Consider the following 72,089-nt stretch of genomic DNA (forward strand, 5'->3'; position numbering starts at 1 on the left):
CAGTGGTATATCATATTACTTAGTGAGGTTAATCCATCCTCTAGAAGAATTATCCCTTGTATCTCAGACAAACTGATGACCCCCCAGCGCCTCCTTTATTTTCCCATACATGTTTTATTGTTGAGCCATAAATGTCAATAACTGAAATATTACCTTAAGTATCTTGATAGGTTGCCATTGAGTTTTCACAGTACATCCCATGTTTTAAAAAAACTACAATGACAACTTCACCAGTTCTACTTTAGTTTAAATATGTGTTTGTGCGTGTGTGTATTAATAGTTACAAATGTTTGTATTAAATTTAGATTAAAAATATATCTTAAAACTTAGCAATTTATCTCATTTCTGCTTATCCACCCATGCTCGAGTGTGTATGTCGCTCCGTGGTATCTCAGTGGGAGCTTGTGTCATTATGCCCCAACCAACTGTGGACCCCTGTCATTCCATATAAACCAAGTGTGGACCTTTTTCTGTAATGTAAAACAGTAAATAAAATACATCCTCATAAATACAGATTCATGATGCAAGTACATTAAATGTGACCTAAAACCCTGAGTTTTAATTCAAATATTTTTCCTATAACAACAATGCAGTCAAGGAGTATAAAACTCTTGTAGGGGAAAAATTAATAGACTGTAGATATGTGTGTTGCAGTAGTACACCCTACATTCAAAAATAATGACAACATTATTGGTGCTACTTTATTAGAAATGTTTGTGTTAAGTTTTGATGAAAAATTTCTCTTACGGATGATCACTTTTGCTTATTTCTTTCTTATTCATACATGATGGAGTGTGTATTTCACTTCATGCTAACTAAGTGGGCACTTGTATCATTATGCACCAACCAACAGTGGACCCCTGTCATTCCATATAAACCAAGTGTGGACCTTTTTCTGTAATGTAAAACAGTAAATAAAATACATCCTCATAAATACAGATTCATGATGCAAGTACATTAAAATTTAATGTGACCTAAAACCCTTGGTTTAATTCAAATATTTTTCCTATAACAACAATGCAGTCAAGGAGTATAAAACTCTTGTAGGGGAAAAATTAATAGACTGTAGATATGTGTGTTGCAGTAGTGCACCCTACATTTAAAAATAATGACAACATCATTGGTGCTACTTTATTAGAAATGTTTGTGTTAAGTTTTGATGAAAAACATTATCTTAAGAATTATCACTTTTGCTTATTTCTTTCTTATTCATACATATTACATATTAATGTATTTCCTATTACAGTAATTGGTTGAAACCAGATGTATGGAGCATTTTGACTATTTAAAATTGAGATGATAGTAGGTCCCCTCTTGAACTGCTAAGAATGACAGAGGCAACACATTTATGGATGAGTAAAGACAGACAAGCAAATTATCTTTGTTAAGAAAAAAGGAATTCATTCATTAAAGCTGGTTTTAGGTAAATGTTGTTGCTTATACTGCAGAACTTGATATTAGTGCATGCAGCCATGTTACGTCTGAATTGCATGCAATTCATTAAAAAATATTTACTCTCAAATGTGGCCATGATTATTTATATATATAATTTGTATTACAGAGACTTTAAAATAAGTAATGATAACTCTCAAGTTATATTATCCATTCTTGAAAGAAACTGAGAAAGTCATTGTTGTAAAGACTCATTAGGTGAATGGGTCGTTAGGTGAATGAATGGGTGCAGACAGCTCCACTGCAGTATGTGGAGGTCCACTCTTTGATAGGTAAATGTCGCTCAGAGATCCAAGTCCCCTCTTGGCAATTTCTTTAAAAATAATTAAAAGTCACATTTTCAGTAATATTATGGTGAAACACCTTAAAAGTCAATTTTATATTCCATTTTTGGTTTTTCAAAATAAGCAGAAACATAAGACCCCTCTTGGCAGCTTGGCCTGACAGGTCCCCTCTTACCCCTATTGGTGTGTGTGTGTGTGTGTGAGTGAGTGAGGAAGATATAAAAAAAGTTCTGACCTGACAACTGTATGAAATGTGTGTGTGTGTTGGACGTGTGTGTCTGTTTGTGTATGGTTAGTGTGTGTCCATTTGTGTGTGTGTTTGTTGTGTGTGCATGTGTGTCTGTTTGTGTGTAATTGTGTAAATTGTGTATGTGTTTGGTAAGTGATTGTATGTTTGTTGGGTGTGTGTGTGTGTGTGTTTGTGTGTGTGTGTGGTAGTTAGTGTGTGTCCATTTGTGTGTGTGTGTGTGTGTGTGTGTGTTGGATGTGTGTGTATGGTGAGTGTGTGTCCATTTGTGTGTGTGTGTGTGTGTGTGTGTGTGTGTGTTGGATGTGTGTGTATGGTGTGTGTGTGTGTGTGTGTGTGTGTGTGTGTGTGTGTATAGTAGTTAGTGTGTGTCCATTTGTGTGTGTGTGTTGGATGTGTGTATGCATGGTGAGTGTGTGTCCATTTGTGTGTGTGTGTGTGTGTGTGTTGGATGTGTGTGTATGGTGAGTGTGTGTCCATGTGTGTGTGTGTGTGTGTTGGATGTGTGTGTGTGTGTGTGTGGTAGTTAGTGTGTGTGTGTGTCCATTTGTGTGTGTGTGTGTTGGATGTGTGTGTGTGTGTGTGTGTGTGTGGTAGTTAGTGTGTGTCCATTTGTGTGTGTGTGTGTGTGCGTGTGTGTGTGTATGACCGACAGACAGTCAAACAGAGAGAATGTGTGTGCGTTGCCATGGTGACGTTGCCATGGTGAGGTTACCATGGTGAGGTTGCCATGTTGAGGTTACCATGTAACTGGTGGCTGGTGGCTTTAAGGCATGGTGGCAGCTTTAACCATAGGCTTTAACTGCTCTGTGACACCCTCAAACAGATCTAATGTACGACAAATCCGTACTTAGTACGAGCAAAAGGTTTACATTTTCCGAACCATAAGACCTTGCTGAACGCGTCCATGTCACTTTGGTGTTTCTAGAGTAAAAATTGTTGATTGTGTCGCAGGTTGGAAACTTTGGGACGTTTAGAAAATCAGCGCCTACTTTTGAATGGGAGTCAATGAGAGGAGAGAGGGAACTGGCCGCACTCGGAGGCTCCCAGTTTAAATTGTGTTTGTCTCTCTGGTTTTTTGAGCACATGAAGAGATCAAGGATGAGCTTGTCTACAAACGTGGCCGAAATTATGTGTGTAGAGTGTAATATGTGGCCGTGCTGACAGGATAGAGAGATAAATGTGAGAGGATTTTTAGACCCTCTGTCACTCTGCCAACTGCCAACGTCCGAACATTCCGTCCCATTGACTTTCATGTTAAATCTGAATTTTGTCAGAAATTTTAATGATTTTAAAACTATACATATATCTGAAACTGTTGAAGATATCAATAAGCTGAGATATAGCTGAATAGTTGAAAGGTTTGTGAACAGTTTAAAAGTTGAATGAAGTCTGTAGCTGAAAGTATGCTGAAGCTATTAGAGGCTGAATGAAGCAGAAGATTTGAAGAGTTTGAAGACTGTTTCAATGTATTCCTATGGGAGAAAAATTGCAGAAAAAGTTAAATATTTTAAAAAGTATAAATAGTTGAAAAGATAAAAATCATAGCCTAAATGTCCTGAAAAAGCCGCACGTTTTGATATATGAATTGTTAAAATGGCACAAAGTATGAAGGACTAGTTAAACAGCGAAAAACGGCAGAAGAACCCAGAATAATAACTAGAAAAAGATAGCATTTCCTGCAGAAAATGCGTGTGAATGCTGAAAGCAGCTGAACGCCGTTGCTGAAGCAATGCTGAATGAGCTGAAGAAATTGTTGAATCAATGCTAAATTAGTTGACGAAACTGCTGAAGCAATGTTGAAAAGACTAATGCTAGAGTAGAGTAGAGAGTAGATGAATACTTTATTCATCCCTAGGAGGGAAAAAGCTGAAACATATAACTTGTAGTGTGAGATGAATGCCTTTTTAAAGGTAAAAAGCAGTAGAAATGCTAAAGGGAGAAGAAAACATTGAAATCATGCATGTTTAAATGTAATGGTTAAATAGTTGAAATCTGCAGCTAACCTGACAGGAAGGACAACTGATGAACCAGCACTAACATAGCCGAAGCAATGGCTGAGAATATATTTAAAAGTAGAAGATGTGAGACTTTGTATGAAATGGCTGGAAATTACTTGAATTGTCAAAGAAGAGTTTGAAAAATTCCTGAATTAGGAAAAAAGTTAATGCCTACTGAAATACATTGTAAACTGACAGCAGAAGAACATTGTTGAAGAATATAGATCGAGCATTAGCTGAGGAGTAGAACATGTAAACAGCGGGTTTAATGGTGTGAAATGGTTGAGAAGAGCCTCAGTAGTTTAGGATACGTGTAAAACCATGTGTTCAACATGACCAAAATGGGGAAATGTGTATTTTCAGTTTAAATAGCTAAAGAACAAAATTAACAGCAACGAGTCCATTAACTACAACAGGAAGATAGAGAGGTACATACAAAACAGTCAGACAACTGTAGGAAAAGTGTGTGTGTGTGTGTGTGTGTGTGTGTGTGAGAGAGAGTGAGGAAGATATACAAAAAGTTCTGACCTGACAACTGTATGAATTGTGTGTGTGTTGGACGTGTGTGTCTGTTTGTGTATGGTTAGTGTGTGTCCATTTGTGTGTGTGTTTGTTGTGTGTGCATGTGTGTCTGTTTGTGTGTAATTGTGTAAATTGTGTATGTGTTTGGTAAGTGGTTGTATGTTTGTTGTGTGTGTGTGTGTGTGTGTGTGTGTGTGTGTGTGTGTGTGTGTGGTAGTTAGTGTGTGTCCATTTGTGTGTGTGTGTGTGTTGGATGTGTGTGTATGGTGAGTGTGTGTCCATTTGTGTGTGTATGGGGTGTGTGTGTGTGTGTGTGTGTGTAGTAGTTAGTGTGTGTCCATTTGTGTGTGTGTGTTGGATGTGTATGCATGGTGAGTGTGTGTCCATTTGTGTGTGTGTGTGTTGGATGTGTGTGTATGGTGAGTGTGTGTCCATTTGTGTGTGTGTCCATTTGTGTGTGTGTGTGTGTTGGATGTGTGTGTATGGTGAGTGTGTGTCCATTTGTGTGTGTGTGTGTTGGATGTGTGTGTATGTGTGGTAGTTAGTGTGTGTCCATTTGTGTGTGTGTGTGTGTGTGTGTGTGTGTGTATGACCGACAGACAGTCAAACAGAGAGAATGTGTGTGCGTTGCCATGGTGACGTTGCCATGGTGAGGTTGCCATGTTGAGGTTACCATGTAACTGTTGGCTGGTGGCTTTAAGGTATGGTGGCAGCTTTAACCATAGGCTTTAACTGCTCTGTGACACCCTCAAACAGATCTAATGTACGACAAATCTGTACTTAGTACGAGCAAAAGGTTTACATTTTCCGAACCATAAGACCTTGCTGAACGCGTCCATGTCACTTTGGTGTTTCTAGAGTAAAAATTGTTGATTGTGTCGCAGGTTGGAAACTTTGGGACGTTTAGAAAATCAGCGCCTACTTTTGAATGGGAGTCAATGAGAGGAAGGGAGGGAACTGGCTGCACTCGGAGGCTCCGAGTTTAAATTCTGTCTCTTCAGTCTCTCTGGTTTTTTGAGCACATGAAGAGATCAAGGATGAGCTTGTCTACAAACGTGGCCGAAATTATGTGTGTAGAGTGTAATCTGTGGCCGTGCTGACAGGATAGAGAGAAAAATGTGAGAGGATTTTTAGACCCTCTGTCACTCTGCCAACTGCCAACGTCCGAACATTCCGTCCCATTGACTTTCATGTTAAATCTGAATTTTGTCAGAAATTTTAATGATTTTAAAACTATACATATATCTGAAACTGTTGAAGATATCAATAAGCTGAGATATAGCTGAATAGTTGAAAGGTTTGTGAACAGTTTAAAAGTTGAATGAAGTCTGTAGCTGAAAGTATGCTGAAGCTATTAGAGGCTGAATGAAGCAGAAGATTTGAAGAGTTTGAAGACTGTTTCAATGTATTCCTATGGGAGAAAAATTGCAGAAAAAGTTAAATATTTTAAAAAGTATAAATAGTTGAAAAGATAAAAATCATAGCCTAAATGTCCTGAAAAAGCCGCACGTTTTGATATATGAATTGTTAAAATGGCACAAAGTATGAAGGACTAGTTAAACAGCGAAAAACGGCAGAAGAACCCAGAATAATAATAATAATAAGAATAAAGATTTGAATAACAATACTGTGAATGCTTCCAGCATTCACACTAATAATAATAATAATAATAATAATAATAACTAGAAAATTTCCTCTCGGGAAATTTTGAATGGGCCGCGGGGCTACTGCCGATTTTGCCATCTCTGTCAACATGGGAATCAAACCCACGATCTTAAGCGCAAGACAGAGCTGATCAGACAGACACATGATCATCTTTCTATAAGCACTGATATGGAGGAGCTGTAACCACATTAGGTTACCTGTGTGTGTGTGTGTGTGTGTGTGTGTGTGTGTGTGTGTGTGTGTGTGTGTGTGTGTGTGTGTGTGTGTGTGTGTGTGTGTGTGTGTGTGTGACACCAACAAGGTTTAACTTTAAAACCAGATGAAATCATGGTTTAAGTTTAAATTCTGTTGCACGTTAACTGTGTTTTAATCACATGAAGGTGTGTGTGTGTTTGTGTGTGTGTGTGTGTGTGTGACTGTAATCACATGAAGCTGGCTCTAGAGTCTGTGTGTGTGTGACTGACTTGACACATAGTTAGTTAGTAGCTGCATCCTGTGTCAGTCTGATTTAGCTGTGTCTGTGTTTATAAACATTTAAACGAGCGCCAGGTGGATTGTTTATGAAGTTAACGAGCTCTGGCCTGAGGATCAAAGAGGTTACCACGGCGATAGGGGCCCCCGCAGGCTGAGACAGACAGAAACGTGGAGAAAAACAGCCATTTTCTGCCTCTAAACCGGTCTCACAATTAGGCCTAGCATGAGAAAACGGTAACTCCTATCAGAACAAAACACAGATCAACGTTGCTCTAAGGACTTACTGAAAATTTCGGTACGATTTGGTGTTTCTACAGTAAATATTTTGGCGACGCTGGCAGTTTTAAAACATCAGGCCGTTCTGCTCCTCTCAGAAAATATTTGTATTGGACTCAATGAGGAGCAGGGACAGACGTGGCCGCACTCAGAGGCTGATTCTGTCAATTCTGTAAGTCTCTCTGATATTTTGAGCACATGACATGAGAGATAACAAGTTTGTCTTACAAATTCTGAAAAAATTATGTCTGTAGAGTGTAAATTGTGGCCGTGGTCACAGTTTATCCAGAAAAAATACAGAATGTTTCTTCACTCTCTCCCACTCTAACCGATGATGTCACGCACTCTGACACGAACATTCTGTCCAATACACACCCATTATAATCTCATAATTTCTCCAAAAATGATCATGGTCATTGATCAGGGATTGATCAAAAACTATATGACCTATCAAAACGTGGAGTAATACGACAATACACAAGACTTGTGTCTACTGTTTAAAGTTTAAATGGAGTCTCTAGGTGAAAGTATGCCTGAGCAGTAGACGTTTGTTAAACTCCAATGATTGGTCTTTTTTTCCCGCCCGTCCCATTGACTTACATGCAAAAATTTTGCGCAGTAAATCGCGACTTACGTCGCGAAATATTCGTACACTGTTGAGAAAAGTAATAGCACAGCGATCCCGATCAAGCCGCACGTTTTGATATATAATATGTCCTGCAACTCTTCGAGTTGCAGGACTAGTAGCGGACCGAAAGTCGGCCGGAAGTGGAAAAATAATAATAACTAGAGAATGCATTTCCTGAAGGAAATACGGGTGAATGCTGAAAGCTGGAAGCTGAATGAGCTGAATAAATTGTTGAAACTATGCTGAATTAAGTTAAGAAACTGCTGAAGAAATCTTGAATATATGAAGAGTATGAAATGGTTTGAAATTACTTGAATTGTTGAAGATCAGTATGAAGAAATTAAAAGTCTGAAGTCTACTCAGATTTACTTAAAACTGACAGTTTGAAAACATTTTTGAACCATTACTAATGTAGATTAAACAATATCTGAATGGTAAAAGTAGAAGATGAAAGATGGAGGATGTATGAAATGGGTGCTAATTACTTGAATTAGTGAAGAATAGTATGAATGAATTGAAAGGTTAAAGTGCACTCAGATTTATTTTAAACAGTTTGAAAACATTTTTTGAACCATTACTAATGTAGATTAAACAATATCTGAATAGTAAAAGTAGAAGATGAAAGATGGAGGATGTATGAAATGGGTGGTAATTACTTGAATTAATGAAGAATAGTATGAATGAATTGAAAAGCTTGAGTCTACTCATAGAAGTTTAAAACTGGTGGCTTGAAAACATTGTTGAACCATTACTAATTTATGAAAGAATATCTGAGGAATAAAAGTAAAATAACATAGAAGTTGTTACAATCCTTTAAAGGGAAGGATAAGTTAGAATAACTACATCATATCTGAAGGCTAAAAGTCGAGCATGTAAGAGTAGAAGGGTTGAAATCTGAAATACGTGAGAAAAGATTAAAAAGTAAAACTTATAAGAAGGACGTTGAATTTGTAAGAAATGTTTGGAAAATTACTTGTAAGCAGGAGGCTGAATGATATGGAATGGATGCATTTGTTGTTATTTAAAACAGTTAGAATTTTTTTTTTGAACCATTACTAATATAGATGAAACAATATCTGAAGTGTAAAAGTAGAATAATATAGAAGTAGTTACAATCCGTTAAAGGGCAGAATAACTAAAAATGACTACAACATATCTGAAGGGTAAAAGTTAAACATGTTAATAAAAAGTTTGAGGAAAATGTAGAAATCCTGCATCTTTATAGTTTAACAGTTGAATGGTTGAAATCTGAAATAGGTGAGAAAAAAAATTAAAAAGAAGAACTTATAAGAAGGATGTTGGAAAATTGCTTGAATTTTTGAAGATTGGTGTGGAAAAAATAGGTCTACTCAAATGAATAAATATATTAAGAGCTTGAAAGTATTTGTTGAACAAATATGTATAAAAAACGAAGCAATACCTGAAGTGTATAACTTGTAAGCAAGAGACTGAATGATAGGGAATGGATGCAAATCCCAGAATTGTTTAAGTGTAAAAAATAGTGTGAAAATATAAATTTATAAATGAAAAATATGAAACTCCTTACATGGTTGAGAAATGGCCTGAATTGTTGGAATTAATGAGGAAAAAGTCCAAGTCCTTCAAAGTAAAATGTAAGGATTGAAGGTGGAAAAGTCTAAAGTCAGGACATGAAGAAGCTCCAAATCCTGAAATATCCATTATGAGAACTGGGGTATATATAGAAATGGGGTACAAACAAGGAAACAAGGAATGAAGTAAAAAGAAAGAGAAAGGGAGTAGAAAGAAAGAAAGAAAGAAAGAAAGAAAGAAAGAAAGAAAGAAAGAAAGAAAGAAAGAAAGAAAGAAAGAGACTGAATGATGCCAGAATTGTTTAAGATACGTTTAAAAAAAGAGTGTGAAGATATACATTCATAAATGAAAAATGTGAAAGTCCTTAAATGGTCTGAATTGTTGGAATTAATGAGAAAAAGTTCAAGTCCTTCAAAGTAAAGGGTTAAAGAGGAAAGTCAGGACATGAAGAAGCTCCAAATCCTGAAATCTCCATTACAAGAATAAACTGAAATGTAAGAGAAATAAATTATTAGAGATGTTTAAAAATTCCCCTCAAAGATATGAACTCATTTAGAGGCTGATTATGAGCTGTAAGCCAGTGTGTCTCTGTGGTTGTGTGTCTCTGTGGTTGTGTGTCTCTCTGTCTGTGTGTGTGTGTGTGTGTGTGTGTGTGTGTCTCTCTCTCTCTCTCTGTCTGCACCACACAGAGCAGAGCAGTGAGATTTGAGCTCTGTGCAGCTCCGAACAACAGCCTCTGAAAAGAGAACCGTACCTCTTACCAGAATGTGGTCATGACTATCGGGGCAAGGAGACCTTCCTGAGCGAGCCAATGTGCATTAAATGTTTGTAGGGCAAAAACTTTTCTCACCGTCGCAGGAAAGATAAGGAGGTCATTTCTGCTTTTCTCAGAAAATCTGCTCCTACTTTACAATGGGAGTCAATGAGAGGAAGAGAGGGAACTGGCTGCACTTAGAGGCTCCGAGTTTAAATTCTGTTAGCCTCTCTGCGTTTTCGAGCACACTGTGAGACACAGGACAAGTTTGTCTACCAAAGTGGGGGAAAATTATGTGTCCAGAGTGAAATTTGTGGCCGTGGTGACAGGTTAGAGAGCAAAGTGTCAGAGGATTTTTTGAACCTCTGTCACTCTAGCTGATGTCATCACCACTCTAGCTCTGAACATTCCGTGCCATTGACTTGCATGTTAAATTTGAATTTTGTCAAAAAATTATCATGAACAGTTGAAGGGTACTGATCAATAATGGTAGAAGATATGAAAAAGTTGAATGTACCGTGAATACTTGAAAGTTTTGTGAACGTTTTAAAAGTTGAATGAAGTCTGTAGGTGAAAGTATGTTGAAGCAGTTGAAGTTCAAAGAAGGAGAAGATTTTAAGAGTTTGAAGACAGTTTCAATGTATTCCTATGGGAAAAAATTTTCAATAAAGTTTGAATATTTTGAAAAGTATGAATGATAATGAAAAAGTTGAATGGATCCAATGATCTCCTGAAGAAGCTGCACGTTTTGATATATGAATTGTTTGAATAGTAGAAAGTATGAAGAAGTAGTTAAAGACCGAAAAACGGAAGAAGTGTACAGAATAATAATAATAATAAAGATTTGAATAACAATAGTGTGAATGCTTTCAGCATTCACCCTAACTAGAAAATTTCCTCTCGGGAAATTTTGAATGGGCCGCGGGGCTACTGCCGATTTTGCCATCTCTGTCAACATGGGAATCAAACCCACGATCTTAAGCGCAAGACAGAGCTGATCAGACAGACACATGATCATCTTTCTATAAGCACTGATATGGAGGAGCTGTAACCACATTAGGTTAACTGTAGCTGTGTCCCAATTCAGGGGCTGCATCCTTCGGAGGGTGGATTTGAAGGCCGATTACGTCACAGCGCTGCGCGAAGGCTGTCCCAATTCGTCTAAATTCGAAGGCTCCTCCAAATGCAGCCTCCAAATGCGTCCTCCTTTCCCCTGCATTCGGAGGATGCACCGCTACTATCCTTCGCGGCCTCCCGTATCCCAAGATGCTTTGCTGCACCGTTGTTGTTATTAGCAACCTAGCCGTTAGCTATCGAACGGAGCAGCTCTGTGCTGTAGCCATGGTAACCCGGCTCTGCGGCCGGCTCGGAGGTGTGGCTGCCCGCTGCTGAGCCGAGCTCTGCTCTGCTCTGCTCTGGCTGCACAGGTGAGGAGCGGAGGCAAAGCATCTTGTGTGTGACAACTTTTAATAAGAAAGCTATGAAAACACATTACTTGTGCTCTCTTTATTCTCTATTCAATAGCCTACCCCCCTGGCTGCTGTTCAATGGTTTGTGTATTAGTAGGCTATATTAATGATAACTGCCCTTGTATTGATTCTACTTCTTTAAAAAAAAAAAAAAAAAAAAGTGAGGGGCGGAGGAGCGGTAGAGCTGTTGCAAGCGCCACTTTTAAATGTTTAACGTCCGGCCGTTGTTTACGTTACGCCGTTGTTTACGTTCGGATCAGGAAGTGCTCTGAAGGCTAGACCGTCCCATTTACCGACCGTTGATGCAGCCGACGGAGGAGCCTCCGAAGCCGTTGCCTCCGGAGACCACGTAGGCTGGGTCCTCCGAAGGCTGCAGCCCCTGAATTGGGACACAGCTTGTGTGTGTGTGTGTGTGTGTGTGTGTGTGTGTGTGTGTGTGTGTGTGTGTGTGTGTGTGTGTGTGTGTGTGTGTGTGTGTGTGTGTGTGTGTGTGACACCAACAAGGTTTAACTTTAAAACCAGATTAAATCATGGTTTAAGTTTAAATTCTGTTGCACGTTAACTGTGTTTTAATCACATGAAGGTGTGTGTGTGTTTGTGTGTGTGTGTGTGTGTGACTGTAATCACATGAAGCTGGCTCTAGAGTCTGTGTGTGTGTGTGACTGACTTGACACATAGTTAGTTAGTAGCTGCATCCTGTGTCAGTCTGATTTAGCTGTGTCTGTGTTTATAAACATTTAAACGAGCGCCAGGTGGATTGTTTATGAAGTTAACGAGCCCTGGCCTGAGGATCAAAGAGGTTACCACGGCGATAGGGGCCCCCGCAGGCTGAGACAGACAGAAACGTGGAGAAAAACAGCCATTTTCTGCCTCTAAACCGGCCTCACAATTAGGCTTAGCATGACAAAACGGTAACTCCTATCAGAACAAAACACAGATCAACGTTGCTCTAAGGACTTAATGAAAATTTCGGTACGATTTGGTGTTTCTACAGTAAATATTTTGGCGACGCTGGCAGTTTTAAAACATCAGGCCGTTCTGCTTCTCTCAGAAAATATTTGTATTGGACTCAATGAGGAGCAGAGACAGACGTGGCCGCACTCAGAGGCTGATTCTGTAAGTTCTGTAAGTCTCTCTGATATTTTGAGCACATGACATGAGAGATAACAAGTTTGTCTTACAAATTCTGAAAAAATTATGTCTGTAGAGTGTAAATTGTGGCCGTGGTGGCAATTTATCCAGAAAAAATACAGAATGTTTCTTCACTCTCTCCCACTCTAACCGATGATGTCACGCACTCTGACACGAACATTCTGTCCAATACACACCCATTATAATCTCATAATTTCTCCAAAAATGATCATGGTCATTGATCAGGGATTGATCAAAAACTATATGACCTATCAAAACGTGGAGTAATACGACAATACACAAGACTTGTGTCTACTGTTTAAAGTTTAAATGGAGTCTCTAGGTGAAAGTATGCCTGAGCAGTAGACGTTTGTTAAACTCCAATGATTGGTCTTTTTCGCTCTTTTTTTTTCGCCCGTCCCATTGACTTACATGCAAAATTTTGCGCAGTAAATCGCGACTTACGTCGCGAAAAATTCGTAAACTGTTGAGACAAGTAATAGCACAGTGATCCCGATCAAGCCGCACGTTTTGATATATAATATGTCCTGCAACTCTTCGAGTTGCAGGACTAGTTGCGAATCGAAATTCGTCCGGAAGATGAAGGAGAATAATAACTAGAAAAAACATTTCCAAGAATGGAAATGGTGTGAATGCTGGAAGCAATGCTGAATGAGCTGAAGAAATTGTTGAAACAAAGCTGAATGAGCTGAAGAAAGAAAGAAAGAAGGAAAGGACAGAAGGAAAGAAAGAAAATGGGAAGGGTAGATGGAGAAAGAAAGAAAGAAGAAAAGGACAGAAAGAAAGAAGACACAGAGAGAAGGGTAGATAGAGAAAGAAAAAGGTAAGAAAAGCAGAATAATAGAACATAAAGAGAATAGAGAATGAATGAAAGAGACAGAGGAGTAGTAAGAAAGAAGGAAAGATATTGGGGTGGATAAATGAAAGAGAGAGATATACAGAGAGCAGTAGAAAGAAAGAAAGAAATGGGGTAGAAACATAGAAAGAGAAAAGGAGTAGAAAGAAAAACAGAAAGAAACAAAGAAGTAAAAAGAAAGAAAGAAAGAAGAAAGAAAGAAAGAAAGAAAGAAGAAAAAGAGAGAGGGGGATGATAGATAGAAAGAGGTAGATGGATGGATAGGGAGGGAAAGATAGAAAGAAGTTATGTAAAATACAAATGAAGGAGTAAAAGAAAGAAAGAAAAAGAGAGACAAAGGGTTTATAGATAGATAGATAGATAGATAGATAGATAGATAGATAGATAGATAGATAGATAGATAGATAGATAGATAGATAGATAGATAGATAGATAGATAGATAGATAGATCAGAGGGGTTAAAAAATAGGGAGGGGTATAGATAGATAGATAGATAGATAGATAGATAGATAGATAGATAGATAGATAGATAGATAGATAGATAGATAGATAGATAGATAGATAGATAGGACACATGTTAAAAGCTGCATCCTAGGCTCCACCTGTAATTGTACTACTATTAATAGAGTTGGAAAGACTAAACGTCTGAACTTAAATTCATGAGAAAAATATAAATTGTTGGAGATGTTTACATCAAAAGTATAAAATAATTGAGAGCCTGATGAATTTGAGCTGAAAACCTGTGTGTGTGTGTGTGTGTGTGTGTGTGTGTGTGTGTGTGTGTGTGTGTGTGTGTGTGTGTGTCTGGGTGTGTGAGTCTGACGGTCTCTTTGTCTGTGTGTACATGTGCAGAAAGTAAAACTGTTAAGCGCCACAGAACTCCTCTCTCCCTAATGATCTGATTGATTACACCTGTGTGGCAGCCTGCCCTCAGAAGTTACCATGGTGACTCAACTAACTGCTTACATTTTACTGTGTGGAACAGTGTTGTGTTTGTGTGTTTGTCTGTTTGTGTATGTGTGCATGTGTGACTGTGTGTGAGTGTCTGTGTGTGTCTGTCTGTGTGAGTGTGATGCCTGTGTTTGTGCGTGGACATCCTCTGTCAGTCTGGTTTATCATGTGTCTGTGTGGGGCTGTGTTTAAAAACATCTTAACGAGCGGCCAGGCTGCACCTGTATAGACATGATAACGAGCTGGCCGCTACAGCTGGACCAACTGCACACAGAGCAGAGCAGAGCAGAGAGATTTGAGCTCTGTGCAGCTTCCGAAAACAGCCCAGAAAAAGAGAACCGTACCTCTTATTAGAATGTGGTCATGACTACTGGGAGAGGAGACCTTCCTGAGCACATTGATGTGCATTAAATGTTTGTAGGGCAAAAACTTTTCTCAGGCTCGCAAGGTAGAAAAGGGGGGCATTTCTGTTTTTCTAAAAAAATCAGCTCCTACTTTTATATTGAAGTGGATGAGCCACTGGAGCGGGTCTAGCTGGACAATTAGGCTCACTGAGACAATTCTGTAAGTCTGTCTGCTGTTCTGAGCACATTAAATGAGACACGACAAGTGTGGCTACAAACCGGTGAGGAAATCATGTGTCTAGAGTTTAATTTCTGGCCGTGCTGGCAATTTATCCAGAAAAAATCCTGAATGTTTTTTTCGATCCCTCTCACTCTAACGATGATGTCACTCACTCTAAGCCCTGCTCGTTAAGCGCAATACACAACCATTATAAAGTTGAATTTTGTGAAAAATTTTAATGATTTTAAAACAGCCAACAATCTAAAACTGTTGAAGATATCAATAAGATGAGTCATACGGGAATAGATTAAAAGTTTGTCTACAATTTAAAAGACAAATGGAGTCTGTGGGAGAAAGTATGCTGACGTTTTAGAGGTTCAAAGAAGTAAGAAGATTTTAAAAGTTTGAAGACGTTTTCAATGCATTCCTATGGGAAAAAATTTGCAGAAAAAGTTAAATATTTTAAAAAGTATAAATAGTATAAAAGAGAAAAGTCATAGCACCCTTGTCCTGAAAAAGCCACACGTTTTGATATATGAATGGTTGAAATAGCACAAAGTATGAAGGAGTAGAAGATGTCTGAAAAAGGGTGAAAGTAGTAAGAATAATAATAATAACTAGAAAAAACATTTCCAAGAATGGAAATGGTGTGAATGCTGGAAGCAATGCTGAATGAGCTGAAGAAATTGTTGAAACAAAGCTGAATGAGCTGAAGAAAGAAAGAAAGAAGGAAAGGACAGAAGGAAAGAAAGAAAATGGGAAGGGTAGATGGAGAAAGAAAGAAAGAAGAAAAGGACAGAAAGAAAGAAGACACAGAGAGAAGGGTAGATAGAGAAAGAAAAAGGTAAGAAAAGCAGAATAATAGAACATAAAGAGAATAGAGAATGAATGAAAGAGACAGAGGAGTAGTAAGAAAGAAGGAAATATATTGGGGTGGATAAATGAAAGAGAGAGATATACAGAGAGCAGTAGAAAGAAAGAAAGAAATGGGGTAGAAACATAGAAAGAGAAAAGGAGTAGAAAGAAAAACAGAAAGAAACAAAGAAGTAAAAAGAAAGAAAGAAAGAAGAAAGAAAGAAAGAAGAAAAAGAGAGAGGGGGATGATAGATAGAAAGAGGTAGATGGATGGATAGGGAGGGAAAGATAGAAAGAAGTTATGTAAAATACAAATGAAGGAGTAAAAGAAAGAAAGAAAAAGAGAGACAAAGGGTTTATAGATAGATAGATAGATAGATAGATCAGAGGGGTTAAAAAATAGGGAGGGGTATAGATAGATAGATAGATAGATAGATAGATAGATAGATAGATAGATAGATAGATAGATAGATAGGACACATGTTAAAAGCTGCATCCTATGTCCTAGGCTCCACCTGTAATTGTACTACTATTAATAGAGTTGGAAAGACTAAACGTCTGAACTTAAATTCATGAGAAAAATATAAATTGTTGGAGATGTTTACATCAAAAGTATAAAATAATTGAGAGCCTGATGAATTTGAGCTGAAAACCTGTGTGTGTGTGTGTGTGTGTGTGTGTGTGTGTGTGTGTGTGTGTGTGTGTGTGTCTGGGTGTGTGAGTCTGACGGTCTCTCTGTCTGCGTGTAAATGTGCAGAAAGTAAAACTGTTGATAAGTGCCACAAAACTCCTCTCTCCCTAATGATCTGATTGATTCGCAGCCTGCCCTCAGAAGTTACCATGGCGACGACCATGCTTACATTTTAGAAGAAATGGAGTAAAAACAAAGGAAGAGAAAAGGAGTAGAAAGAAAGAAAGAAAGAAAGAAACAATCAAACAAACAAAGAAGTAAAAAGACAGAAATGGAGTGAAAGAAAGAAAGAAAGAAAGAAAGAAAGAAAGAAAGAAAGAAAGAAAGAAAGAAAGAAAGAAAGAAAGAAATGGAGTAAAAACAAAGGAAGAGAAAAGGAATAGAAAGAAAGAAACAATCAAACAAAGAAGTAAAAAGACAGAAATGGAGTGAAAGAAAGAAGAAAAAGAGAGAGGGGGATGATAGATAGAAAGAGGTAGATGATGGATAGAGAGGGAAGGATAGAAAAAGTTACATAAAATACAAATGAAGAAGTAGAAGAAAGAAAAAAAGGATAGATAGATAGATAGATAGATAGATAGATAGATAGATAGATAGATAGATAGATAGATAGATAGATAGATAGATAGATAGAGAAGGATAGAAAAAGTTACGTAAAATACAAATGAAGGAGTAGAAGAAAGAAAAAAGGGATAGATAGATAGATAGATAGATAGATAGATAGATAGATAGATAGATAGATAGATAGATAGATAGATAGATAGATAGATAGATAGATAGATAGATAGATAGATAGATAGATAGATAGATAGATAGGACACATGTTAAAAGCTGCATCCTATGTCCCAGGCTCCACCTGTAATTGTACTACTATTAATAGAGTTGGAAAGACTAAACGTCTGAACTTAAATTCATGAGAAAAATATAAATTGTTGGAGATGTTTACATCAAAAGTATAAAATAATTGAGAGCCTGATGAATTTGAGCTGAAAACCTGTGTGTGTGTCTGGGTGTGTGAGTCTGGCGGTCTCTTTGTCTGTGTGTACATGTGCAGAAAGTAAAACTGTTAAGCGCCACAGAACTCCTCTCTCCCTAATGATCTGATTGATTACACCTGTGTGGCAGCCTGCCCTCAGAAGTTACCATGGTGACTCAACTAACTGCTTACATTTTACTGTGTGGAACAGTGTTGTGTTTGTGTGTTTGTCTGTTTGTGTATGTGTGCATGTGTGACTGTGTGTGAGTGTCTGTGTGTGTCTGTCTGTGTGAGTGTGATGCCTGTGTTTGTGCGTGGACATCCTCTGTCAGTCTGGTTTATCATGTGTGTGTGTGGGGCTGTGTTTAAAAACATCTTAACGAGCGGCCAGGCTGCACCTGACCTGTTCTATTAATAGACTTTGATAACGAGCTGGCTCCTACAGCTGGCCAACTGCACACAGAGCAGAGCAGAGCAGAGAGATTTGAGCTCTGTGCAGCTTCCGAAAACAGCCCAGAAAAAGAGAACCGTACCTCTTATTAGAATGTGGTCATGACTACTGGGAGAGGAGACCTTCCTGAGCACATTGATGTGCATTAAATGTTTGTAGGGCAAAAACTTTTCTCAGGCTCGCAAGGTAGAAAAGGGGGGCATTTCTGTTTTTCTAAAAAAATCAGCTCCTACTTTTATATTGAAGTGGATGAGCCACTGGAGCGGGTCTAGCTGGACAATTAGGCTCACTGAGACAATTCTGTAAGTCTGTCTGCTGTTCTGAGCACATTAAATGAGACACGACAAGTGTGGCTACAAACCGGTGAGGAAATCATGTGTCTAGAGTTTAATTTCTGGCCGTGCTGGCAATTTATCCAGAAAAAATCCTGAATGTTTTTTCGATCCCTCTCACTCTAACGATGATGTCACTCACTCTAAGCCCTGCTCGTTAAGCGCAATACACAACCATTATAAAGTTGAATTTTGTGAAAAATTTTAATGATTTTAAAACAGCCAACAATCTAAAACTGTTGAAGATATTAATAAGCTGAGTAATATGTGAATAGATTAAAAGTTTGTCTACAATTTAAAAGACAAATGGAGTCTGTGGGAGAAAGTATGCTGACGTTTTAGAGGTTCAAAGAAGTAAGAAGATTTTAAAAGTTTGAAGACGTTTTCAATGCATTCCTATGGGAAAAAATTTGCAGAAAAAGTTAAATATTTTAAAAAGTATAAATAGTATAAAAGAGAAAAGTCATAGCACCCTTGTCCTGAAAAAGCCACACGTTTTGATATATGAATGGTTGAAATAGCACAAAGTATGAAGGAGTAGAAGATGTCTGAAAAAGGGTGAAAGTAGTAAGAATAATAATAATAATAATAATAAGTATAAAGAAAATGGCCGAACTGAATAACAATAGTGTGAATGCTTCCAGCATTCACACTAATAATAAGAAGAAAAAATCCACACAATAACAGTAGTGCCCGGGCTTCGCCCGGGCACTGGTCCCTGCAGCTATTTCATAGCTGTTGGGACCAGTGCCCGGGGCGATTGCCCGCGGCCCTAACTAGAAAAAGCATTTCCAAGAATGGAAATGGTGTGACTGCTGACAGCAACTGAACGCTGTTGCAGAATTAGCAAATAGTGCAAGCAGTGATCACCATACAAACGTTTGACCAAGGTCGGAATCGAACCCACATCCTCATGGTCATTAGACTTCCACTCTGCCTCTAGGCCACAGTGCACACACAGTTGCAGAGACTGTTGTCTGTTAATGATCTGCACACTGTCAACATCAAGAAAGCTTGAGAGTCAAGCTTGAATGACTTAGAATGAAAATGTCTGTGAATTTCAGGCTGAGCACTAACCATATGGCCACAGAGAACCTGAGTTACAATGAGCTTTATACTATGAGGAATCAAAGACTGTCCAATGACAGCTGAATAATTGGAATCAAAAGTCAAGCAATGAAGTGAAAAGACTGAGGCAGGAATCGAACCCATGACCATATGATCACTAAACCTTTACTCTGCCACTCGGCTACAGAGAGCACACTGCTTTCAAAACTGTTGTCATTCATTGTAATGTGATGATGTGCTGCAAACTGGTACGAGTAATCAAGGAGATAACAAACACCTGTAACCAATTGAAGGCGGGGGAGGAGAGCAGAATTCAACATAACATAACAAGAGTTCTTCCCTTGGATTCGAACCAGTGACCTTAGGGTTGGCAATCATCCACCCTAACCCCTACACTACAGTGGAGTTGTGAAGAAGAGAGGTTGAGACTTTGATGAATGTGAGATTTTTTGTGAAAAAGTTAAATATTTGAAAAAGTATAAATAGTTAAAAAGAGAAAAGTAATGCCGATAAAGTTCAAAAAAAGCTGCACGTTTTGATATATGAATTGTTGAAATAGCACAAAGTATGAAGGACTAGAAGAAGACCGTAAAAAGGCGGAAGAAAATGGCCAAACAGAAGAACAATAGTGTGACTGCTTCAGCAGTCACACTAATAATAAGAAGAAAAAATCCACACAATAACAGTAGTGCCCGGGCTTCGCCCGGGCACTGGTCCCTGCAGCTATTTCATAGCTGTTGGGACCAGTGCCCGGTGCGATTGCCCGCGGCCCTAATAATAATAAGAAGAAGAATAAAGATTTGAATAACAATACTGTGAATGCTTCCAGCATTCACACTAATAATAAGAAGAATAAAGATTTGAATAACAATACTGTGAATGCTTCCAGCATTCACACTAATAATAAGAAAAAATCCACACAATAACAGTAGTGTCCGGGCTTTGCCCGGGCACTGGTCCCTGCAGCTATTTCATAGCTGTAGGGATCAGTGCACGGTGCGATTGCCCGTGGCCCTAATGACATCACTGTAGTAGTGAAGCATTTGCTGTTTTGATATTAATTCGTTGAAAACGAAAAAAGATTTCAAGAACAATCGCTTTAGCTCAGTAAAGTGTCATGTTAAGAAAAACTTACTTCTTCACTTGAAGACTTGCTACAAGAGACTACATGCAGAGCCAGGGCTTGTAATGGTAAAGTATCTCCACAGGTCTTGCATTGCGATTTAGGCATTTTGAACTCAGGGGCATCAGCAGGAAGTGGCGTAATGTCTATTTCATCTTGAAGTGGATTGATGAAGATTGTGTATTTTCCATAATTGGATGTAGTCTTAAGCTGTTTTGCAGTGTAGCCTTCAGACTCTGGCGGGATCAACACAAGTTTTCTCTGGCCACTTCCTCCTTCATTATTTTGGACAGAGGGAAAGTGATCAAATTAACAGGGGTTAAAGTAAGAAAAGCCCTGGAAAATGATTAGAGATATCTAACAACACTGAATTAATTTTACAATTTTTACTTAAAATAATCCATTTCAGATGTGTCACACAATGTCAAATCATGCTGTATCTGCTTACCAGTTGCTTTATACAATAGCCATCCACCAGACAACGTCTCCAGTTTAGGGTATTCAAGCTGCAGCATTGCTGACATCTTATTAGGACAAAAGAACAGCACTTCTTAATAATAAATCATTCTTAATGATCTCTTCAATTCCAAATAAAGACTTCCACAGGTGATGTGTTAATCAGTGAAATCAACTGTGGAAGTCTTTGGTTGGAAGGAAAACCTGCACACCCATGGCTCTCCATGGCACATGGTTCCCCTGCTTTAGTACATAATTTTAGAAATGCTTACCTCTGAGTGGTTGCCATGTTCAGGAACTGATATTGTCCGTTTTCCTAAGCCTGCCATTAACAGGCTGAGCTCCTGAGACCCCTGTGGAGTTCTGGTCATGGGTTTGGGTAGTAAATAAAACTGAATATTTGTGGCTTTTTGGGATGTTACTGAAACCGTTTTAAATGGTGCAGGAAATCTGCGTTTGCCACTGTTTTTTCTAAAAAGACCAGGAAAGGACCTGTAAAGTAAATTGAAAGGCATGTCATACAAAATCTCAATGACCCACATACTATAGTGTAGACACATTGTGTATTTTCTAACTTGGACATCTCCTGCTGCACATTCGCCTATTTTGGTTCCTGGCAAAGTGCCTGGTTGGGATGCTGCTGTCCCTGAATCTGTCCCTGGCCTGGAACCTGAACCTGCCCTGCTAACAGCGACAGCAAGTTCTGTGCAGCTGTCGCAATATTAGCATAATCCGGCTTCTGGAAACACAAACATACAAACAAGAATAAAGGAATAAATTAGCATAAAAGCAGTTTTCAGCTAAATTAATACTATTAAGCCAAGTACACCCATAAAGATAATAGGTGCGTTTGAGATGAGCCAGGCGTGCGCTGGTCACCGGCGATCGATTCTGCGATCGCCGGTGACCAGCGCGCAATGCATGCCAGTTAGATTTGTGTCCGACTTGATCCCGACTTGCTCTGACGTCATGCACGCGCCTGCAACGATAACCTCACGAGATCAAGGCGGCCGCAGCTTTTAGAGCCAGGCGCCGCAGTTGCTCTCCACCGACTGCAACCGTCTGCAAGCCTCAGGGCATGATGGGAAACGCACCGGATCATGAGCTGATTGGCTCTTAGTTAGGACTGCAAACACTACGTGTTGTTGTATAATGCTAGATTATATGAATCTCATGTTGTAGGCCTATACTGCTTAAAAAAATATTCACACTGAATCAAACTTATATCCTGAGAAATATATTGGTTATTTATTGGACAATTGCAGTACAGCATAAGAAATATATACTTTGGTGACTTCCTGTTTGTATTGACGGCGGCTGGAAACTGTCCGACTTGACAGCAGCTTTCTGTCACCGCCCCCTGCTGCTGCCGCCTGCTCTCGCCGACCGTCCAGGCGAGGCGCAGTTCATCTCGAACGAGCCTAACCTGTCTGATTTTGCCCTGTCTTTCCCAGGCTGGCTAAAGCTCAGGAAGTAGTGGAGCTGTGCATAAAGCACAATCGTAATTTTCAACATGTTCAATATTTATATTCCCTCTCTCAGCAGCAGCACCTAATAAATACAGTCAGAGTGAAGTGCTGGAGCCACAGACCGAAACCTGGCAGTCACCGTCAACTTAAGCCTGGACTGGTAACAAGTATGAGGGCCATTGTGTTGTGCTAGCTCGATGCTAACGGCTAGCAGTTAGCATCCGCCGCTAACACCGTCTTCCCAGCTAACCACGAGGGCATAACGACATAACACAGAGGCTCCCGTTGTTGGTGACAGTCGGCTATCGGCCCACAGCTCCAGTGCTTCATTAGGACTGCATTTCCTTACCTTTACGGTCCTGACAACTGCTGCTGCGGCTGCCAGTGGCAGGAGGCTGCACAGTGTAGCCCGAGGAGGGGCCCAGCCCCAGTCTGAATGTTTGTTTTTTTTTGCTTTGCTAAGCAGAACGCTTCAACTCAATATAACATTGCATGATTATAGTATTGCATGATTTACAACGAGGGGGATAATAAAATAAATGTGTTAACTTACAGACTGATCTTGATTCCCCTCTCTTCTGTCCGCCATTTCCCACACTGCTTCTTCTTCTTTGTTATTTTTTCGCGGACCATAACACAACAGAAGACGGCCTTAAATTGACTCAGCAGCACCACCTGTCGTTGTGAGTGCAAATTACAGGACATTTGCAGGACGTCTGCATGTGGCTCTAAGTGCAAGTGTGTGGATCAGCCCGTGGGCGCGGAGGGTGGAATATTACTGCCAAAAGTCACGTGACAGTTCCGTAGTTGTAGAATTTGAGTTGTAGTTGTAGAATTGGAGTTGTAGTTGTAAAATTGAGTTTGTAGTTGTAGAATTGTTGTTGTAGTTGTAGAATTGTAGTTGTAGTTGTAGAATTGTGTTTTTATACTTGAAGGATTTTTTTTCTTTTACTTGAAGAAATATGTTTTTTGTTTCTGAAGCATGGTGTATTTATTCGATAGGTGCATTTCTTATTTGTGAAACAAAATGCATTAGTTTGTGAATGATGTTTTGTATTTGCAAAACACACTGAGTTTGTTTGTGAATTGTTGGCCGTGAGTAAAACATGCTTTGCGGGTTTGTGGTCGGTGTACAAAGTATAATTCAATTGCGTTGTTCACTTCGAACCATGAGAAATGTCATTTTTAGGGGTATTTCCTATTTCATTGACGTAAGACGTACAACGCAATTCAGCGCAACGAAGTGCCCGCTTGTTCCTTTCTCCAACTTGTGGGCTACAATGAAAATTGAAAAAGGAAGTCGAGAGCCGGGACCAGCCTTCAAAATAAAAGCTCCGCGTTTTGAAGCATGTTGGCTACAGCGCCGGACAATTTAAAAGAAAAAAAAAACCCGAAACGAATTAAATACAAACTCACAACAAATCGCCTAAACGATTATCATTTCATAAATGATATAAAGTGATATTTCGGCTACTTTCCCCACAACTGTCAGGATCCCTGGGGATTTTCACAATAAGGGCACTGGATCGCACTGAGATGCTGTCAACGACGTGAGGTGAGTGAGTCAAACTTTGTTGTGGTTGATGACTTCATCACTGCTGCACTCATGAAGTAGGTCACACGTTATGTTGTTTTTCATTTTTTCAACCTAACTTCTCCAACTAGTGTTTAAATTGTTGACCTGCTAACGGTTAGCTCCAGAAGATAATCAACGCTAGCAATGCTAATTGTTTACAGGTAAACTAGCTAGCGGTTGTAGCTAAGTAACAGCTGTTGGATGCTAACGCCACCTCATTTGAATATTTTCTTCTCTAAGTCTGTGAGAAATGTCCTCATTTATGGTAGAAGTGAATAAATACGCGTTTAAATGCTAGTTGTGTTCACAACTGTGTAACATAACTTATTACCAGCATCATGTTTGTCCACGCAGACTACAAAGCAGTCTAAACTAAGTCTAAATGAAATATGAAATGTCATGTGTGTCTCTATTTGGCAGATGTGGGTCCACCGTGAGCTGATGCATGAACTCATCCTATGACAGCACCAGGATCAGCTTGAAAACAGCTGGTAAGTTGAGAGTAACCAGTGAGTAGAGTCCATCATTTAGACACATTTTTAGGGCATTTTGATCATCACATTTCCACGGACACGACTCCCTGTCATCATTTCATCAATTTATAATGTTTAAAGTTTGAATTCCGTGGGGAAGCTTTTAGTCTTCTTCTTTGATGTGGTGCATTTGTGTGGCAGCGTTATAGCGCCACGCCAGCTCCACACAGGCCTGCCACAATACTACAGTATTTTGAGTCGTGTATACACAGTCTGAAAGACCTCATCATTCCTTACTGTCCAACCAGAGTACTCTGCTCCCAGAATGCAGGTCTGTTAGTGACTTCCAGTATCTCTAAAACAGATTGGGAGGTAGAGCCTTCAGTTACCGGGCTCCTTTACTGTGGAACCAGCTCTCTCCATGGGTCAAAGAGGCAGACACTCTAGCTACATTTAAGTCTAGGCTTAAGACCCTCCTCTATGACAGAGCTTGCAGTTAGAGCTGGTTCAGGTAGCTCTGAACCATTTTATAGCTACACAGCTACAGTATAGGCTTAGACTGCTGGGGGACACATCACGTTACAGGAAGCCCTCTCCTCTCCTCTCTTTTTGTGTTGTCATTATCTGTTGTACTTTGGCCTTGGTCTTACACCCTCTCTGTGTTTTCCACAGATTTCTCTAGAGCTCCACCTGCAGCGCCTGCTTTCCTCTGCCCCTACACCAACCAGCCTGCCCATCAGTACTCCTGCTCTCCTGTGGATGGAGTGTCACTCACCTCAGATTCTTTTGAAGGAGCTTCAACATGTCTGCTTTCTGAGTCCCAAACTGTACCTACTAAGAATGGCTTTCACAGCAAAACACAGCCTGCTTTCTAGTGCAAAGGATAGTACTAAGACACAGACATGCTGGGTGCTACGATTTTACAAATGTTGAACAATTAATAAATTAATTTGGAATTTATATTACCTCCAGAACTTCCATTGGCTCACAATTCCTTATCACATTCAGTTCAAAGTCCTTCTCCTCACCTTCAAAGCCCTCCAGAACCAGCCCCATCCTACCTCACTGACCTTGTTGGACCATCACACCCCTCCTGGCTGTCAGAAGCGATGCAAGTCATCAGGGGAACTTTCTGAATCTTTCTTTTTTTTTTCTTCTTCTTGTTGTTTTTGGAAATTAGTTACTTTCTATTGTTTTGATGCATTGTGTTCATGAATTAAATGTTGTAAGTTGGAACTCAGAACCTGACTCTGATGTGTTTGTTAACTGCATTGTAGGCCCTACTGACATTTTATTTTTTACAACTACAGTATGAAGCATGGAACTTTGCTCAGTCCTAACCTCACTGACCTGCACTGGAGAGGCTGTATAACAGACTTATTATTCAGATTTCTTAGCATCTTGTCACTTATTGTAATACATTTATACATCAATTTACTGTAAATGTATTTCATTTAATTACCACCCATGATTCATAACAGTATGTACCCATCCTACAACACACCATTTCTTTAGGTTAGTGGATATTTTATAGCACCCTCCAATTATTGGAGACATTTAGCATTATGATAGGATTTTGGGTGTGGCAAGAAAGGGGACAATTGCACAAGTAAAATGATCTCATCTTCAAGAACTGTTGCATTGCTTTACTGACAGAATTAGGCCATGTTGTGTACACCATCACTGATGAATACAAACAACAAAAATACCACAATGATTTATGATGACTTTGATTTTTGTGACCCGTATGAGCTACTGTGCATGTTTCATCTGGGCACTGGACAAAGAATAACCATCTCTTCTCATCATCCAGTAAATTAAAAGGCAGTGTTTACATATGAAAATGAATCAATGTACCCTACTACAACTATAACTTCTATTGCTGTACACTCAAAGCTGAGCTGAAACTCATGCACACCGGCACAGACGGACAGGTGCGTCGGAGAAGACCTGTGTGGTTGAGAAACATGAACAAAGGCTCCTGCACACTGTCTTCACTTGCATAGGTTAATTAAACAACATTTCGGTCCTGAGACTGTCCTTGTGAACCTGACGAAGGTCTCAGGACCGAAACGTTGTTTAATAAACCTATGCAAGTAAAGACAGTGTGCGGGAGCCTTTGTTCATATTGCTGTATACTCAAAATGCATTGGATTTCTTACTTCTTTTTTTTTTCTTTTTTACAATTGTTCACACATATGAGATATCTTGTCATGCTTTAAACTGTGTGGTGCCTGTCTCGAACTCTTTTGCTACAGAAGAATTAAGTTATGATGTGTTATGGTTAAAGTGAAGGTTCTCTTTATTGTCATCAGACACTTTACATACTGTGACTTGAGTCTTACAGTACTGCGTCTCCAACTGCAATATCTCTGACCCGGTGGAAGGAGTTGGGAGAGGCTGTTCAAAAGGTGAGAGGAGTCTCTAATGATGCTTCTGCACTTGACAAACAGCATAGTTGTGCCAACTCTGAAGTAGATGGGTAGTGTGACCCTATGATTGTTTCTGCTGACCTCATGAGCCTCTTGTCTGAAGCACTGTGTCAATCACTGATTAATAAAAATAATAAAAACATTCTATTTATTTATTTACTCAAAGTCACCTTTACATAGTAAAACAAACAAGATAAAAGAATACATGAAATAAATACAACAAAGAAGATGATCAATACATGAACAATGAAACACAGAAGCTTATTACACTTAAAAATAAAAAGCAAGTTTGAAAAGGTGGGTTTTGAGCAAATATTTGAGAGCATTTCAGCCCGTACAGTCACGGATGTGTGGAGGAGAGAGTTCAAAAGGGAGGGGGCAGCGATGGAGGAGGCTTTGTAACCCCAGGTTTTGTGCTTGGTACTGGGAGGAGGAGCGGAGGCAGTGGGAGGGGTGTGATGGTCCAACAAGGTCAGTGAGGTAGGATGGGGCCTGGTTCTGGAGGGCTTTGAAGGTGAGGAGAAGGACTTTGAACTGAATGTGATAAGGAATTGTGAGCCAATGGAAGTTCTGGAGGTAATATAAATTCCAAATTAATTTATTAATTGTTCAACATTTGTAAAATCCTAGCACCCAGCATGTCTGTGTCTTAGTACTATCCTTTGCACTAGAAAGCAGGCTGTGTTTTGCTGTGAAAGCCATTCTTAGTAGGTACAGTTTGGGACTCAGAAAGCAGACATGTTGAAGCTCCTTCAAAAGCATCTGAGGTGAGTGACACTCCATCCACAGGAGAGCAGGAGTACTGATGGGCAGGCTGGTTGGTGTAGGGGCAGAGGAAAGCAGGCACTGCAGGTGGAGCTCTAGAGAAATCTGTGGAAAACACAGAGAGGGTGTAAGACCAAGGCCAAAGTACAACAGATAATGACAACACAAAAAGAGAGGAGAGGAGAGGGCTTCCTGTAACGTGATGTGTCCCCCAGCAGTCTAAGCCTATACTGTAGCTGTGTAACTATAAAATGGTTCAGAGCTACCTGAACCAGCTCTAACTGCAAGCTCTGTCATAGAGGAGGGTCTTAAGCCTAGACTTAAATGTAGCTAGAGTGTCTGCCTCTTTGACCCATGGAGAGAGCTGGTTCCACAGTAAAGGAGCCCGGTAACTGAAGGCTCTACCTCCCAATCTGTTTTAGAGATACTGGAAGTCACTAACAGACCTGCATTCTGGGAGCAGAGTACTCTGGTTGGACAGTAAGGAATGATGAGGTCTTTCAGACTGTGTATACACGACTCAAAATACTGTAGTATTGTGGCAGGCCTGTGTGGAGCTGGCGTGGCGCTATAACGCTGCCACACAAATGCACCACATCAAAGAAGAAGACTAAAAGCTTCCCCACGGAATTCAAACTTTAAACATTATAAATTGATGAAATGATGACAGGAAGTCGTGTCCGTGGAAATGTGATGATCAAAATGCCCTAAAAATGTGTCTAAATGATGGACTCTACTCACTGGTTACTCTCAACTTACCAGCTGTTTTCAAGCTGATCCTGGTGCTGTCATAGGATGAGTTCATGCATCAGCTCACGGTGGACCCACATCTGCCAAATAGAGACACACATGACATTTCATATTTCATTTAGACTTAGTTTAGACTGCTTTGTAGTCTGCGTGGACAAACATGATGCTGGTAATAAGTTATTTTACACAGTTGTGAACACAACTAGCATTTAAACGCGTATTTATTCACTTCTACCATAAATGAGGACATTTCTCACAGACTTAGAGAAGAAAATATTCAAATGAGGTGGCGTTAGCATCCAACAGCTGTTACTTAGCTACAACCGCTAGCTAGTTTACCTGTAAACAATTAGCATTGCTAGCGTTGATTATCTTCTGGAGCTAACCGTTAGCAGGTCAACAATTTAAACACTAGTTGGAGAAGTTAGGTCGAAAAAATGAAAAACAACATAACGTGTGACCTACTTCATGAGTGCAGCAGTGATGAAGTCATCAACCACAACAAAGTTTGACTCACTCACCTCACGTCGTTGACAGCATCTCAGTGCGATCCAGTGCCCTTATTGTGAAAATCCCCAGGGATCCTGACAGTTGTGGGGAAAGTAGCCGAAATATCACTTTATATCATTTATGAAATGATAATCGTTTAGGCGATTTGTTGTGAGTTTGTATTTAATTCGTTTCGGGGTTTTTTTTTCTTTTAAATTGTCCGGCGCTGTAGCCAACATGCTTCAAAACGCGGAGCTTTTATTTTGAAGGCTGGTTCCGGCTCTCGACTTCCTTTTTCAATTTTCATTGTAGCCTACAAGTTGGAGAAAGGAACAAGCGGGCACTTCGTTGCGCTGAATTGCGTTGTACGTCTTACGTCAATGAAATAGGAAATACCCCTAAAAATGACATTTCTCATGGTTTGAAGTGAACAACGCAATTGAATTATACTTCGTACACTGACCGTTTGTGGAGTTTTGGCAGTAATTTCACCCCATACACATTGCATAGATTAACGACCAAGGTACGTTTTATCAGTCTATCAGTTCGTTTTTTCGTTTTGGAAAAAAAAACGGAAATCAAAATTTCAGTTTGTTTTCTCGTTTTTGGTTCTTATCTAACAAAACGAATTTACCACTCAATATTTTGTTTCCGTGGGTGGGCGAGTCCTCTGATTGGCTAGTGTGCTTCCTTGCCCTGTGCCCTTCAAAATAAAAGTTCCTCAATTTGATAATGTCGACAAAAATATTACTGTAGGGCTAGTAGGCTACAGACACTAGCAGACATAGAGGACCCCATCACCCACAGTCAAGACTGACACGGCTTCAAATAACAATAATAGTAGGCTATTCATAATGAAAATGAGAACTTATGAAGTTATGATGACTTCAGTGTAGATGTTTAGCCACAAGGTGGCGCAGTTATTACACGAAGAGTAGATCTGAGGGCTTTACTACGACGGAGGCTCACAACATATCGTGTGTATTATTGAAAGCGAGGGGTGTGCCTATAGGCTAGTGAGTAGGCTACAGAGTGTCTACTCTGTACAGTGACAAAGACTGTACAGTAACTTACTGTACTGTAGCAAGATTCACGCAACGCGTGAAATGTGAGTGACAGTGATCACAAACGAGAGCATTATGACTGATAGCTCCCCTGGTAGAACAGCTCCCTCAGTAAGCTGATTCATCCGCTAGTGTGGGTTCGAGTCTCAGTTCAGGTTGTACCATTAATTAATGTGTTTTCTTTTCATCATTATGATCACATAAGGCTTAAGTTTGAGCAAATAAATGAGCAAATGAGCATTAATTCTCCGCCGGGCCGAGGCACCAACTTCCCTGCTTGTGTACGTATTTGTCTGCAACGGCTTATGACACGCGCCTTCCCTGCAGACTGACAGCCCAGGACAGGTGCTGAAGTGTGGGAGAGGAGGGAGAGACTGGGCTCCGCGGGGCTCTTGCAACTTGCGGCGGATCAGGAAGGGTGGAGGACCGACATGACAGGGGGTCTTGGTCTCCTGGTACCTGTGCTGGCCAGGAAAATGCACAGTGTACACGTGTACGTATTTAAGTACACGTTCACATCCCTATAAACATGTACACAAGCAGGGAAGTTGGTCCTTGAATTTGATGTCCTTCAGTGGGACGTCAGCAATAAGGCTGGCAGGGAGAAATCTCCCCATGAATCTCCTCACCAGGCTGGTCATCTCCTGGTGCAGCCTATGAACCATCACTCCTTCAGCCTAGAAACACATTATGGATTATCAGTTATGAAAAATGATGATAACTGCATTATTTATTATAATTATTTAAGTTTATCTTTTGATAGGCTGGCTGACCTGAAACATAACATTGAACTCAGCCAGTGGTTTCAGAGCCTGGGAGAGGAAGAGGAAGAAGAACTTGGTCTTTTTGCTGGTTAGATGCTCTGCCAGCATCTTCACCTTGCCAGGCTTCTCCACATCCTCATGGCTGGCAAAATATGCTTGCAGTGCATCCCACTGGTTGAGCACCCGGTTTATGCACGTCAGCAAGCTGAGCCACCTGGTTGCACAATACCGGAGTATCTTCAGAGTCTCAGAGTCTGTGAACTCCACAAACTCTCTGAAGATCTCACAACGTTTGGCACTAAAGTTGGGAAAGGTTAAAAAACAACAACAACAAAAAACAGGAAAGAAATTGTTAAATAATGAAAAGCCAGGGAATCAAAATGACATCCAATAACTGTCAAATTGTGGCACAGAGGCTCTCTTTTAACTTATGTGCAAGTGTAACATGACATGCGGCATATCAATATGCTTACCTGATGTCAAAGTGAGCATATATGCTGCTGAGGATGTCTTCAATAGGCTGGCGTAGAGCCCTAATGCCACATCCTGTGGCCAGCTGGACCAGATGACAGATGCATCCCATGTCAATTAGGGATGGCTGCATGTCTTTGATTCTGCTGACAACAGAATTGTGCTTCCCCTTCATGACACTGGCATTATCACTATTAAATGCCACAACATTTCCCCAGGCAATTTTACTGTCACTAGGAATAAACAAAGTACAACATTACTTATTAGTGGTCTGTCTCCTAGCTAGCATATTATAACGTATTTACATGGACATTAATGACTTTACACTTACCTTAGCACTGTGTTCAGTGACTCAAAGAGGTTCTGTGCTGTGCCAATGTTGCACACTGGCATGTGCAGAAACCTTGTCACAACCTCCTGAGCCTCACAAACCCTGGCCAATATCACAAACTCCTTTAAAAATATATATATATATATATATATATTTAGAGAGCAATTTTCACTGACAGCAGCCACAAATTACTTTACATGAGAAGTGTAAAAACTAGATACATACTTTATCCATGTTTCTGCTTGTGCTTTCATCACACATCAGACCAAAGGGTTGATTTTGGCACATTTTTATCACCTCCTTGTCCAATTCGGGGGCAATGGCACCTATCAAAGTACACAGTAATGAATACACAGTTTTTCTACTAACTGTACTGTACTTGCTTCTTACTTAAAATAATAATAATAATATTTAACAATTTAAAGCAGAAGTAAGCGGAATGTTTGTGTTAATATAAGTCTTAAATAGTTGTATCTTCCGACAGCAATCACTTCTATAGAGTGTTTGGTCTGAAACACGGGTCTGTCAGTCACTCTGCTCTGCTGTAAGCCGAGGAGAAAATTTTCCTTGTATCTAAACATAACTCGGTCAGGTCAGGTTGTGTCTCGGGCTTCGCTCTCTCCCTCTTTTTTTTGGCCATCGGATTCGGACCAAGTCGGGTCCAGGCTTCAGCACCGTGCCACTGTTGGGGGAGGAGGGGGGGGGGGGGGGGGGGGAGTTGTCGCGGATCGACAACTCCCTGTCCTACTGTGCTGTGATCACAGGCTTGAGCAGCCGTCCAATCGACACGCGGATAAGCATCGCGCACACCAATCAGAGAGCCTATTGATGAGTGCCAAAGCTTGCTTTAATTTTTTTTTTTTTTTGCCAAATCGCTTGATTTTGGCGTGAGAATTGTTTGAGTGGCGTGAGAGCGTGAGACAGGACCTAAAAGCGTGTGACACACGCCAGATGCGTGAGAGTTGGCAACCCTGGCGTAAATAACACCCTCAGGTCTCCCCTTGGCAAGATGGCCCAAAATGCTGGGCTGGGACCGGTGCTGCGTTGCCGCAGATTTGTGCTTCTCCGACCCTTGATGTGTTGTTATATCCGTTCGGCCACCGTGTTCGATGGAAAAGTCGGATCTACACAATGTGCAGGTAGCATACCCCGTCCCCTTCGAGCTGCCCTGGATGAATGGGAATTCTCTTTTCCACTCATTTTTAAACTTGCATGCGTACTTTCTCTTCTTACTCGCCATTTCTTCTTCTGCTTCTTCTTCTTCTGTTCTGTTTGCCGCGCTTGACTTCGAGGTGTAACCGTTATTATTGTCCGGCCGGAAACGGCGCCCAGTGAAGGTCGGATGGTGTAGCAATATTGTTGTCCGGGTGGAAATCGGGAGAAATTCGTGAGAATTGTGGCCCCGGGAGATTTTCGGGAGGGGCACTGAAATTCGGGACTCTCCCGGGAAAATCGGGAGGGTTGGCAAGTATGGTAATTAATGGACTCCTGATCAGACATTATCACTTACATAAGGGGGTCTGAATACTTTCCGTATGCACTGTGTGCACCGCATCACCTCAACATCCTTCCCTCAAATATTGACTGTACCTCAAAAATGTGATAACCATCTCCTTGGTCTTGGATAATTGAGAGGCAAGTAGTTTTATGTCACTATTCACTGGAGGTCATTTGGCCTTCAATCCACTACCAACAGAAATGTATCTTGCCTATTAAATTTTCATGAATGTTGATTTTAATCAAATGTGAATCTGCCAGCAAGTGTTTGTTGATGTTGCTGCTTTCTGTCATCAGAGCCCTGCATGTGCCTGCTTCCCCATCATCCCCTCCATCCTGTGTGGTTATTTCTGAGGATATCATCTGCCATAGACTGGCTCACATCGTAGGTAACAAGCATTGTGTACATGCACACCTCAATAATAGAGAAGCAGTTTTCTGTTAACGAGTTTAAGTTCACATCCACATACACTGCATTAACATGACAAACTTTGCATTCTATGTCCTATGTCCTGTCACCTGTTTGTTACTCCAGACAAAAAGCTCTATCTCAATAGTCCAGCCAGCCTGAGGCCATCACATTGCAGGTAGAGTCAACAGGCAGGGTGATGCCACAGCAATATACTCGGGATCTGGTCATCACTGCCGTTACCTGCTTTATTGGTGAGATAATACACAATGTAATGAAAAAAATGTTCATTTGTAATTGGGTGTAATTGTATTAGAAATATCATGGAATCTGATAGTTAGTCTCTTCTCTGGATAACAAACACTAGTAAGAGTTAAGCCTTCCTCAGAAACTGACACTCTACAATTCCCACAACTGCACAGTCTGGCATAAATAGTTGAAAGGATCCTCATAAGTTTGGGTTATTGAAGAGTCATACAGTTATACATAGGTCATTTCAGATTCCATGACAAAGGGAATGCAAAATTACATTTTGTATTTCAAATAGGCTACCCCACAAATCAGTACCTATTTTTAAAAAAAAAACATGCTTTTGTGCTGCACAGCTGTGTATGGGCAGAAATATGTGCCACCAGAAACTGAATTTGAATCATTCATATTTGAATTTGAATTGCTGAACTTGAATAATTGAATTGAAAATTTGAATTTGAATCACATAATTTGAAATTGTATTGTTTAATTTGAATCATTGCATTGAAAAACTGTATCCGAATAGTATAATTTGAAATTGAAATCCATTGAAATTTGATCCTCACTGAAAATCCAACTCTCTCACAATTCAAATTCAGTTTTCAAAATTCAGATTCAATTTCAGATTCAGACATCCGGGTACTTGAAGGATGAAGGAAGAGCAGGAAGAGCTCAGATACACAGGACTCCTCTCGGAGCTCGTAGAGAGTGTAGCCGTGCTTAACTGGTTCAACTCTGGTGCCTCCACAGAAATCAGAGCTACGCTCCTCATACAGGAGCTGCTCCTGTCTTTGCTGCTGCAGCGACAATTCTCAGTCTAAACTCGGCTGAAACAAAGGAAGCGGAGGAAGCCGTCTTCGCCGTGACCGGCCATAGATATATACACATGTATATATCTATGGTGACCGGCAACTACGTTGTGACGGCGATATGTTTTGATATCAGCGTTAGCTGCTAATTAGCCTGGCTAACAGCGGCTAATGCCTGTATGTCTATATGGCGCTGCCTGTAGCCGAGCGGCTTTGCGTTAACTGCATTTACATCGATTAGCAGACCTGAGGGGTGTAACGTTATTCATGGATGTATTATATTATCCATGGGTGTACTGTGAAGCGAGTTTAGTGTGTTAGCGAGGTATGTTGAGTATAAAAGCCAGGCTCTCCTGCACTACAAAGGTGGCTCTTTTTTAACCCAGCTAGATCACCATGGTAATTTATGCTTAGCTCATAACATGGTCCCGACCATAGACTGTATAAAAAAGGTCGCGACCAGGCTAAAATCGGCTATAAAGCACCGCTGTTTCACGATTTAACTCATTTACAGCTGGCGTCAACTTTACTTTGAAAGTCCAGTGGAGCTGGATTAGATTAGCAGCTAGTTAGCAGCTAACGCTGATATCAAAACATGTCGCCGTCACAACGTAGTTGCCGGTCACGGCGAAGACGGCTTCCTCCGCTTCCTTTGTTTCAGCCAAGTTTAGACTGAGAATTGTCGCTGCAGCAGCAAAGACAGGAGCAGCAGCTCCTGTATGAGGAGCGTAGCTCTGATTTCTGTGGAGGCACCAGAGTTGAACCAGTTAAGCACGGCTACACTCTCTACGAGCTCCGAGAGGAGTCCTGTGTATCTGAGCTCGATTGCTCTTCCTTCATCCTTCAAGTACCCGGATGTCTGAATCTGAAATTGAATCTGAATTTTGAAAACTGAATTTGACTTGTGAGAGAGTTGGATTTTCAGTGAGGATCAAATTTCATTGGATTTCAATTTCAAATTATACTATTCAGATACAGTTTTTCAATGCAATGATTCAAATATTCAAATACAATTTCAAATTATGTGATTCAAATTCAAATTTTCAATTCAATTATTCAAGTTTAGCAATTCAAATTCAAATATAAAAGATTCAAATTCAATTTCTGGTGGCACAAGTTTCTGCCCATAGCTGTGCCTCACTTTAAAAACAAACAAACAAAAACGCTGTTGCCACCATAGTATAGTGACAATTGGCAGTTAGATCATATGATCAATGAGATAGCAGCAATACATTCATATACATGGACATAATGATAATTTCTGACAAGTTCTCAGCTGTTTCTAAAAAAAAAATATATTATTATTATTTGTGTATACAAACCTCAAATTAATTCATTACTAATTAAAACCATACTGTAGATTATTATAGTTTATTTAATACATAAAAGAATGAACATATTATTTGGCAGTGTTGTGGCAGCCTGTTTGTTATGTTGTCCATACTGCTGTTGACAGCTAGTAAGATATTATTTGGCAGTGTTGTGGCAGCCTGTTTGTTATGTTGTTCATACTGCTGTTGACAGCTAGTAAGAACTATGTCATATGGAACCACCCATAGCCTTCAGGTTATGTGTAGATATTTGTAGATAGTTAAAGCTGTAGTGTGTAACTTCTTCCAGTAATGGATTGGGTGTAATGGGCATATAACAGACATATAAAGGTTATGCACTACAACTTTGATACATCATTTTGGATGATGGTCTCAAATTCCCAGATATTTGAATACCGCAAGATAGTTTTCAATTGTTTGTGTTCATCTAATGTGAAACCACTACTTAAAACACTTCTTGTCCTGCTCTGCTTCAGGTGGTGTTGGTTTTACCATGCTGGGAGTCCTAATTTACAGCCGAGTGTCCCACAGGAGGAAACTACAAGAGAGCAAACTACAGCAAGACAAAGAAGACAGAAGCACCACAGTAATTAACCACTATGTCAGCCAACTAGAGGATAATGAGAAAAAGATGGATTTTTTCATGCAAACTGGTAGCAGTCAGCCATTGGACAAGAAAGCGATGATGTTGGACACAAGGCCAGAAAATCAAGATAGCTGCCTTTGGTCAAGAGCAGATGAGAATGGAGCATACCTTAGGTGCTGGAACTGCGGCACTAAAGGAGGCAGAGGGGAAGGCCTTAATCCAATGAGATGGAACAACCGGATAAACAAAGAAATGGATTTAGAGGAGGAAAGAGAGATAAGGAGGATGAGGTTGATGACAGATGAAGAGAGGATAAATCCTGGGACTCAGAAGGGAACACTGAGCAGACACATGCTTCTTCCTCTTGGTAACTGCTATTCTGCCTCTCATCCACAGAAAGAAACCTTCAATTGGACATCAGAGACCGTATCAGGTTATAAGACAGACAGAGATATGGACAGTGGCAGGAATGGTATGGAAGGTAAAAGAAACAGACATGAGACTTTAGACTACAATAGCTGCCTTAAGACCCACAACCAACCAGAGCAGACAATGAGATCCACAATTCACATCAACAAGAGAGATTCTGCTCTATTTGATAGTTTACCTTCACAACACAGACTGACTGACAAGGGTAGGAGAAAAGAATCAAGATTTGCAAATTTTGATTTGGAGCATTTGAGAACCCTCGAGCGAGGAAATATCCACAGTGAGGAGGAAGCAAGGCTGTACAGGGAAAGGGAGATGGGTAGAAAAAAGAGACACAGAGTCAGACCCCAATCCAGTCGGCTACTGAGAGTTAAACTAAACTTGAGCCCTCTCCAAAAGAGCAAAGTCCATCCTAAAAAGAAACATGAGCAGGGCCACTTGGACAAAAGGAACTCAAAAAAAAGTAAGGAGAATGGAAAAGAAAGAGGAGACAAGGAAAGAAAAACAAATTTGGGTAAGAAAACAATATCTAGTAGTGGGAAAATAAAGGAATCCACCAAAAGTAGACACTCGTGTGAGGAAGACAAGCAGGAAAAGAACAGTGAAGAAGGAAATAGCAAAATGATCTTAACGCAGAAAAAAACTACTTCAAAAAGTGATCAAGGTGTCCAGATAAATATGGCGTCTGACCAGGATGAGACTAGGGACCCCAAAAATTGCCAGTCTTGTAATACCACCAGTACTGCTGACCATTTAGTCTCTGCCATCACCTTGGGTGAAGGAGAAAATGTACAGAGAAGGAACATTGGGCATCAGGATGCTGGATTGGTTCCAGGAAATTGTCATCTTAACTCCCAGCAGCCCGTGTCTCCCTTTGCTGTACAGAAGAATACCAACTTGTCTGTGCTTGGCTCAGCTGGCTTGCAACTGACTGGTAGCAGCCTCTCTCTTCAAGGGGGGAGTATTCTACACAGCATCAAGGCTCCAGTATCTAATGCACTGTTATCCAATGGAACAGTTAATTCCATTGCCTCAAACATAGTGAGCATTGATCCCAACTTGATCCCAACAAGTATAAGACACTCTGGACTCCTGAACCATCTTTCAGCCCAAGGACCAGGCCTTCAAACTGGGGAAGGACTCCATCAGCTTCCCGGAGAATCTCAATTACTCCAGATAAAGGAGAGTGTCCGTGGCCAGGCTCAGGAATCAAATACAGATGAATTGTGTGGGGTAACCTCTCAGGCAGTGGGATCATTAACCACAGTGGAAAATCTGTCAAACAATAACAGTCAGACAGAGACTGGATGTATGCCTGTTGTTTCAAAAATCAATATATTAACTGAGAGTGTGGCTCTTCCTGATAGACCGGTGGTGGGGTTGTGTGAAGACAGCATGCAGACAACAAATGTATCTGTACCAGGTGTCTCAGTGCCTAGTACATTTATACAGAGTGGATTATCTGGAGGCAGTGTTTCTGCAGCTGCTGCAGCTACTGCATTACTGCAGCAGGAGTACATGCCAGAGGAAGCAGGGTCCTCTCAGAGAAGAAAGCTAAGGCTGGTGCTTCCAGAGAAGACATCATGCCAACTGCCCACAGCACTGGAAAGGAAAATACGCTAGCAAATTACACCAAGGTATACAGTGGGTACTAGTTTCAAATGGAGCTTTCCCTCACGGAAAGCGTGATTCACGCGTTGCGTGAAATTGTAGGTCACATTGTAGCCACTAGGTGGAAGCATCGTACTGAGATGGAGCTCAAAAGATTTTGGGATAATTCCACATTTGACCACAACGTAGCTGCAATGGAGAGTGGCGCTGTTCATAGGCCATAGGCTACTTACAGTAATTTGCAGCTGTGGTCGAGAGAGCTAGAGAGTGAATGGAGGGAGGGACCGCTACGCCGGTGAATCAGATCAATGTTGTTGTTTTATTGTTTCACAGTGGTTACAGTAGCCTACGTTCAACAGGATCAGTCGTTCTCATGGGGGTCCTGGACCCCTGCATATTTTTGATCTCTCCTGTAGCCTGGCCGGGTCTGGCTCCAAGTTTGAGTAAATTGTCTCATATCTATTTTCTGCAAATTCTGGTGAATGTAACAATCCACTCATAGCCCACGATCGCTCGTTTAAACAGTTTCTAAGCTGCTTCGTCCGTGCCAGCAGCCTGGACCCGATGCGGCTGGACTCACGAGCGGAGCAATAATACACATCTGTCAGCAGCTGATCCAAACACACAATTTGAAGGGACAGATTAGATGTTGATTTTGTTAACAGTGACTTTGTTGATACTACACTCTAAAAGGAAATGTTTAGACTCAACAAAAAAAATCAACGCAACAGTTTCCATTAGCCTTTCTTAGTTATGACAACTTAATTTGAAATTACATTGAACCAACAACCAACCTTACTTAATAATTCTAAGACTAAAGGCAAGTTTTTAAGTTGATAACTCAAAAAATGGAGTTGCTCCAACTAGTTTTACCATGTTATCTAGTTAATTACTATAACAATGTACACACCTTTTTAAGTAGCAAACATTAAAAAAATTAAGTTGCTCCAATTATATTTTTATTTTTACCTTTTTGTGTTTTCATGTTTTTGTTCATGTAGTAGCTCTTAAGAAAGACATTAGTTCAAACACTATCTTTGTGAAATTAAATTTTTTTTATTTCAAACTGCAGTTCAGTATTTTAACACAATATTCAAAAAACAACAACAAAACACCTCTTCTTGGGACTCATCACTTTTGTAATGGCTTTCAGTCCATTAAGGTTGAGGAACAACTTCTGATAAGGTTCCAAAGTATGTAGGGTATATAAGTTCCACGTAGTTGGTCTAGCTCAGATTGAGAGCTATATGTCCATCAGCAAAGCACAGCGCCTTGGGATATCCTTTTGTTCCCTCCACCACAGTGGCTGCTGTCCGTGGTCAGATGCAGGGGTAGACTGGTCACCAGTGATAGCAGTTTTCATCAAGGCTGGCCTCAAACTCATCATTGTCCTAGTAAAGTAAATTAAAACATACGTTAGTGTTTAAGTTTGTGGTATGTGTATGGATTCAGTTAATCAGTTGAGCCACAAATCATAGTATGATAAATCATAATGGTAAGATCCATACCTCTTTAGCAGGTCTTCTTGCAGGGAGTAAGGTGCAGCATATGCTTTCAGCTTCTGTGGAAGACAAATATTCCATAGATATTAGTGCTAAAATTGCCATTCATGTCACAAACTCATGTATTTGGGCCAGTGACATATACACCAGAAAAAAGTGTTTTTTCAAAAATTTCAAATAACAAGCATGAAAATGGTTGACTTTTGTTCTACTAACTCTCATCTCTATAGAAACATATGTGGTTTTTAGATTTTCAGTTGGAATCAGAATTTATGTGACAATTTGTTTTATTAGCGCCTAAAATCGTCATATGGTGTGACATGAAAATAATTGTATATAAACTGAAAATGGATTATAGCTCTCTTAAGTTACTCACTTTATCAAAGTCATTTATCATAACTAAACTGTGATCCATTATACTTTGGTGGAAATTAATTAAATTTGTGTATTATTTTCTAAATCATTGCTCAATGTGAGACCTATGCCGTCGGTCTTTCAACATATTTTCTATTTATTGTGACAAACATTGCTATAAAATTATAAAAATATTTGTGACTCTTGCTGATACTATTTTCTATGTATTCCATGAACATTTTCACATTTTATCATTAATAAAGGTATGTCATTTTCACAATTTGGAATGTCACACCAAATGATATAGTGTCACACCATATGATCATGTCGCCATGTGTGAATGCAAACCATGTATTATCCAACTTATTATCATGTATTATTATTATTATTTTTATTATTATTATTACTATAATATTAGTTGCACTGCCTACAGTGTTCTAGTCCTATGATATTTTAGCTATCATGTATTGCCAGGCTTCAAGAAATCTGCCTAAAGGCCTTTTGAATCAACAGTGAAAGCACCCCTTAAAACCCTCCCTCAGACCTTCCTATTGGTCAGTGAATGGAAACAAGAAGTTGTTGTTTAGGCTACTTTTCTTTTCTTTTCTTTTCCTCAGCAACTCCTCTCTCATTGCAGGGTCAGAATTCTGTCTCTCCCTGTATCTCTTTGTCCTCTCTGCACTTGTCATAATTACTGCCTCAAATTGACCAAAGAAAAGGGAATATGGTTTGAGGTGAAGACAAAACATTGTTTAGACTTAAACAGCATTCTAAGGTTTCTGTGAAGGGGTCTGCTGTGTCTGTCTGATAAACAAGAAATCTGTATCACCGAATAAAACTAAACTAAACTTAACACAATAAATTGTGGATAATTACAGCCTTTATGTGATGATGGACCCAAATAAATGTTTAAAAGGACAAAACATACATTTTACTTTGTTATTTATAGTTATAATAGCAGGAAACTAGAAAATTTCCTCTCGGGAAATTTTGAATGGGCCACGGGAGCTACTGCGGGTTGTGCCATCTCTGTCAACATGGGAATCAAACCCACGATCTTAAGGTCAAGACAGAGCTGATCAGACAGACACATGATCATCTTTCTATAAGCACTGATATGGAGGAGCTGTAATCACATTAGGTTACCTGTGTGTGTGTGTGTGTGACTGTAATCACATGAAGCTGGCTCTAGAGTCTGTGTGTGACTGACTTGACACATAGTTAGTTAGTAGCTGCATCCTGTGTCAGTCTGATTTAGCTGTGTCTGTGTTTATAAACATTTAAACGAGCGCCAGGTGGATTGTTTATGAAGTTAACGAGCTCTGGCCTGAGGATCAAAGAGGTTACCACGGCGATAGGGGCCCCCGCAGGCTGAGACAGACAGAAACGTGGAGAAAAACAGCCATTTTCTGCCTCTAAACCGGTCTCACAATTAGGCTTAGCATGACAAAACGGTAACTCCTATCAGAACAAAACACAGATCAACGTTGCTCTAAGGACTTACTGAAAATTTCGGTACGATTTGGTGTTTCTACAGTAAATATTTTGGCGACGCTGGCAGTTTTAAAACATCAGGCCGTTCTGCTCCTCTCAGAAAATATTTGTATTGGACTCAATGAGGAGCAGAGACAGACGTGGCCGCACTCAGAGGCTGATTCTGTAAGTTCTGTAAGTCTCTCTGATATTTTGAGCACATGACATGAGAGATAACAAGTTTGTCTTACAAATTCTGAAAAAATTATGTCTGTAGAGTGTAAATTGTGGCCGTGCTCACAGTTTATCCAGAAAAAATACAGAATGTTTCTTCACTCTCTCCCACTCTAACCGATGATGTCACGCACTCTGACACGAACATTCTATGCAATACACACCCATTATAATCTCATAATTTCTCCAAAAATGATCATGGTCATTGATCAGGGATTGATCAAAAACTATATGACCTATCAAAACGTGGAGTAATGCGACAATACACAAGACTTGTGTCTACTGTTTAAAGTTTAAATGGAGTCTCTAGGTGAAAGTATGCCTGAGCAGTAGACGTTTGTTAAACTCCAATGATTGGTCTTTTTCGCTCTTTTTTTTTCGCCCGTCCCATTGACTTACATGCAAAAATTTTGCGCAGTTTTTCGCGACTTGCGTCGCGAAAAATTCGTACACTGTTGAGAAACGTAATAGCACACCGATCCCGATCAAGCCGCACGTTCTGATATATAATATGTCCTGCAACTCTTCGAGTTGCAGGACTAGTAGCGAACCGAAAGTCGGCCGGAAGTGGAAAAATAACTAGAAAAAGCATTTCCAAGAATGGAAATGGTGTGACTGCTGATAGCAACTGAACGCTGTTGCAGAATTAGCAAATAGTGCAAGCTGTGATCACCATACAAATGTTTGACCAAGGTCAGAATCGAACCCACATCCTCATGGTCATTAGACTTCCACTCTGCCTCTAGGCCACAGTGCACACACAGTTGCAGAGACTGTTGTCTGTTAATGATCTGCACACTGTCAACATCAAGAAAGCTTGAGAGTCAAGCTTGAATGACTTAGAATGAAAATGTCTGTGAATTTCAGGCTGAGCACTAACCATATGGCCACAGAGAACCTGAGTTACAATGAGCTTTATACTATGAGGAATCAAAGACTGTCCAATGACAGCTGAATAATTGGAATCAAAAGTCAAGCAATGAAGTGAAAAGACTGAGACAGGAATCGAACCCATGACCATATGATCACTAAACCTTTACTCTGCCACTCGGCTACAGAGAGCACACTGCTTTCAAACCTGTTGTCATTCATTGTAATGTGATGATGTGCTGCAAACTGGTATGAGTAATCAAGGAGATAACAAACACCTGTAACCAATTGAAGGCGGTGGAGGAGAGCAGAATTCAACATAACATAACAAGAGTTCTTCCCTTGGATTCGAACCAGTGACCTTAGGGTTGGCAAGCAGTTACCCTAACCCCTACACTACAGTGGAGTTGTGATGAAGAGAGGTTGAGACTTTGATGAATGTGAGATTTTTTGTGAAAAAGTTAAATATTTGAAAAAGTATAAATAGTTAAAAAGAGAAAAGTAATGCCGATAAAGTTCAAAAAAAGCTGCACGTTTTGATATATGAATTGTTGAAATAGCACAAAGTATGAAGGACTAGAAGAAGACCGTAAAAAGGCGGAAGAAAATGGCCAAACAGAAGAACAATAGTGTGACTGCTTCAGCAGTCACACTAACTAGAAAAAGCATTTCCAAGAATGGAAATGGTGTGACTGCTGATAGCAACTGAACGCTGTTGCAGAATTAGCAAATAGTGCAAGCTGTGATCACCATACAAATGTTTGACCAAGGTCAGAATCGAACGCACATCCTCATGGTCATTAGACTTCCACTCTGCCTCTAGGCCACAGTGCACACACAGTTGCAGAGACTGTTGTCTGTTAATGATCTGCACACTGTCAACATCAAGAAAGCTTGAGAGTCAAGCTTGAATGACTTAGAATGAAAATGTCTGTGAATTTCAGGCTGAGCACTAACCATATGGCCACAGAGAACCTGAGTTACAATGAGCTTTATACTATGAGGAATCAAAGACTGTCCAATGACAGCTGAATAATTGGAATCAAAAGTCAAGCAATGAAGTGAAAAGACTGAGGCAGGAATCGAACCCATGACCATATGAACACTAAACCTTTACTCTGCCACTCGGCTACAGAGAGCACACTGCTTTCAAGACTGTTGTCATTCATTGTAATGTGATGATGTGCTGCAAACTGGTATGAGTAATCAAGGAGATAACAAACACCTGTAACCAATTGAAGGCGGGGGAGGAGAGCAGAATTCAACATAACATAACAAGAGTTCTTCCCTTGGATTCGAACCAGTGACCTTAGGGTTGGCAGGCAGTTACCCTAACCCCTACACTACAGTGGAGTTGTGAAGAAGAGAGGTTGAGACTTTGATGAATGTGAGATTTTTTTGTGAAAAAGTTAAATATTTTAAAAAGTATAAATAGTTAAAAAGAGAAAAGTAATGCCGATAAAGTTCAAAAAAAGCTGCACGTTTTGATATATGAATTGTTGAAATAGCACAAAGTATGAAGGACTAGAAGAAGACCGTAAAAAGGCGGAAGAAAATGGCCAAACAGAAGAACAATAGTGTGACTGCTTCAGCAGTCACACTAATAATAACTAGAAAAAGATAGCATTTCCTGCAGAAAATGCGTGTGAATGCTGAAAGCAGCTGAACGCTGTTGCTGAAGCAATGCTGAATGAGCTGAAGAAATTGTTGAATCAATGCTAAATTAGTTGACGAAACTGCTAAAGCAATGTTGAAAAGACTAATGCTAGAGTAGAGTAGAGTAGAGAGTAGAGGAATACTTTATTCATCCCTAGGAGGGAAAAAGCTGAAACATATAACTTGTAGTGTGAGATGAATGCCTTTTTAAAGGTAAAAAGCAGTAGAAATGCTAAAGGGAGAAGAAAACATTGAAATTCTGCATGTTTAAATGTAATGGTTAAATAGTTGAAATCTGCAGCTAACCTAACAGGAAGGACAACTGATGAACCAGCACTAACATAGCCGAAGCAATGGCTGAGAATATATTTAAAAGTAGAAGATGTGAGACTTTGTATGAAATGGCTGGAAATTACTTGAATTGTCAAAGAAGAGTTTGAAAAATTCCTGAATTTGGAAAAAAGTTAATGCCTACTGAAATACATTGTAAACTGACAGCAGAAGAACATTGTTGAAGAATATAGATCATTAGCATTAGCTGAGAAGTAGAACATGTAAACAGCGGGTTTAATGGTGTGAAATGGTTGAGAAGAGCCTCAGTAGTTTAGGATACGTGTAAAACAATGTGTTCAACATGACCAAAATGGGGAAATGTGTATTTTCAGTTTAAATAGCTGAAGAACAAAATTAACAGCAACGAGTCCATTAACTACAACAGGAAGATAGAGAGGTACACAAAACAGTCAGACAACTGTAGGAAAAGTGTGTGTGTGTGTGTGTGTGTGTGGTGTGTGTGTGTGTGTGTGTGTGTGTGTGTGTGTGTGTGTGTGTGTGTGTGTGTGTGTGTGTCTGTGTGTGTGTGTGTGTGTGTGTGTGTGTGTGTGTGTGTGTGTGTGTGTGTGTGTGTGTGTGTGTGTGTGTGTGAGGAAGATATACATAAAGTTCTGACCTGACAACTGTATGAAATGTGTGTGTGTTGGACGTGTGTGTCTGTTTGTGTATGGTTAGTGTGTGTCCATTTGTGTGTGTGTTTGTTGTGTGTGCATGTTTGTCTGTTTGTGTGTAATTGTGTAAATTGTGTATGTGTTTGGTAAGTGGTTGTATGTTTGGTGTGTGTGTGTGTGTGTGTGTGTGTGTGTGTGTGTGTGTGTGTGTGTGTTTGTGTGTGTGTGGTAGTTAGTGTGTGTCCATTTGTGTGTGTGTGTGTGTGTGTGTGTTGGATGTGTGTGTATGGTGAGTGTGTGTCCATTTGTGTGTGTGTGTCCATTTGTGTGTGTGCGTGTGTGTGTATGGTGTGTGTGTGTGTGTGTGTGTGTGTGTGTGTTTGTGTGTGTGTGTGTGTAGTAGTAGTTAGTGTGTGTCCATTTGTGTGTGTGTGTTGGATGTGTATGCATGGTGAGTGTGTGTCCATTTGTGTGTGTGTTGGATGTGTGTGTATGGTGAGTGTGTGTCCATTTGTGTGTGTGTGTGTGTGTGTGTGTGTGTGTGTGTGTGTCCATTTGTGTGTGTGTGTGTGTGTGTGTGTTGGATGTGTGTGTGTGTGTGGTAGTTAGTGTGTGTCCATTTGTGTGTGTGTGTGTGTGTGTGTGTCCATTTGTGTGTGTGTGTGTGTGTTGGATGTGTGTGTGTGTGTGGTAGTTAGTGTGTGTCCATTTGTGTGTGTGTGTGTGTGTGTATGACCGACAGACAGTCAGACAGAGAGAATGTGTGTGCGTTGCCATGGTGACGTTGCCATGGTGAGGTTACCATGGTGAGGTTGCCATGTTGAGGTTACCATGTAACTGTTGGCTGGTGGCTTTAAGGCATGGTGGCAGCTTTAACCATAGGCTTTAACTGCTCTGTGACACCCTCAAACAGATCTAATGTACGACAAATCTGTACTTAGTACGAGCAAAAGGTTTACATTTTCCGAACCATAAGACCTTGCTGAACGCGTCCGTGTCACTTTGGTGTTTCTAGAGTAAAAATTGTTGATTGTGTCGCAGGTTGGAAACTTTGGGACGTTTAGAAAATCAGCGCCTACTTTTGAATGGGAGTCAATGAGAGGAAGGGAGGGAAGTGGCCGCACTCGGAGGCTCCCAGTTCAAATTGTGTTCGTCTCTCTGGTTTTTTGAGCACATGAAGAGATCAAGGATGAGCTTGTCTACAAGCATGCCCGAAATTATGTGTGTAGAGTGTAATCTGTGGCCGTACTGACAGGATAGAGAGAAAAATGTGAGAGGATTTTTAGACCCTCTGTCACTCTGCCAACTGCCAACGTCCGAACATTCCGTCCCATTGACTTTCATGTTAAATCTGAATTTTGTCAGAAATTTTAATGATTTTAAAACTATACATATATCTGAAACTGTTGAAGATATCAATAAGCTGAGATATAGCTGAATAGTTGAAAGGTTTGTGAACAGTTTAAAAGTTGAATGAAGTCTGTAGCTGAAAGTATGCTGAAGCTATTAGAGGCTGAATGAAGCAGAAGATTTGAAGAGTTTGACGACTGTTTCAATGTATTCCTATGGGAAAAAAATTGCAGAAAAAGTTAAATATTTTAAAAAGTATAAATAGTATGAAAGAGAAAAATAATAGCATAAATGTCCTGAAAAAGCTGCACGTTTTGATATATGAATTGTTGAAATAGCACAAAGTATGAAGAAGTAGTTAAACACAGAAAAAGGGAAGAAGACTCAGAATAATAATAATAATAACTAGAAAAAGATAGCATTTCCTGCAGAAAATGCGTGTGAATGCTGAAAGCAGCTGAACGCTGTTGCTGAAGCAATGCTGAATCAGCTGAAGAAATTGTTGAATCAATGCTAAATTAGTTGACGAAACTGCTAAAGCAATGTTGAAAAGACTAATGCTAGAGTAGAGTAGAGTAGAGAGTAGAGGAATACTTTATTCATCCCTAGGAGGGAAAAAGCTGAAACATATAACTTGTAGTGTGAGATGAATGCCTTTTTAAAGGTAAAAAGCAGTAGAAATGCTAAAGGGAGAAGAAAACATTGAAATTCTGCATGTTTAAATGTAATGGTTAAATAGTTGAAATCTGCAGCTAACCTGACAGGAAGGACAACTGATGAACCAGCACTAACATAGCCGAAGCAATGGCTGAGAATATATTTAAAAGTAGAAGATGTGAGACTTTGTATGAAATGGCTGGAAATTACTTGAATTGTCAAAGAAGAGTTTGAAAAATTCCTGAATTTGGAAAAAAGTTAATGCCTACTGAAATACATTGTAAACTGACAGCAGAAGAACATTGTTGAAGAATATAGATCATTAGCATTAGCTGAGGAGTAGAACATGTAAACAGCGGGTTTAATGGTGTGAAATGGTTGAGAAGAGCCTCAGTAGTTTAGGATACGTGTAAAACAATGTGTTCAACATGACCAAAATGGGGAAATGTGTATTTTCAGTTTAAATAGCTAAAGAACAAAATTAACAGCAACGAGTCCATTAACTACAACAGGAAGATAGAGAGGTACATACAAAACAGTCAGACAACTGTAGGAAAAGTGTGTGTGTGTGTGTGTGTGTGTGTGTTTGTTTGTTTGTTTGTTTTATTAGATCCCCATTAGCTGCCGTACAAGACAGCAGCTATTCTTCCTGGGGTCAAAACATCTTACAAACATTTCTGTTTCAGAATTTAACACAGAACATTCAACATAGATCATCATCATTCATACAGTGGACAACAGCAACACAAAACATAAAAAAAGCTCACATCTCATTTACAAACTGTTCTTAAAGTACAAAGAAACAGAAATCATGCGTTATTTGTGACATGCAACCGTCTCTAATGGTCAGAGAGTCACTCCCTCTTGTAAAAACAAATACATCTTTAGTCCCTGTTTAAAAGAGGCGGCACTACCTTCTCGCATCAAAAATCTCGGCAGAGCATTCCATGCAGCCATCGCTCTATAATGAACAGTTTTTTGTTTTGCATTTGTTCTACATGGGGGCAACAGGAAACGACCTTCTGAAGACTGCCGAGTAGAATAGTCATGACTTTCAGAAAAAAACACTAATTTATTATAAAAAATTACTGGGTTTTTTGTTATTGTAACGTTTTTTACAAAACAAGCCAGAGAACAGTGCAGTCTGCTTTTGACGCTTAACCAGGCCAGCTGATTGTTCATTTCATGTACCCTTGTTCTATAGGGGCACTGAAGAATGATTCGAGCAGCTTTATTCTGAGCTACCTGCAGCCTTTGTATGTTACCTTCTGACGTGTTGGACCAAATCATTGGACAATAGTCCATTTGTGACAACACTAGAGCTTGTATTAGTTGTTTAGTTAAGTGCCTGGGTATGAATTTTCTGCTGTGTCTAATAGCAGCCATTCCTCTGCCCATTTTTACCACCATCTGGTTTATTTGACTATTCCAAGTCATTTTATTATCTATTGTTATCCCTAATAGCTTAACCTCTGTGATCTGCTCTATTTCTTTATCTCCTATTTTTAAATTCAGTATTGGTGCCTCTCTCATTGCATTTTTTGAACCTAGTACTATACATTTTGTCTTTTCAATATTAAGGACTAGTTTATTTTTATTAACCCATTCTTTTATCATTTCTAGTTCCTCATTTAGGATTTCATTTAGTAATACTGGTGTTCTTGCAGCAGCATAAATCGTGGAATCGTCGGCGTACATCACTATGTTAGAATTGTTCAGTATTAGGGGTAACTCATTAGTAAATATAGAAAACAACAGTGGCCCTAAGCAGCTGCCTTGTGGCACTCCACAACTCACATCAATCACTCTCGAATAACTACCATTGAAATATACAGAATTTTTCCTATTGGTTAGATAGCTTTCAATCAGTGTTGTGGCTGATTCCTCAAAGCCATAACAACTCAGCTTATTCAGTAGTAACCTGTGATCAAGTATGTCAAAAGCTGCTGTAAAATCCAGTAGTACAGAGCCAACAAATTTACCATCATCAATTTCTTGTAACCATGCATCAGTCATTTCGGTTAATGCTGTGGCTGTTGAGTGTCCCTTTTTTGTATGCGTGCTGAAATACAGTATTCAAGTTGTTACTAGAGAAATATATTTGGATCTGTTCATATATGATTTTTTCCATGATTTTGCTTAATGTGGGCAACAGACTTATCGGCCTACTATTTTTACCTGAAAATGGCTCGTTACTTTTTTTAGGCAAAGGAATAATCTTAGCTGTCTTCCAAATTGATGGAAAAATTGATTTTTCTAAACTCAAGTTTATAATATAAGAGATTGGTAAAGCAATGAGATCTGCTACTGGCTTCAGTAACTGCATTTCCATGTCGTCAATACCGGCAGATTTTTCTTTGCCTGTTCTTAGTAGCTTTCCTACTGTCGCAGCACTGACCTTTTCAAAATGAAATTTGCATGATTTGTCAGCCATTATTCTATCTCTTATAAGTCTATATGAGAAATCATCAAAATCATATCTATGGTCCATATCATTATTTAATTTCTGTATTTTGTTGCTAAAAAAGGAACCTAAATAATTTGCTATGTCTATTGGCTTCGTGAGGAAGTTTCCCTCAGCCTCCAGAAAAGCTGGTGTGGATTGACCTCCTCTTCCCATTAATTCGTTAAGCACACTCCATACTTTCTTGCTGTCAAATTTAGCATTTTTAATTCTATCTTGGTAATAATTATGTTTTTTCTTTTTATTCAACTTTGTTACTAAATTTCTTAATTTACGATACCTGCACCATTGTAACTCGTCTCCTGATTGAGTCGCTTCTACCTTAGTTTTATCTCTTTGCTTCATATGTTCTCTCAATTCCTGGTCCAGCCAAGGAGCTCTAGCATTTCTCACAGTTAGTTTTTTTACAGGAGCATGTTTGTCAACAGTTGGCATTAGTAACTTATTAAATGTATCCAAGGCTAAATCTGGATCTGCTGCACATAGGACTGCTGACCAATCAATATTTATTACATCATCACAATAATTTTCTACATGAAAGTGCTTAAATATTCTTTTAAAAATTATTTTCTGACCTGCTTTTGGAACTTTGGTCTTTCTTCCAATTGCTGTTAGGTTGTGGTCGCTGCAGCCTACTGGAATAGACACTGCTTTTGAGCATAGATGAGCAACATTTGTAAATATTAAATCGATACAAGTTGATGATTTAGCTCCATCCTCTCTGCAGCATATTCTTGTTGGTTTTGTTACAACTTGTGATAGATTACAAGTATCTGCCATAGACGACAGCCTAATTCTGAGATTATCACACTTTGAAAACCAATCAATATTTAAATCTCCCAGAAAGAAAAGTTCATGGTTGGCATCACATATTCGGTCTAACATTTCACATATTCGATCCAAGTACGCTGTTGTGGCATTGGGTGGTCTGTAACAGCAGCCAATTAACACTGGCTTCAAATAAGGCAGTTGGAATTGCAGCCACATAATCTCAATCTCTGTACATTTTAAATCTTCCCTCCTTGTTACTGGTATCTGATTCTGACAATACATGGCTACTCCTCCTCCTTTTTTTACACCCCTATCCAGCCTGTATATATCATAACCCTCTATTTTTAATAAAGAGCTATCAATTGTTTCGTCTAAGTGTGTTTCTGTGATTGCCAATATATGTAATTTAAGTTCAGTAAGAATATCTGCAACATCTTGAATTTTATTCCGTAAACTGCAAATATTTAGGTGAGCAATTCTTAATCCTTTCTTTGGTAAAGTAAAATTACTGTACATCAACCATTTACTTTAGTAATTTCTCTTCTCTACACAGGATAAAAAGTTTCTTTGTCTGCAGAGCTTCCGACTTAACAAAGACAGACATACACAAAGACATACACTACCCATACTCACACACATCCCCACACACCCGCTCACTACCAGCACTCGTCTGTACTGTACACGCCCGCTCCTGCTTATTTCATCCTTTCTCTATTTACTAATAACTTATGCCTACTGAGAAAACGTTAACCTGACATAGTAAAATTGATCATTTTGGACTTAAATTCATCAGCCATGTCCCATCCAGAAAAGGAGAAAACAACCCCAAAAATAAAAATCATCATCATCATCATTAGGAAATATGAGAATATCGAATACATTAGAGATACAAAAATAATTCTTCAAAAATCCATTCGTTGAAAAACATAAGAAACAGGATACAAAAGTAGGCTAATTGATTTGTCCATTTTCATTAATCCATTCATTTTCCATACCTCTGTTGCAGTTCAAGGTCTCTACCCCAGGTGCTTCACTCAGACATATTTTGTTGCAGTCCTGATTTAATCACAGCTTCCCAGTAGGCTTCAGCCTCCAAACGATAACTAAAAATCTAGATCATCCTCATCTTCAACATTAGAATACATAAAAATATCTAATTGAATCAAAAAAAAAAAAAAAAAAAAAAATCGAAAATAAAAATAAAATAAAACAAAATTCGTTAGAAATACCAAAAATAATTCTTCAAAAATGTTCCATTCGTTGAAAAACTACAAAAATCAAAAGCAGATCTCCTTGAATTAAATCAAGACACAAAAGTAAAAAAAAATAAAGTAAAAGTAAAAATAAAATAAAAATAAAAATAAAATAAAACAAAATCCATAGGAATACAAAAATAGTTCTTCAAAAATATTTCTTCAAAAAATAATGCTTCAAAAATGCACCCCCCCCCCCCCCAAAAGAAAAAAGTAGGCTAATTGATTTGTCCATTTTTAATAGTCCATTCATTTTCCATACCTCTGTTGCAGTTCAAGGTGATTTTCTCTGCCCCAGGTGCTTCAGTCTGACTTCTTTTGTTGCAGTCCGGGTTTAATCACAGCTTCCCAGTAGGCTTCAGCCTCCAAACAATCCGTGAATCTCTTTGTTTGTTCCTTGAAAGTTATGATTAGTGTGGCCGGATTAATGATACCATTTCTCACACCCGCACTTCTCATTTTCTCTCTCAGTTCCCGAAATTGCTCCCTCCGTTTTGCCATCTCTGTCGTTAGGTCAGGGTAAATCTGAAGTTTCATCTCACCATATTCCAGTGTTCGTTCCTTCTTTGAGATCTTCACGATTTCCTCTTTTGCCATGTAGCGCTGCATTTTCACAATCATTACCCTGTTTCCATCTCTCGTAGGTCCCACTCTATGCGCAACTTCCACTGCTGGTTCCGTCTTGATTTTTCCTTTGAACATCTCTTTAAAAAGAGATGTCATATACTGTGTGGGGTTGCCTTTTTCAATATCCTTTGTCAGGCCAAACACACGCAGGTTGTATCTTCTGCTGTGACTTTCCAGCCGCTCAGCTTTATCCTTCAGTTCATCATTCTCCTTACGAAGTTTCACATTAGCAGCCTCTAGTTTTGACACACGGCTGTCCAGGTCAGTTAATCCACATTCTACCTCCCCTGTTTTGCGATTGCACTCGGATATTTGCTCTTTGAGAGCGTTCAACTGTGGTTGCAGTTTGTCTAGCACCACTCCGATTTCTTCTCTCATTATCGCTCTGATCAGGTCCGGCAGTTCATTTTGATTATCACCTGACATGTTTGTACTCTCAGTCTCTTCCTCGTTCGCCGCTCCGCTTGTTGCTGATCGTGTTTTCACGTTACTCACGGCCTTTTTGGGAGACATTTACCGCTTTGACACTGCATAAATTGATCAACAGGTCAGCATTCTCTGTATCAAGTCTTTCTTTGTTTTTTCACCTTTTCAAACAATTCGGCAGGAGCTCGGCGTCCCCACGGTGCTCACTCCTCACGCATGCTCAGTCTATGTGTAAGAGTGTGTGTCCATTTGTGTGTGTGTTGGATGTGTGTGTGAGTGAGGAAGATATACAAAAAGTTCTGACCTGACAACTGTATGAAATGTGTGTGTGTTGGACGTGTGTGTCTGTTTGTGTATGGTTAGTGTGTGTCCATTTGTGTGTGTGTTTGTTGTGTGTGCATGTGTGTCTGTTTGTGTGTAATTGTGTAAATTGTGTATGTGTTTGGTAAGTGGTTGTATGTTTGTTGGGTGTGTGTGTGTGTGTTTGTGTGTGTGTGGTAGTTAGTGTGTGTCCATTTGTGTGTGTGTGTGTGTGTTGGATGTGTGTGTATGGTGAGTGTGTGTCCATTTGTGTGTGTGTGTCCATTTGTGTGTGTGCGTGTGTGTGTATGGTGTGTGTGTGTGTAGTAGTTAGTGTGTGTCCATTTGTGTGTGTGTGTTGGATGTGTATGCATGGTGAGTGTGTGTCCATTTGTGTGTGTGTTGGATGTGTGTGTATGGTGAATGTGTGTCCATTTGTGTGTGTGTGTGTGTGTGTGTCCATTTGTGTGTGTGTGTGTGTGTGTTGGATGTGTGTGTGTGTGTGTGTGTGTGTGTGTGTGTGTGTATGTCCGACAGACAGTCAGACAGAGAGAATGTGTGTGCGTTGCCATGGTGACGTTGCCATGGTGAGGTTACCATGGTGAGGTTGCCATGTTGAGGTTACCATGTAACTGTTGGCTGGTGGCTTTAAGGTATGGTGGCAGCTTTAACCATAGGCTTTAACTGCTCTGTGACACCCTCAAACAGATCTAATGTACGACAAATCTGTACTTAGTACGAGCAAAAGGTTTACATTTTCCGAACCATAAGACCTTGCTGAACGCGTCCGTGTCACTTTGGTGTTTCTAGAGTAAAAATTGTTGATTGTGTCGCAGGTTGGAAACTTTGGGACGTTTAGAAAATCAGCGCCTACTTTTGAATGGGAGTCAATGAGAGGAGAGAGGGAATTGGCCGCACTCAGAGGCTCCCAGTTTAAATTGTGTTCGTCTCTCTGGTTTTTTGAGCACATGAAGAGATCAAGGATGAGCTTGTCTACAAGCATGCCCGAAATTATGTGTGTAGAGTGTAATCTGTGGCCGTGCTGACAGGATAGAGAGAAAAATGTGAGAGGATTTTTAGACCCTCTGTCACTCTACCAACTGCCAACGTCCGAACATTCCGTCCCATTGACTTTCATGTTAAATCTGAATTTTGTCAGAAATTTTAATGATTTTAAAACTATACATATATCTGAAACTGTTGAAGATATCAATAAGCTGAGATATAGCTGAATAGTTGAAAGGTTTGTGAACAGTTTAAAAGTTGAATGAAGTCTGTAGCTGAAAGTATGCTGAAGCTATTAGAGGCTGAATGAAGCAGAAGATTTTAAGAGTTTGAAGACTGTTTCAATTCATTTCCTATGGGAGAAAAATTGCACAAAAAGTTAAATATTTTAAAAAGTATAAATAGTATGAAAGAGAAAAATAATAGCATAAATGTCCTGAAAAATCTGCACGTTTTGATATATGAATTTTTGAAATAGCACAAAGTATGAAGAAGTAGTTAAACACAGAAAAAGGGAAGAAGACTCAGAATAATAATAATAATAACTAGAAAAAGATAGCATTTCCTGCAGAAAATGCGTGTGAATGCTGAAAGCAGCTGAACGCTGTTGCTGAAGCAATGCTGAATCAGCTGAAGAAATTGTTGAATCAATGCTAAATTAGTTGACGAAACTGCTAAAGCAATGTTGAAAAGACTAATGCTAGAGTAGAGTAGAGTAGAGAGTAGAGGAATACTTTATTCATCCCTAGGAGGGAAAAAGCTGAAACATATAACTTGTAGTGTGAGATGAATGCCTTTTTAAAGGTAAAAAGCAGTAGAAATGCTAAAGGGAGAAGAAAACATTGAAATTCTGCATGTTTAAATGTAATGGTTAAATAGTTGAAATCTGCAGCTAACCTGACAGGAAGGACAACTGATGAACCAGCACTAACATAGCCGAAGCAATGGCTGAGAATATATTTAAAAGTAGAAGATGTGAGACTTTGTATGAAATGGCTGGAAATTACTTGAATTGTCAAAGAAGAGTTTGAAAAATTCCTGAATTAGGAAAAAAGTTAATGCCTACTGAAATACATTGTAAACTGACAGCAGAAGAACATTGTTGAAGAATATAGATCATTAGCATTAGCTGAGGAGTAGAACATGTAAACAGCGGGTTTAATGGTGTGAAATGGTTGAGAAGAGCCTCAGTAGTTTAGGATACGTGTAAAACAATGTGTTCAACATGACCAAAATGGGGAAATGTGTATTTTCAGTTTAAATAGCTAAAGAACAAAATTAACAGCAACGAGTCCATTAACTACAACAGGAAGATAGAGAGGTACACAAAACAGTCAGACAACTGTAGGAAAAGTGTGTGTGTGTGTGTGTGTGTGTGTGTGTGAGTGAGGAAGATATACAAAAAGTTCTGACCTGACAACTGTATGAAATGTGTGTGTGTTGGACGTGTGTGTCTGTTTGTGTATGGTTAGTGTGTGTCCATTTGTGTGTGTGTTTGTTGTGTGTGCATGTGTGTCTGTTTGTGTGTAATTGTGTAAATTGTGTATGTGTTTGGTAAGTGGTTGTATGTTTGTTGGGTGTGTGTGTGTGTGTTTGTGTGTGTGTGGTAGTTAGTGTGTGTCCATTTGTGTGTGTGTGTGTGTGTTGGATGTGTGTGTATGGTGAGTGTGTGTCCATTTGTGTGTGTGTGTCCATTTGTGTGTGTGCGTGTGTGTGTATGGTGTGTGTGTGTGTAGTAGTTAGTGTGTGTCCATTTGTGTGTGTGTGTTGGATGTGTATGCATGGTGAGTGTGTGTCCATTTGTGTGTGTGTTGGATGTGTGTGTATGGTGAATGTGTGTCCATTTGTGTGTGTGTGTGTGTGTGTGTGTGTGTCCATTTGTGTGTGTGTGTGTGTGTGTGTTGGATGTGTGTGTGTGTGTGTGTGTGTGTGTGTGTGTGTGTGTGTGTGTGTGTGGTAGTTAGTGTGTGTCCATTTGTGTGTGTGTGTGTGTGTGTGTGTGTGTGTATGACCGACAGACAGTCAGACAGAGAGAATGTGTGTGCGTTGCCATGGTGACGTTGCCATGGTGAGGTTACCATGGTGAGGTTGCCATGTTGAGGTTACCATGTAACTGTTGGCTGGTGGCTTTAAGGTATGGTGGCAGCTTTAACCATAGGCTTTAACTGCTCTGTGACACCCTCAAACAGATCTAATGTACGACAAATCTGTACTTAGTACGAGCAAAAGGTTTACATTTTCCGAACCATAAGACCTTGCTGAACGCGTCCGTGTCACTTTGGTGTTTCTAGAGTAAAAATTGTTGATTGTGTCGCAGGTTGGAAACTTTGGGACGTTTAGAAAATCAGCGCCTACTTTTGAATGGGAGTCAATGAGAGGAGAGAGGGAATTGGCCGCACTCAGAGGCTCCCAGTTTAAATTGTGTTTGTCTCTCTGGTTTTTTGAGCACATGAAGAGATCAAGGATGAGCTTGTCTACAAGCATGCCCGAAATTATGTGTGTAGAGTGTAATCTGTGGCCGTGCTGACAGGATAGAGAGAAAAATGTGAGAGGATTTTTAGACCCTCTGTCACTCTACCAACTGCCAACGTCCGAACATTCCGTCCCATTGACTTTCATGTTAAATCTGAATTTTGTCAGAAATTTTAATGATTTTAAAACTATACATATATCTGAAACTGTTGAAGATATCAATAAGCTGAGATATAGCTGAATAGTTGAAAGGTTTGTGAACAGTTTAAAAGTTGAATGAAGTCTGTAGCTGAAAGTATGCTGAAGCTATTAGAGGCTGAATGAAGCAGAAGATTTTAAGAGTTTGAAGACTGTTTCAATTCATTTCCTATGGGAGAAAAATTGCACAAAAAGTTAAATATTTTAAAAAGTATAAATAGTATGAAAGAGAAAAATAATAGCATAAATGTCCTGAAAAAGCTGCACGTTTTGATATATGAATTTTTGAAATAGCACAAAGTATGAAGAAGTAGTTAAACACAGAAAAAGGGAAGAAGACTCAGAATAATAATAATAATAATAATAATAAGTTTAAAGAAACAAAATGGCCGAACAGAATAACAATACTGTGAATGCTTCCAGCATTCACACTAATAATAATAATAAGTTTAAAGAAACAAAATGGCCGAACAGAATAACAATACTGTGAATGCTTCCAGCATTCACACTAATAATAATAAGTTTAAAGAAACAAAATGGCCGAACAGAATAACAATACTGTGAATGCTTCCAGCATTCACACTAATAACTAGAAAATTTCCTCTCGGGAAATTTTGAATGGGCCACGGGAGCTACTGCGGGTTGTGCCATCTCTGTCAACATGGGAATCAAACCCACGATCTTAAGGTCAAGACAGAGCTGATCAGACAGACACATGATCATCTTTCTATAAGCACTGATATGGAGGAGCTGTAACCACATTAGGTTACCTGTGTGTGTGTGTGTGTGTGTGTGTGTGTGTGTGTGTGTGTGTGTGTGTGTGTGTGTGTGTGTGTGTGACTCTAATCACATGAAGCTGGCTCTAGAGTCTGTGTGTGTGTGTGTGTGTGTGACTGACTTGACACATAGTTAGTTAGTAGCTGCATCCTGTGTCAGTCTGATTTAGCTGTGTCTGTGTTTATAAACATTTAAACGAGCGCCAGGTGGATTGTTTATGAAGTTAACGAGCTCTGGCCTGAGGATCAAAGAGGTTACCACGGCGATAGGGGCCCCCGCAGGCTGAGACAGACAGAAACGTGGAGAAAAACAGCCATTTTCTGCCTCTAAACCGGTCTCACAATTAGGCCTAGCATGAGAAAACGGTAACTCCTATCAGAACAAAACACAGATCAACGTTGCTCTAAGGACTTACTGAAAATTTCGGTACGATTTGGTGTTTCTACAGTAAATATTTTGGCGACGCTGGCAGTTTTAAAACATCAGGCCGTTCTGCTCCTCTCAGAAAATATTTGTATTGGACTCAATGAGGAGCAGGGACAGACGTGGCCGCACTCAGAGGCTGATTCTGTAAGTTCTGTAAGTCTCTCTGATATTTTGAGCACATGACATGAGAGATAACAAGTTTGTCTTACAAATTCTGAAAAAATTATGTCTGTAGAGTGTAAATTGTGGCCGTGGTGGCAATTTATCCAGAAAAAATACAGAATGTTTCTTCACTCTCTCCCACTCTAACCGATGATGTCACGCACTCTGACACGAACATTCCATGCAATACACACCCATTATAAACTCATAATTTCTCCAAAAATGATCATGGTCATTGATCAGGGATTGATCAAAAACTATATGACCTATCAAAACGTGGAGTAATACGACAATACACAAGACTTGTGTCTACTGTTTAAAGTTTAAATGGAGTCTCTAGGTGAAAGTATGCCTGAGCAGTAGACTTTTGTTAAACTCCAATGATTGGTCTTTTTCGCTCTTTTTTTTTCGCCCGTCCCATTGACTTACATGCAAATTTTTTGCGCAGTTTTTCGCGACTACGTCGCGAAAAATTCATAAACTGTTGAGAAAAGTAATAGCACCCCGATCCCGATCAAACCGCACGTTTTGATATATAATTTGTAGCGAATCGAAAATCGTCCGGAAGTGGAAAAATAATAATAAGAAAAAATCCACACAATAACAGTAGTGCCCGGGCTTTGCCCGGGCACTGGTCCCTGCAGCTATTTCATAGCTGTTGGGACCAGTGCCCGGTGCGATTGACCGTGGCCCTAACTAGAAAATTTCCTCTCGGGAAATTTTGAATGGGCCGCGGGGCTACTGCCGATTTTGCCATCTCTGTCAACATGGGAATCAAACCCACGATCTTAAGGTCAAGACAGAGCTGATCAGACAGACACATGATCATCTTTCTATAAGCACTGATATGGAGGAGCTGTAACCACATTAGGTTAAGTGTGTGTGTGTGTGTGTGTGTGTGTGTGTGTGTGTGTGTGTGTGTGTGTGTGTGTGTGTCACCAACAAGGTTTAACTTTAAAACCAGATTAAATCATGGTTTAAGTTTAAATTCTGTTGCACGTTAACTGTGTTTTAATCACATGAAGGTGTGTGTGTGTGTGTGTGTGTGACTGTAATCACATGAAGCTGGCTCTAGAGTCTGTGTGTGTGTGTGTGACTGACTTGACACATAGTTAGTTAGTAGCTGCATCCTGTGTCAGTCTGATTTAGCTGTGTCTGTGTTTATAAACATTTAAACGAGCGCCAGGTGGATTGTTTATGAAGTTAACGAGCTCTGGCCTGAGGATCAAAGAGGTTACCACGGCGATAGGGGCCCCCGCAGGCTGAGACAGACAGAAACGTGGAGAAAAACAGCCATTTTCTGCCTCTAAACCGGTCTCACAATTAGGCCTAGCATGAGAAAACGGTAACTCCTATCAGAACAAAACACAGATCAACGTTGCTCTAAGGACTTACTGAAAATTTCGGTACGATTTGGTGTTTCTACAGTAAATGTTTTGGCGACGCTGGCAGTTTTAAAACATCAGGCCGTTCTGCTCCTCTCAGAAAATATTTGTATTGGACTCAATGAGGAGCAGGGACAGACGTGGCTGCACTCAGAGGCTGATTCTGTCAATTCTGTAAGTCTCTCTGATATTTTGAGCACATGACATGAGAGATAACAAGTTTGTCTTACAAATTCTGAAAAGATTATGTCTGTAGAGTGTAAATTGTGGCCGTGCTCACAGTTTATCCAGAAAAAATACAGAATGTTTCTTCACTCTCTCCCACTCTAACCGATGATGTCACGCACTCTGACACGAACATTCTGTCCAATACACACCCATTATAAACTCATAATTTCTCCAAAAATGATCATGGTCATTGATCAGGGATTGATCAAAAACTATATGACCTATCAAAACGTGGAGTAATGCGACAATACACAAGACTTGTGTCTACTGTTTAAAGTTTAAATGGAGTCTCTAGGTGAAAGTATGCCTGAGCAGTAGACGTTTGTTAAACTCTAATGATTGGTCTTTTTTTCCCGCCCGTCCCATTGACTTACATGCAAAAATTTTGCGCAGTAAATCGCGACTTACGTCGCGAAATATTCGTACACTGTTGAGAAAAGTAATAGCACAGCGATCCCGATCAAGCCGCACGTTTTGATATATAATATGTCCTGCAACTCTTCGAGTTGCAGGACTAGTAGCGGACCGAAAGTCGGCCGGAAGTGGAAAAATAACTAGAAAAGGCATTTCCAAGAATGGAAATGGTGTGACTGCTGACAGCAGCTGAACGCTGTTGCAGAATTAGCAAATAGTGCAAGCAGTGATCACCATACAAATGTTTGACCAAGGTCGGACTCGAACCCACAACCTCACGGTCAATAGACTTCCACTCTGCCTCTAGGCCACAGTGCACACACAGTTGCAGAGACTGTTGTCTGTTGATGAGCTGCACTCTGTCTCACTCTGACATCAAGAAAGCTTGAGAGTCAAGCTTGAATGACTTAGAATGAAAATTTCTGTGAATTTCAGGCTGAGAGCAGCAGTTTCAACATGAAGCAAGTTATCAGAAGTCAACAGAGGACAAGTGTGGCTACAAAACTGGAGAAAATAATTTGTCTAGAGTTTAATTTGCAGAAAAAGTTAAATATTTTAAAAAGTATAAATAGTTCAAAAGAGAAAAGTAATGCTGATAAAGTTCAAAAAAAGCTGCACGTTTTGATATATGAATTGTTGAAATAGCACAACACCTAACACACTAACCATATGGCCACAGAGAACCTGAGTTACAATGAGCTTTATACTATGAGGAATCAAAGACTGTCCAATGACAGCTGAATAATTGGAATCAAAAGTCAAGCAATGAAGTGAAAAGACTGAGGCAGGAATCGAACCCATGACCATATGATCACTAAACCTTTACTCTGCCACTCAGCTACAGAGAGCACACTGCTTTCAAAACTGTTGTCATTCATTGTAATGTGATGATGTGCTGCAAACTGGTGTGAGTAATCAAGGAGATAACAAACACCTGTAACCAATTGAAGGCGGGGGAGGAGAGCAGAATTCAACATAACATAACAAGAGTTCCTCCCTTGGATTCGAACCAGTGACCTGAGGGTTGGCAGGCATCTACCCTAACCCCTACACTACAGTGGAGTTGTGTAGAAGATAGGTTGAGACTTTGATGAATGTGAGATTTTTTGTGAAAAAGTTAAATATTTGAAAAAGTATAAATAGTTAAAAAGAGAAAAGTAATGCCGATAAAGTTCAAAAAAAGCTGCACGTTTTGATATATGAATTGTTGAAATAGCACAAAGTATGAAGGACTAGAAGAAGACCGTAAAAAGGCGGAAGAAAATGGCCAAACAGAAGAACAATAGTGTGACTGCTTCAGCAGTCACACTAACTAGATAAAGTATCATTTCCTGATGGAAATGCGTGTGACTGCTGAAAGCAGCTGAACGCTGTTGCAGAATTAGCAAATAGTGCAAGCAGTGATCACCATACAAATGGTTGCCCAAGGTAGGTATCGAACCCACAACCTCATGATCAGCAGACTTTCACTCTGCCTCTAGGCCAGTGTATACACAGTTGCAGAGACTGTTGTCTGTTGATGAACTGCACTCTGTCTCACTCTGGAGTTAACTAGCCCAAAGCTGTAGTTCCAGTGCAAATCAATCTTAGTGCAGTGGTATAAACAAGAAACATGTTAACATAAACCAAGATTGAAAGAGGTAAAGAGAATAGATGGGGGCGCATATGCATTATCAAGTTTGATCTTGTGACCAGACCAAGTGGTATTGGTTAAAGGTCAAAGTGGCTGACACTAACAAGACTGCTCAGGTGGGATTTGAACTTGTGACCTTGTGATTGGTTGGCAGGAATCTTATCCACTAGGCCATTCCAACACTTCCAATGAAGTAGAGGTTGAGACTTTGATGAATGTGAGATTTTTCAATGATGCTTAAAGTCTCACTCCCCCGACCCTTTTCGGGCATTTTAAAACCAGCTCATTAGCCATGCACATTAGCAATTCACCTCTGGGGGGTGGGCGGAGACTGCACTGTTTTGCACCCGCCCAGCCACCTCCTCGCACCCCACCCCCCGGTTGCTGACAGCTGGACATTGTATAATTACAGATTCAGCGCATTTAGTGTAAAACTCTCCACTGGGATTTGATCCCAGACTGGAGCATAGTCCTTGCTCACAGTGCAAGCTGCTCTACCAGGTGAGCTATACCTATTATACCTTGACAGCTACACCGAGCTGCCAAGCCTTTCAACTCTGAGCCATATGAAGAACTTTTGTGACAGACTGTATATTGTAAAATAGCCAATCTGTTAAAAAAAATGGAAGACCAGAAAAATTTCTGCATCTGTTCCTGCACCACATGATTACACGCACCCGGTCCCTTGTCATAGAGGCACCACTCAAGGAGCCTGCGAAAGTAGATAATCTCACAATTCAGATGATGTTTACAGCTCGTCTCTATCATAAACAGTTCAGATGTTATAATGTCTTGTTGATGTTTTGCAAAACAAGTAATCATATCATGGTCACACAATGAATACTTGAAGTTTCTATTCAGCATAAACACAATTCTGAGTTGAGGACACCCCTAGACACAACAATATAGACTATTAGGCTACATTGTATCATGAAATACTCATAACATCTAAGACATGACAGGTGTGGCATGATAAGCTGGGGGCCAATTTTGGCCAGCTGTAGTCACTATAGAATAGAAAATACTTTATATTAACCTATATTATTTAAATTTCGCATTTTTGCATGTACGGTATGTATTATTTCCAAACTAGTTTTTATTTTCATTTAACATTCATTTATATGCCAATCAAGAGTGGGTGGGTGAAGGAGTGCAAGAGAAGCACCTGCCCACCTCTCATGTCCAAGAGACTTTGTCCTGTCCTCACAACATGAACGAGGAAGGATAGGATGATAGCCCAGGTTTAATTATTATTATAACCTTTATTTAAATTTGGAAATATATTGAAGAGCAACCTCATTTACTATAATAATGAGGATTAATGATGAGGAAACTGTCACTGTCACATCTGTGCAACACCACATCTAGGCCTGCAAGCCTGCCCGTCTTGTGAGTTCGGGCTGGGCTCCAGCTCACTGAACTCAAGTTACATTAGGCTTGTAAATGTGCAGAGAACCTGAGTTACAATGAGCTTTATACTATCAGGAATCAAAGACTGTCCAATGACAGCTGAATAATCGGAATCAAAAGTCAAGCAATGATGTGAAATGACTGAGGCAGGAATCGAACCCATGACCTTATGATCATTAAGCCTTTACTCTGCCACTCAGCTACAGAGAGCACACTGCTTTCAAGACTGTTGTCATTCATTGTAATGTGATGATGTGCTGCAAACTGGTATGAGTAATCAAGGAGATAACAAACACCTGTAACCAATTGAAGGCGGTGGAGGAGAGCAGAATTCAACATAACATAACAAGAGTTCTTCCCTTGGATTTGAACCAGTGACCTTAGGGTTGGCAAACGGCCACCCTAACCCCTATACTACAGTGAAGTTGTGGTGAAGAGAGGTTGAGACTTTGATGAATGTGAGATTTTTCAATGATTCTTAAAATAAAGAGAAATTAGTATAAATTAGCCACACCAAGTAAGAAGAGGACTTTTTTGTGACCTGTGACTATTTTTTGGTGAATTAAAATGAATTAAAAAGCACCTAACAGCAAGTTACAAAGTTGAGCTCCTTCTCCTGCTGCTGTGAAAAAAATACATTGAGCTGAATGAGAGCAGAGAGCTCCCTGGCTGCATTTAAAAAATATTTTAAATTATTATCTAAGTCTCTTTGCATTTTTGACCAGAATTTTAGCCAGAAGACAAGTGTGGCTACAAAACTGGAGAAAATAATTTGTCTAGAGTTTAATTTGTGGCCGTGCTGACAGTTTAGCCAGAAAAACTCTAGAATGTTTTTTTGCCTCTCTCCACTCTGACACCACTCTGGCTCTGCTCGTTAGACGCAATACACACACATTATAAAGCTGAAAAAAATCAGAAAAAGTTAAATATTTTAAAAAGTATAAAGAGTTAAAAAGAGAAAAGTAATGCCGATAAAGTTCAAAAAAAGCTGCACGTTTTGATATATGAATTGTTGAAATAGCACAAAGTATGAAGGACTAGAAGAAGACCGTAAAAAGGCGGAAGAAAATGGCCAAACAGAAGAACAATAGTGTGACTGCTTCAGCAGTCACACTAACTAGAAAAAGCATTTCCAAGAATGGAAATGGTGTGACTGCTGATAGCAACTGAACGCTGTTGCAGAATTAGCAAATAGTGCAAGCAGTGATCACCATACAAATGTTCGACCAAGGTCGGAATTGAACCCACAACCTCATGGTCATTAGACTTCCACTCTGCCTCTAGGCCACGGTGCACACACAGTTGCAGAGACTGTTGTCTGTTAATGATCTGCACACTGTCAACATCAAGAAAGCTTGAGAGTCAAGCTTGAATGACTTAGAATGAAAATTTCTGTGAATTTCAGGCTGAGAGCAGCAGTTTCAACATGAAGCAAGTTATCAGAAGTCAACAGAGGACAACTGGGAAAATAATTCACTATAATTGTTGTTGAGGCAAGAATTGAACCAGCAACCTTCAGGTCTCCAGACCAGCAAGCCTCTCGTCCGTATAGACACAGCGAATCACATCACAGATCTCAACATTTGGAAACCAATCATGTAGCGCCGTCTATCTTTTGGGAGCCAATCAAACGTCAAAGTCAATCATTTGAAAGCCAATCACACTGCATAGACCATCTTTGCTTTCCACCAATAAAATGACAAGAACCAACTTTGAACAGCCAATCAGATCCCGATTCCTATGTTTAAGCTACCAGGGACGTACAGCGTATCCCGCCCCCACTCTTTTTACGTCTTTACCGCTATCTTCAGAGTTTTGGAAGCAGTGCGCAGGTAAAATATCTATTTTCTTGTTAATATTCTTGTCAATAGGTTGAATTGAATGAAATTTTATTGAAGGTCTTGTCTCATTTTGACCACCGCCATCAGCGTTAACGTTAACGACCTCTGCTGGTGGGCATTGCTAACTTATAGGAGGATTTGCGATAGGAGTTTGGTTGGTTGCTATGACATTAACTTAACTTACACATGTTATTTTCTTTCACCGTGTTTAGGCTCTAATGTAGTAGAAGTAGTAGAGGCTGCATGTTTTCTCATTGCTTCATATCACAAATGTTTCCTAGATGAAGTTGTGCATTGTCGTTATTGTTTTTCTCTAGAAAATGACGACCAAAAAGCCCCATAAAGGCATGGGTGACAGCGAGTGGCTGTCCCGACTAAGGACGTTTGCCACCACAGGTGCCTGGCCGTCGAGTGCAGGCAACAGGCCTGCTCCCAGGCAGAAACGTTGGCACGACCTGTATCAAAAGGTAAATTGCTGATGCTTTTTTATTTATTTAATTACTTAAGATAAAGATCTACTTCATTAATCCCTGTCTAGGAAATCACTGTGTTACCACAGTGTATAAGATAATACAATAAAAAGGACACATAACAGAAGGAAAACAAATAGAAATGGAAATTATTATCACTGACAAGAACACTGTTAGTCAATGACTACAAAGAGAGATTTTCTTTATTGTTACAGATTGAAAGATGCCCCCTGCAGCTGAAGGGTCAGAGGACATTGATGGGAGAGCTGTCAAGGTGTATCTGTGGTTTTCACACACAAAAGGTAACTACATTTAAGTCTGCAAGATGCAAACATAAATTAATGTGTTACCAATATGAAGTTGGCTGCTTGTATTAAAAGAATGTTAGCAACTCAATATATTTCTCCCATGTTTTCAGGCACCCGTGCCACCGTTTTTGCCTGGGAGCAGGCCTGTTGCCTGCACTTGATGGCTAGGCATCTGTGGTGGCAAACGTTTTAAGTCGGGACAGCCACTCGCTGCTGTCGTCCATGGCTTTGTGGGGCTTTTTCTTTTTAACTACAATGCACAACTTTATCTAGGAATTTGCTAAGGCGACGCCACAGTGTCTGTCATGTAGTGTAGTTTTGTAGCAGTAAATCATCAGAGGCTTAGCAATTGTGTGTGTGTGTGTGTGTGTGTGTGTGAGAGAGGTTTTTTTTTACATTAAGTACATGATATAAGGCCAGATTTTTTTTATTTCAGTCTATGTAGTTATACCAATTGCTTTTAAGACCCCCTGTAGTTCTCTGAATGACTGAAGATGAGACGAGATCCTTAATAGATAGATAGACAGATAGATGAATACTTTATTCATCCCTAAAGGATGAATAAACAGCACTGGCTGGACTGGATTTTGCTTGATGAATAAGCAGCACTGGCTGGACTGGATTTATAAAAAAAAGAAAAGTCAAAATTACTTTGCAGGAAAGTGTGGGGTCCAGTCATTTGTAGCAATAAGACATTAGATTTGTATCGGCTGTGGAGTGTGCTATTATGGGAGAACTACAGTGTTTTCATTTGGTACGGAAGACAACCTGGCTCAATTGAGTCAGGCCATCAAAACAACAGGTCTCAGCAGAAGAAATGGCATTACTTGTATCAGAAGGTAAAATCGGCATTACTTTTATGAGAAGGTAAAATCACACCGGGTGATTAAAGCTTAAACTAACCAAAAGATCCTAACACTATTTATTTTTCACTTTAAAATATGCATGCAAAAGGCACTAACAGGTACTAACCAGGCACAGAAGGTGGTGGTAGAATCCTTGTTAATTACGCTTTACATCTCCATAAGACAAAATAATTGTTGAAACACTTTGGTGGATTCACACTCTGTGGATTCTCATTCTGCACCCTGCAAATATTTATTATTGTGTTTCCTGGGACTCCACAGATTGCTCCTGCTCCTGCTGCTTCAGCGAGCAGCACCGATGGCCAGAGCTCAAGTGTTGATGATGCATCATCTACTTCATCTGTGGTAAATATATAACCTGTAAAGCTCTTGCAGTTATTCAATCCATAATTCCATCTGTTTTTGCCTGTTCTCTCTCTGTCTACCAGTCTCTGTCTGTCTATCTGTACCTACATACGCCCTGAACATGTATGTTTGTGCTGTATTTTTCAGGTACCCTCTGTTGCTGCACCAGTGGCCCCTACTGCTCTTCAGCAGAGCAGTTTATGCCACAGTGGAGATGTGGTGAGTTCCTTAAAGGGGGCTGAAATGCCTGTGGTGTTACCTTAAACTGTGGACTCACGATGGCTACTGGTTATTCTTCAAATGAAGGATAAACATATTGTATAACACATATTGGTGTTGTTTTTTAGGCAAAGGAACATCCCACAGCTGCTCCACCCACAGGTGCAAGCCCTGCAAAAAGGGTCAAATTGACATTATCCATGGTAAATATAACCTTCACTGTAAAACCTTACTATTGATACTATTAATATTACTTACTATTGATATCCTCAAATTATCCAGGGTGTCTGCAGGTCCTTAAAAAGCCTTACATTGTCTTAAATTCAATTATTAAAATAAATATTTGACCTTGTTCTAAATTTGAAATCACGGAAATCAAGATCTTAATCGCTACAAACCTTTTATCTAATTCAATTGATCCACCTTTTAATATCTTTCTGTCAAAATGAGTCAATCTTTTCTGCATGGAAGTCCACATTTCTGATGTAACAAGTCTTTTTAAACCCACCACTGAACCTAAAAGTGTGTTTATAATTCATATTTGCACTTACCTGTTGGAAAAATGTAGATTAACTTAACTCACACTGCACCAAAGCACTACACTGTTAAAGTCTTGGTTAGATTCATTACATAGTTTTCTATCTAACCTACAACAGACTATTAGAATCATCTAGTTGATGACCCACCATATTCCTAGATAAAACCTACCTCTGCAGGGGTCCATATTTAATTTCCTTACCCTCATACTTACTGTAATCTTTGAATAAGAAAACGATTTGTCTAAATATCTGTCTTTAATGTGCATTAAGTGTCTGATTCCTGTAAACACCCTGTTGTGATATAAGCCTTTTAAATATGGTAATATTGATATAGGAAGAAATAAACACTGTGTTTACTGATATCACTTTGTTGTTGTCCTGTTTGTTTGTTTGTTTGTTTTTTTCAGTTTGAAAAATCCAGGTTTGGTGGATCGCATGTGGCAGCAGCCAAACCAAACGTCAATGTCCAGAGAAATGTTTCTCAGGTAAGTTTAAAAGGCAGTGATTTAAGGTTCACAAAAACCTGTTGTCTTGTTTTGTATTGTTAATCATAACTGTCTGCACAGGCAAAAAATGACCCTGGTTTGGCTGTTGCCCCAGCTCTATCACCCTCTCCACCTCCACACCCTTCTCAATCTCCTCGTCCTCGTACCCCTGTTTGCCCGGCGTCCACATCTTCCTTTTTCCTTGCCCCACCACCACTGAGTAAGAGACCGGCACCACTTCCACATGTGCCAGTGCCAGCTCCAGCTCCAGCTCCCATGTTGAACCCGGTAAACTGCAATTTTTTTCCTGACATATTTGTAGTATTAGTGCAGAGTGCAGACAACAGGAAATTTAGGCTACCAGGGCACTCTTGAGGTACAAAAGTTAAAAAGCCTAAGCAGTTAACATAGTGAAGGGTTGAACAGTGAAAACCTTAGCCACATGTAACGTACACACAGTTCAGGTCTATACCAACTTTGGTGTTTAATTACACATTTTTTTTCTCCTACCCCCTCCCCCTCCATTTTTAAGTCACCTGTTTATCCATGAGCTATGATGTCACTTCCTGCTATTCCCTTCATAGTTTCCACCTGTGTCTCATTATTGATTTGTCACCCTGAGGAAGGCTGTGTGCCTCACAGCGGTGCAAGGCAGGTGTGTTTTTAACTCTTTACTCTATGTATTAACTGCTTCTGATAAATGCTTTTTAAGTTTTGTAACTCAAAAGTGCCTTGATCACTTTTCTTTTGTTTGCACTAATTTACCCCTGTACCAAAGAGCACCTTGATGTTTTGTTGTTTTTTTTTTTTTACTTACCCTCCAAAAGAAGCACTCCTCTCCCTGCTTGTCATATTTGTACTGTTATGCTTCTACTGCTTCTTTTCATATGTTCATATTTTTTCTCAGCCCTTTCAGCCAGAGGGTCCAACACAGCTCCCACTCTTGTGGCCACAGACTCTACCTAAACAGGACCAAAAGTGGGTGGCTGCAGCGCTTTTTCGAGTTGGGGCAAGTGGAAAGCTTGAGCTGCGCAATGACCTGCAGCTCTGGTACTACCCTCCACCACCAGCCCTTCTTTACCACCAGGCTCCCACACCAGACAGGTTTTTCTCACACCCTCTCTTGGTGTGGATGCCTTATAGACTCTGGAAGATGCGGGTGGTTTGCACCAACAGTGCTTGCTCTAAGCATCCTCTTGCAGGGGGAGGTCTGCACAGGAGAGTTAGGATGGTTCTTGACATAGACCGGTTCTACAACCTGGTGACTGAGACCCTGATCTGCACCAGGTGTAGAACCAGCTACATTTCCACCAGTCAGGACATCCTTAAGCAGCTGGACCTAGCCCACCGCTCTGAGTTCAGAGTCATCCTCACACGCAAGTGAGTGACACACTGAAATTGTTGTTTGCCATCATGAAAAATATTTCCTAGAATAATTTATTTGAATAATCTTTCTAAGGTATGCCTGTGACATACGAGTCATCCGCCTGCTGCGAGAGAGAACCCTGGGGAATGGGCCCGCTCGCATCATCCGCCAGCTGAAGGAGAACCATAGTGAGGAGTGGCTCCAGCGGGTAGCCAGGTACACCTCTGAGTGCATTGGTTTCATGGCGAACCCTTGCCTGCTGCCACCATGTCTCCAGGAGCCCCCACAGCCTGAAGTGGTCCCCACCTACAAGTGGATTCTGACTGTGTACAGCCACGATATCCTCAACAGGCTTGAGGATATCAAGGCTAGTATCACAAGTACTTACGGATCCATTTTAAAGTTGGATTCCACTAAAAAGGTTTGCATAACTATTTGGATAAATGCATTCTCACTTAATAATTAAGTATTTCATTTTCTGAAGCAATGATTCACAAGATTTAATAAAAATTAACAAAATAAACAGTCACAATGTATGTACATATTCACATTACCTCTTTACCTGTGACAGTTTGGGAGACCATACTCCTTAAAATATCGGTTGAGGCATTCTACACAATACTTACTCACAATTCCTGCAGTCAGAAAGAAATAATTTCGGACTAAAATAACTAACCTTCAAACATACAATCCTTGACATCATTTCACATTTGTCTTCTGCTGAGATAAATTGCATAATTGAGATGATGCTATAGTATTCCTATATAGTATATTCTGTATTCTCTCATATTTTTGCTGGGCAAACATTTGTTCTCAGCATCTCTGTGGCCATCTAGTAGTTTTATTCACCTACACTATGTGCTCATCTTCTGGTGTTTGTGTTAATTGTCTTACTGTGTCTCTTGAATTTTGATTTTGTTTTTGTCGTTCCTATTCTCCCTCATCGTTTTTTTCTTCTTCTCATGTTATATCTCACCCTGTTTCAATAATACTGTTTATTCATTTTACTGTATATTTTCAGATCACCAAAAAGCTGACAGGGCCTGCTAAGGGCACTGCACAGTGGCTCACATCAGTAGGCAATGAAGTGGGCCAAGTACTTGTGAGCGTCCTTACAGCACAGGAAGGACCTGGATTGGACCTGATGGCTGCAGGGCTGATGGAGCGGTACCAGAGGGCAGGTGTTGCCCCCCCCAATGTCCTGTATGTTGACTGTGGCTGCTGCAAGGAAGCAGGCGAGACCAAACTGAAGATGCGCTTCAATGGGTGGCCGAATCTCATAGTTCGGCTTGACATCTGGCACTTTATGCGGCGTCTGGCGGTAGGGTGCACTACAGATGCCCATCAACTGTACCCCACTTTTATGGCACGCATGTCGGCGTGCATTTTTGAGTGGGATGCAGAGGATGTGGCTCTCCTGAGAAGGGCCAAGAGGGAGCAGCTGAGGCAGCAGAACTGGCCTGTGCTGACTGAGAGGGAAGTCGATCGCCACCTCTCAAAGACTGAACTGGCGTTGCACTGTAGGAGGAGGACCCGAGGAGAGGAGCAGACCATTCTCCTCCTCGATCAGCTCTTAAGGGAGCTCATGAGCAGCAGGGGGAATGATGCGCTTGGTGTTCCCTTGGTAGATGTGGTACGGATGCAGCACATCTGGCAGACCCAGAAGCGGCATGTGGCCTGCATTCAGGACCCTCCAGGAGTGTCACTTTATACGGTGACAGGAACCATCACAAAGGGAGGAGTGGTGGTAAAAACCTATCGATGTGCCAGGGGCTCCACATCGTTGGAATCCTTTCACTGCCACCTGCATCGATTCATTCCAGGTTTGTGTTTATCCATGGGGTTTATGAGTTAATATGCCTGTCTTTATGATCATTACTTGTCTGAAGATTTATGTCCACTATTTTTACTTGCTTTACAGATTTCTGTGCTATAGGTGACTTTAACATTTAGCTTTTCTCTTGCTTTCTTTTTTTTTTTTTTTTACTTTCTTTTTATAGGTGTGATAGAACATACAGAAAAAAGGGAACAGAGTACAAATGAACTACAAATAAATAAATAAAAAGGAGAACAGAGTAGTTCAGTGAGTCAGATAGCTAAAATTATACAATAAAATAAAAGGGATGAAATTTCAGAGTTCATTCTGGTCCATTTCAGTCCATTGCAGTTTGGTTATTTTATATCCCTGTTGTATATACATATATACTTATACAAATGCTAATTATAACCTTTTTACTGGCTGACAACATTATTCTAATTAAACTCTTTCTTTTGCTCTTTCTTTAAGGGAACAGTGCCAACAGTGTCAATTTCCAAATTTATCTCCTGGAGGGGCTACATCGTTGGAACCAGGACCG

The 72,089-nt window shown here is 39.9% G+C and overlaps 1 protein-coding gene and 1 long non-coding RNA gene across 3 annotated transcripts; one reads left to right on the top strand and one right to left on the bottom strand.

Annotated features, from left to right (window-relative positions):
- Positions 1 to 20,355: 20,355 nt before the first annotated feature.
- On the bottom strand, positions 20,356 to 21,633 carry LOC146972698 (uncharacterized). 2 transcript variants are annotated; one of them, XR_015037952.1, is made up of 4 exons: positions 21,373 to 21,633; positions 21,070 to 21,289; positions 20,790 to 20,865; positions 20,356 to 20,616 (listed from the first exon to the last, which is right to left on the bottom strand). It is a non-coding gene; the product is annotated as an uncharacterized LOC146972698 (long non-coding RNA). The 2 variants fall into 2 exon arrangements; XR_015037951.1 differs by having other exon boundaries at positions 21,070 to 21,633.
- An 11,802-nt stretch (positions 21,634 to 33,435) lies between these two features.
- LOC146972699 (uncharacterized) lies at positions 33,436 to 38,350 on the top strand. The gene is made up of 2 exons (XM_085803429.1): positions 33,436 to 33,541; positions 36,153 to 38,350. Exons 1-2 carry the CDS (start codon positions 33,487 to 33,489, stop codon positions 38,312 to 38,314), a joined length of 2,217 nt encoding a protein of 738 aa, XP_085659555.1. The 5' UTR covers positions 33,436 to 33,486; the 3' UTR covers positions 38,315 to 38,350.
- The last annotated feature ends 33,739 nt before the right edge of the window (positions 38,351 to 72,089 follow it).

The sequence above is a fragment of the Trachurus japonicus genome, chromosome 16 (assembly GCF_045865225.1).
Source record: "Trachurus japonicus isolate A0001 chromosome 16, Traja_1.0".
Taxonomy (NCBI): domain Eukaryota; kingdom Metazoa; phylum Chordata; class Actinopteri; order Carangiformes; family Carangidae; genus Trachurus; species Trachurus japonicus.

Excerpts from the sequence above, each read along its gene's own strand:
- LOC146972699 (XM_085803429.1), top strand. The coding sequence starts at position 33,487 with ATGCCACAGCAATATACTCGGGATCTGGTCATCACTGCCGTTACCTGC. Across the intron at positions 33,542-36,152 it reads TGCCGTTACCTGCTTTATTG|GTGGTGTTGGTTTTACCATG; the intron begins GTGAGATAATAC and ends GCTCTGCTTCAG.